This window comes from Saccostrea echinata, unplaced genomic scaffold (assembly GCF_033153115.1).
Source record: "Saccostrea echinata isolate AGI-Se365-2 ecotype Australia unplaced genomic scaffold, CSIRO_AGI_Sech_v1 ptg000006l, whole genome shotgun sequence".
NCBI classification, from domain to species: domain Eukaryota; kingdom Metazoa; phylum Mollusca; class Bivalvia; order Ostreida; family Ostreidae; genus Saccostrea; species Saccostrea echinata.
The window spans coordinates 1,975,518-2,036,465 of record NW_026889755.1 but is presented as its reverse complement, the minus strand read 5'-3'; the positions used below and the strand labels follow the sequence as shown (position 1 = coordinate 2,036,465).

At 33.0% G+C, this 60,948-nt stretch overlaps 2 protein-coding genes across 2 annotated transcripts; one reads left to right on the top strand and one right to left on the bottom strand.

Annotated features, from left to right (window-relative positions):
• Positions 1–4,045: 4,045 nt before the first annotated feature.
• LOC133180145 (multiple epidermal growth factor-like domains protein 11) lies at positions 4,046–13,674 on the top strand. The gene is made up of 6 exons (XM_061314718.1): positions 4,046–4,124; positions 8,735–8,866; positions 9,232–9,375; positions 10,523–10,663; positions 12,813–12,941; positions 13,562–13,674. The coding sequence occupies exons 1-6, from the start codon at positions 4,046–4,048 to the stop codon at positions 13,672–13,674; spliced, it is 738 nt and encodes a 245-aa protein (XP_061170702.1).
• Positions 13,675–16,030: 2,356 nt separating this feature from the next.
• On the bottom strand, positions 16,031–33,918 carry LOC133180212 (receptor-type tyrosine-protein phosphatase alpha-like). Its single transcript, XM_061314775.1, has 16 exons — positions 33,820–33,918; positions 33,309–33,396; positions 33,138–33,209; positions 32,906–32,944; positions 32,683–32,780; positions 29,935–30,063; positions 24,682–24,827; positions 21,892–22,027; positions 18,826–18,984; positions 18,483–18,576; positions 18,067–18,137; positions 17,634–17,768; positions 16,945–17,064; positions 16,716–16,864; positions 16,326–16,461; positions 16,031–16,125 (listed from the first exon to the last, which is right to left on the bottom strand). The coding sequence occupies exons 1-16, from the start codon at positions 33,859–33,861 to the stop codon at positions 16,054–16,056; spliced, it is 1,686 nt and encodes a 561-aa protein (XP_061170759.1). The 5' UTR covers positions 33,862–33,918; the 3' UTR covers positions 16,031–16,053.
• Positions 33,919–60,948: the final 27,030 nt, after the last annotated feature.

Sequence of the window (60,948 nt, the reverse complement as noted above, 5' to 3'; positions counted from 1 at the left end):
CCATGAAATTCACAACATTTGTCCCCCGTCTCCCATAGATGCTATATGCCGAATTTGGTTGAAATTGGTTAAGCGGTTTCAGAGAAGATGCTAAAAATAATCAAATGTTAACGCACGACGCACGCCGACGGATGAAAACGGATAGCAATAGGTCACCTAAGTGATTCAGGTGACCTAAAAATATTACCTGCAGTAAAAGAGAAACTTCAGACGTACTGTCCTACAGCATATTCTAATGGTGGTGTTAATCAGATATGGATTCTCAAAAACTCCAAAGAACCTAAGAAAATTTGAAATCGCCAAATTTTTCAGAAGTCAGTAATATCAAGACGTATGGTTTTTCTACATTTTAAACAACCGTTCTTCAAGATAAGTTAAGAAGTTTGTTTGTTTGTTGTTTAACGTCCCTATCGAGAATTTTTCACTCATATGGAGACGCCACCACTTGCCGGTGGAGAGCTGCAAATTTTGTCCTATGCTCGGCACTTACGGCCATGGAGCAGTGAGGGATCTTTATCGTGCCAGCAACTTCTGCGACACGGGACCTCGGTTTATACGGTCTCATCCGAAGGACTGGTCTCCGCGTCCCACTGTGGGATTCGAACCCGCGACGTAAGGATCAACTCCTTACTCCGCGACTCTAGAGCAGACGCTCTAACCACTGCGCCATGCGGGCGACTAAATTAAGAAGTAGGCTTTTGGATGTTATAGACATCTGCGTCTTCAATAAAAATAATTGTCGAAAATTTCCGCAATTTAATTGTTATTGGTCATCTACAATATTACTTTGTTAAAAATCACGCTGATTCTACAAATAAGTACTCTGAAGTTGATATTAAAAGGATGCTGGAGTTCCTCAGTGACAACTTTTATGTAGCCTTTGGATACAAGTCTTCCAATAAACTGTTGTAGTAGAAGAGGAAAACACTTGCTGTAGCTTTAATCTCGACATTTATATATATCGACGACGGATTATCAATTAACAATAGTTACTTCGATTCATATATCGACTTGACATATCCCTGTGAACTGGAGATAAAAGACACCACAGAGTCTACCGCAGCTGTTTCATATTTCGATGTTTTACTGATTTTAGACGATAAAGGCAAACTTAACAACTAAATTGTATGACAAACAGGATAACTTCAGCTTTTCCATCTTCAACTTTCCTTATTTATGTAGTAATATCTCACTATCGCCTGCATATGGTGTTTACATTTCCCAACTTTTTCGATACTTACGAACATGTTCCGAGTACGATCTGTTTTTAAACTGAGGCAGACTACTGACAGATAAGTTGATGTTACAGGAGTTCCAACAACGTTTTTTAGAGTTAGCATTTCGTAAATTCTATGGTCGTTATGATGACCTTGCTAGCAAATATAATCTGTCATTGGGTCGTATGTCGGCCGATGTGTTTCATATAAATTGTTAGACCTTTGGTTTTTATACTGAATTTTACTACGGAATGTTCCTTTTACCTGATCTATACATAGGGCTGTCGGTGAAAGTGACCGGTTAACAGGGAATGCTTACTCCTCCTGAGGCACCTGATCCAACCTCTGGAATTTCCAGGGGTCGGTATTTGATGCCCTGCTCACAAATTTGTATTTATTATAGATTTTTATGAGATCGATCAATGTTCTTTATCTTCACCTTGTCGATCCATGAAGAAAAAAACATATAGATGTCAAATGCATAAAAAATTACAAAATTAATGTTATTTAAATATTTGTAAAACAAAGCGATGCAATATGATATAGAAACAGAATCTAAAAATCTAAAACTATACAAAATCATAAACCATTTCAGCTAAACTAATCAAGAATAAAAAGTCTATAAATCTTTGGCATAAATTTTTAATATAAAAATTAACAAGCTTTTTGATTTCCTATTTTACATTAATTAAATAGGTATGCTGTTTATTTAAATGAACTGAAAGATCTGTGTCAAGTATTAGAACTTCCTTTCCTTTGTATAAAAATTTGCTTACACGCTGCCATCTGTAATTCTGCATGTATTCAGGCATCATAACAAGGCTGGTATTCCTTCTAAAACAGAAAACAAAGTGTTAGGTCTGTTAATTGTCGTTATAACTATGGGATCACCATAAATGATATGCATATTCCTAATCAAATGTTGTTATTAAGGAGTAAATGAAGGAACTATGCATTCGAAAGATTAAGAATGACTTTTTTGATAGGAAAGCTTAAGACGAACATAATTTGACACGGTATCTCAAATTCAATAATTCTGAGTAAAATCATATCTACAAGAGGTAATTATTTAAAATCTATTTTATTGTATTTATTTTAAAATCTGCTCCATTGCAAATAACGCAATTAAAATGAAGAATAAAGAAATTGGAGACTTGAAATGAAATATGAAGATAACGAACAGTAACCAATCTCAACGTACGTGAAACAATACAAATTTGGAGCAGAGCAAACAGCAAACAAACCTTTAAAAACACTAAAGTGGGATCTGTTGTCATAGAGGAGTGAACATCCCCTGCCGACCGGTCACAGCCGCCGTGTGCTCTTTGTCATGATAGGGAAAAAACGGTAAAAAATGGTAGACAATTAAGTGTGTACATTGTAAATAATGGCATAACAATTAGTATGAGAAATGTAAGTCAGTATTTGAATCAATGATATATTGTATTTGCTGACAAGGTCAATGTATCGACCATAAAACTTGAAAAATGATTACTTTAAACGAGACTGTTGATATCCTTGTTTCATCAACTTGTTTGTCAATAGCTTGTCTCGTTCTAGAAATTGTTCATACGTATAGCATGCTCTTGTGCATCGAATCAACTGAGAGACATAAACTCCATATGCAGGTGATAAGGGTATGTTGTTATGCAAGTAAGGGAAGTTGACGATTGAAAAGTTGAAGTCATCATGTTTATCATAACGCTTTGTTGTTAGGTTACCATTAACGTCTTTTTCAAATTAAAATCCAAATATGAAAGAGATGTGTCAGACTCTGTGGTATCTTTTTTTTCAATCTTCGAGTCGCCTCGTTTTTGTTCTGGTTGCTGAACCACAGACTTTTTCCAGCTGTTTCAATTTTCGGTTCGTCGAAGCCATTTTGAAATTTTGAAAAATTAAAATGGCGTTACTGATAACCATTCCAGTAAAAGTGTATTAAGTTTTTTCCACGCCACAAAATCTTTAACTTTTTCGTCTGTTTCTATGGTAACAGGCCAATTGAAGATTTAAATTGTTCTGAATGATTAAATTATACTTAATAAAGAGTCATTGGACCATCTTGCTCAATGTAAAAGCAAAAAGTCCTTTACATTGATTTTAACATTAGCAAATTTTGTTTTCATATGGTCCCTAAGGCAGAAACAGAACAAAGTTTTTTTCTTCAGTCCCTAGTTATAAATTTCTTCGTTCAGCGTCATTAATCTTTATTTTAAGTGGAGTTCATGACAATTTTTTCTTCACTCTTTTTTTTCTTTTTTTTTTTCGTTACGCAAGAGCATGTTCTACATATGACCAATTTCTAAAACGAAGTAGGTTATTGAGAAAACAAGTTGATGAAACAAGAATATCAACAATCTCGTTTAGAGTCATCATTTCGTAAGTTCTATAGTCGATACAATGACCTTGTCAGCAAATAAAATCTATCATTAAGTCAAATGCTGACTTACATTTTTCATACTAATTGTTAGGCCATCATTTACAGACTGAATTTGTCGACGGTTTTTTCCCTTATTTCAAGATAAAGACAGCGGGTGTGACCGGTCGGCAGGGATGCTCACACCTCCTTCGCACCTGATCCCACCTCTGATGTTTTAAAGGTCAGAGTTTTCTCTACTCCTGATTTTTTTGTTTATAATGGAGTTTTGAGCATGAATACTGTTCTTTATTTCCATAAATTTCATGTAGTTAGTGAAAGCCTAGGAGGAGTAGACACATTCTTTACCGCTAAGTAAATTATCAAGAATTTCCTGTTATTCAATATTAGTAATTTCATTTCATTGTATATAATGTACTGCAATATTTGTGATACATTATAGTGTTAGAATAGCATGGCTTGTAACGGAGATAAGTTTTTCTTCTTCAAAATAATATTCGTCCTGTACTCAGTAGCAAACTCCTACGGATACGGTGAGTATCTCTAAATATTAAATGCATTACGGGTTGATTTTGAATGGGAGCAAACAGTTATCAGATATCTAATCAAAACTAAACTCATTAATGCCCTATATTTATTTTTCATTTCAAAAGTTACTTCCACAATTTGAAAGAAATCAACATATTTTCGAGGAGTTGAATTTTTAAAGGTATTTGTGTGTGTGTGTGTGTGTGTGTGGGGGGGGGGGTTCGAAGAAGTGCGGGGTTGTTATATATTCAAAAGTTTTCACTTTCTAGAGGGCATGAATTCATGGGTCTCTTCATGCCACGAAAATGGGAAAAGAAAATTAAACCCTAATAAAAATAAGCCATTTTACAATATGTCTTTAATCGAGTCCTGAAACAACCATTTATCATGAAGAAAATCCAGTGCTCTATATGAGACAAAATAAAAAAAAAATATTTAAAAAAAATAATATTAAAAAAAATTAATATTTAAAAAAATAAAAATAAAAATGTGATTTAAAAAAGAAATGTTTACACTACATAGTGCAGTAATTTTTATTTAAAAAATGGGCAATAGGAGAGGATAATCAAATTCCACCTGGCACAATTTTGATATAGCCATTCATATAGCGATAATTCAAAAATCGCAGAAGCTCCTTAACAAGATGTACTTATATTAAGTATGATGAAAGTGGCTATTAAAACTTATTTGCAAAAATATATAACATCTTACATTTTCATTCCAAATGCATCTTTTTTTTCATTTATTTCAATTAAGATGAAAAGATATGGAATATATGCATAATGTTGCTGATAATAATTAAAGAACTTTTTTTTTTAGGAAAAACATATTTATGTTCCTTTGTTATTGTTACAAGTCCGAGGCCAAGTCAACTGAGCTAGTTTTTTGATGGATTAAAGAAAATAACAGCAGTATTGAAAGTGAAAAATGTCATTTATTTAAGTAAATGACGAAAACAAAAAAACACATAGTAAAGGGGTCAGAAGAGACTAGAAAAAAGTCTAAGAACACAAAAATCTTTGACATCATATTATGCAAACTAACCGCCTTAAATTAAACATACCATAGAGCAGGCACTGATATGCGTACCATCAAAAAAGGGTGGGATAAAACAAAATGAACGAAACTGATTGGGGTTTGTCTTCCGACTGATCTGATGCTCTGACTCTTTTTTACTTAAACGCATAAGTATCAAAAGTGTTTGCTCTGGAATTAAATCTTACGTTATTTTGTACAACTTTTATAACATGAAATCGTCCTCAAAATGTCTTTCATTAACTAAGCAATCTGAAAATCATTCCTTGTAAAATAATAAGAAATAAAGTGTTAACCGAACCTTTTGCATATTATTGCGCATTATCTGTAAACCTATTATTATATAACTTTTCAAATATAAGAAAGATCAGGAAACTTTTTACATATATAATTAAATTCTACAGAATATGTATGTTATTGTCTACCGAAACTAAGCGGATGACAGTAAGTGTAAAATTTACAATATGATAACTAAATAGTAATATTTGTACTGACTGCTACCCGGTAAATTTTAAAATCTAGAATTAGAAATTTGAATTAGATATATTTGTTTAGCTTTAAACCATGAATTACAGACCAAATGTAACAAATTAACGGGGAAATATTAAAGACTCCACAGAGACTGGACCTGTTTCATATTTGGATGTTTTTATTAAACAAGACATTGATTGAAAACTTAAAATTAAACTTAATGATAAACGTGATGACTTCAACTTTTCTATTGTCAACTTCCGTTATTTATTTTGCAATATACCATTATCAACTCTCCCAGTTGATTCAATACATAAGAGCATGTTCTACGTACATTTGTACGATAAAATTCTTAAAAAGCATGCTATTTACAAGTAAGTTGATGATACATGGATATCAAGAATTTCGTTTAAAGTCAAAATTTCGCAAATCGATACAATGACCTTACATGCAGTTATAATCTATCGTTAAATCTAATCTTGACTGATGAAGTCTTTCATATATACGAATTGTTAGGCCATAATTCTCATACTGAATTCTCTACGGATTTTTCCGTTTACCCGATCATGATAAAGAGAACACAGCAGGTGTGGCCGGTTGACAAGAGATGCTGACTCCTCCATGGCACCCGATCCCTTCGCTGTTGTCAGAAGCCCTGTTTGCTCTACTCAAAATTTATATTCTTTGATTTGAATTTGAGCATGATTGTTGTTCCTTATCTTCACTTTTCATTAATGAACAATGTGAAACGACGCCATCCTATGCAAAATAATCATGCCAATTTTGATTTTATGGTATTTAGTATTTCCCAACTATCTGTAGAGGTACATATACCCATAAGAATTAAGAATGATAGGATTGATATAGTGTTATCGTTGTTGAAACATTGATAACCAATTAAGTCCATTATTTTGGACAAATGGAACAATATAATACATAATTATACCCCCGCTCCAAAGAAGAGGGGAGGTGGGGGTATACTGTGTTTTACCATATTGTTTCTGTCTGTCTGTAATAAATTCTAATCGAAGATTTCTCAGAATCTACTCTTTGCAGATGCTTGAAATTTTAGGATAATCTTTGCTTTCAAAGGTCATATGATGGTATTTATTTCTGTACGAATTCGATATCAACTTTGTCAGTGCGTATGTCTGTACCAAATTTCCGTGTCTATGTTCTCAGCATCAACGGTACTCTTCGCTGATGCTTGAAATTTTGGCGCACTTTTTGTCTAGGCAATGCATTTGATGGGATTCATTTTTGTACGAATCCGATGTCAACTTCCTGTTTATATTTGCGTTTGTTCGTACCAAATGTCAAAAAAATTTGTAATAGAACCTTTTGATCAATGTTTGTTTGTATGTTGTTTAACGTCCCTCTCGAGAATTTTTGATCAATGTGAATGATTCCATAATGGATTTATATTGTTAGTACATATCATATGATGATGTAATTAAAAATATAGACAGTATGTTTTATAAGGATGCTTATGTTCTTATGTTTCGATACTGTGGACATTGACTTCCTGAATAAATTTTAATGTTGATTAAAAATGAATCTTAAATGAAAACAAAAATCATAATAAGTACAAAATTTCTTAAACATAACTTGTGTATATCTCATGAGAGCGTATATTCACATCAGAGCGGATGATATTACTTGTTAGCATTGGCTCACAGACTTCTTGTTATATAATATATAAATTATTTTTTATCTTAAGTAAAACAATGTTCCATCATTTTCAAGAAGTGTCACTAAAGATGCAGCATAATATTTATAATTAATTTATTATTGCGATACTATAAGATACATGTACATTTGTACATTGTATACAACAGTACAATTACAATTTTCTTGGCTCACAGAAAAGAGTAAAATGCCATGTCATCATTGACAAAAACCGACAGTTTGCAATGCCAGAAACTTGGCCAATTATGTAATTATTTCAAGATAATGAGAATACACTCTTTATAATTTTGTATCATATGTCTACCAACAGTTATACCCTTTACCTTAACGGGAACCTTTGTAAAAAAAAATATACATACTTGATAGTCAAAAATATACCTTTATATGATGAATTTTAATCATCAACTGTGCTTATTACCCATAACTCTTAATTTGACCATAAGATTTTCTTCATGTGTCATTTTGCAATTTATCAATCCAATTACCAGCTGATTTTATGAAAAGAGGTCCATTTCAACTCAATTTTTTTTGTTTCATTTCTGCTTAAATAAATATTCATTATTATCCAGGTTTTTCTGACATACAAAGTTTGGTTATCATAGACATTTTTTTAAAACCAAAAACCAAAAAATAAAATAAATAAAAAAAACCCCAAACAAACAAACAAAAAAAAAAAAAAAAAACGACAACAATCACTGAATTGTGCGAAGTTATAGTAAATGGTAAATGGATTTTCATTTTCGTTTAATTTCATTTATTTGTGGAAAGAAGTTTTATGATGGTCAGTCAAGGTGACAAGATCATTAAGAGTCAATAGTTATTCAGTTCACATATCATAGATGTACGAACCATACGTTAATGATAAATGGGTTAAAATTTATTTACACATAGAAGCAAAATCAAGAAACACTATTTGTTTCTTATACATCTCAATGTCTTTAAACTATACAAATTAAAAAGGCTGTAGTGAAGCTGGTGTATATGGAGAAAACTGTAATGTAGCATGTCCGAAGAACTGTCAAGAACAGAGATGTGACATCGTCAATGGAACTTGTCTTGGGTGTTTACCAGGGTGGAGTGGGCGATTTTGTGAAAACAGTACTAGATCATGATTACAGTCGAGCCTCAAGAATCCGGACGGCTCTAATCTGGACGTTTTCCCTTGGGACAATATTTATTGGCATAAGAATTTTACGTATATATATATAACAATTAAAGTTCCGTTTCGGTAATCTGGATGCTTCATTAATCCCGAGGATTTGCTTGGGAAATCAAGTATTCGGATTAATGAGGCTTGACTGTACATTGAAATGAAATTAATCAGTTTCATCCATTTTAGTAAATCTGATTGAAGACTTTAGAATTTTTGTTTTGAATTTAAATCTGTTGAATTGATTGGAATTAAATTTTGATTGCATAGTTTGCCAAGGTGGATGGTATGGTCTTGAATGCAAATTAAGGTGCTTTGGACACTGCAGAAACAATGCTTTTTGCAACCACGTGACTGGTCAATGTGACAATGGATGTGCTGAGGGATGGAAAGGAATATATTGTAATAAACGTACGTAGCAATCAATGTATATGTATTTCAACATTGGTGATATTATTTCCACAGACTGAATTTCGTCTTATTTGTATGTTTCAACTCTGCCATAATAATGTAACGTTTTGAAGAACAGAAGAGCAACATTAGTTTGTTAACATGCAAGTATCCCAATAAATACAGTACATTTCCTCAATTCAATTCTTAATGCCTGATAGTAGAGTACTCACACTTAAACGTAGGATAAGTTTTTGTGTTGATTTAAGTTATAACTGTAATCTGCAAGATCTATTTGTTTGTAGACTGAAGAGAATCAGGAACACGTAGTGATACTTTAGATTACTTTTGTATTTTGATTGGTCTTCCTTTGTTAGCAGAGTGTAAAGATGGATATTATGGCTTGGATTGTAAATTCAAATGCAGTAGTCACTGTCAGAATAACGGTCCCTGTAACAAAAAAACTGGACACTGTGACGAAGGTTGTGAAGCAGGATACACTAATCTATTATGTAACAGCGGTAAGGAATTTTTTTTTTAATTCTAAAGGATGCTAAGAGGGATACAATGATTCCACCCGTCACAGCAGTAGTTTTTTTATATATTAAGTTCACAAAGAAATATTAAAAATTAGATGTGTCAGGGTGACCGCATACCCCGCTGATATGCAGGTTCAAACTATCTGAAAGTTCAATCACGTGAAAATAACAATAGGTGGAAATAATTAGAATAATAAGAAAGTTTAATGGCCATAACTTTTGTAAAAATCGGTCAATTAACACGAAACTCCTATTCGATCTCTAGGTCGTCCCACAAGGAATTAATTCAAACTGCATTATCTACAAGCTTAGCATAAAAATATGAGAAATGAATAATTTTGAAAGTCTAAGGGATAAATTTCTGTAAAAAATTAATCATCATGAAACTTGATCAGCAAGTCATCAATATTAAAGGTACCGTACAATAAATAGAAGATTATCAATGTTTTGAAGTTGGGTAAGGAATTTATTTACAATAAAACTCGTTTAGTACGAACACGGATATAACGAATTCACGGATATAGCGAAGTTTTCTTCGAACCCAAGCTTTATAAATTTTGTGTATTCCTTATACTGATACTTATAACGAATTACGGATATAACGAAGTAATTTTACAGGTCCCAATGACTTCGTTATAACCGAGTTTTACTGTAATGAGTGAGGCAGGAGTTTTTGATATTTTCACAATGGAAGGAATTTTGAGAGTATTCTCACTTTCTTACTTTAATATTCTTTCATACTTTTACAGAGTATCACTTTTATTCAATAAAAAAAACCCCAGTATTTCACTGTTGATGATTTAGTAAATTGAATCCGTATCTACAAGCATAACAAAAAATGTCCCGAAAATAGTGTATTATTAAAAGTTTTCAAGGTATAAAAACCAAAGCTTTTGTAAAAATGTATCCATTAACACGAAATTGATCTGTAAGACAGTTTGTAAAGATCAACTTACTCGAAATTTATTTCCAATTTATCAGTATCAAGAGGCATACCAAAGCTTCACCCATTTTCAACAAGCATAGCAAAAAAGAGGTCTGGAAAACTGATTTATTAGAAATGTATATAGATAAAAATATGTGCATGTAATTTTTTTTTCTTGTAAATTTTTTCTTCTCCATGAGTTAGTGTGTCCTTCCGGGTATTTCGGGAACCGATGTATGGAACGCTGTAGTGCATATTGTTTGAATGACATGGTATGTAACCACGTAGACGGAGTCTGCGCAGACGGATGTGACGATGGGTACATAGGAGACAGATGTGACAAATGTAGGGAAAAGATACGATAATATGTATGTTTTTACAAATCACTGAAGATTAAGAACTTTTAAGAATCATTTGAATTTTTTTTTGGTAGTTTCATTAACTGACGTCACGAACGTCAGACAGGTGAAAGATTTATTTTTCCATGGAGGGAAATCATGAGATGAAAGCTAGCAAGCTAAAAGTTGCGCAAGCAGATTTACATCTGATTCTGTTATTTATATTTAATAACAATAGTTAGCACAAAAAAATAATCATATTTCTTATACAAAACATTGATATGTTAACTTCCTCTGGTGTTTTTTTTTTTAAATATTTATTTATTTTTAGTATGCAACTTTTTATTCCATGCAATTTCCTATACATATATTTCCATATATTTTTTTCTGTGTTTCTATATTACAATGTACTTGGTCAGATAATTTGTCTTCTATGAAAGGGGGATACAAACTATAAATCAAGCCAAATAAAACGGGTAATTTTTCGAACCTTCTCCTTGGAATGTTCTATTCCATGGATGTGATGGCTTCCCTGGAATATAAAAATTTGTTTTTTATAACCTGATCCTGAGACTTAGAATGTTTATCTATCACATTTGACATAAAAGATACCCTATATGGGCAATTATATGGGCAACTATAATAATGAATTTGCAAAGTTTAACTAATTATTTTATTTTTATTGTTTTTACCTAAATTTGGACAAGTTTGATAAGCTATTATATCATTAACAAATACGATCCTCGCCCGCGTGGCGCAGTGGTTAGAGCGTCTGCTCTAGAGTCGAGGCGTAAGGAGTTGATCCTTACGTCGCGGGTTCGAATCCCACTGTGGGACGTGGAGACCGGTCCTTCGGATGAGACCATATATACCGAGGTCTCGTGTCGCAGTAAGTGCTGGCACGAAAAAGATCCCTCACTGCTCAATGGCCGTAAGTGCCGAGTATAGGCCAAAATTTGCAGCTCTCCACCGGCAAGTGGTGGCGTCTCCATATGAGTGAAAAATTCTTGAGAGGGACGTTAAACAACATACAAACAAACAAACAAATACAATCAGCACTTGCTAAATTACCATGCATGATCGCATAAAAAATACTCACTGCAATTGTTTTCATAAACAAATTCATTTCCTTAAACACTAGTAGTTTTTTATTATTATGTGGTTTTCAAATTTTCAGCAGTATTTTGGCAATTCTGGTCTTGTATGCAATTAAAACCCATCCATATAATTTTTCACAGCCAAAGCTTTACAGTACTATTTCATTTTATTCATTTGTTTTACTTACTCAATTTATTCTTAATTTAAAGCCATTAAACAATCTTCAATATAGCATCATTATTAAATTCTGTCAAATATTACCCACATGCGTACATTCCAGTCTTATTGTTCCTGTACTGATATATATTTTGAGACACAGAAAAAAAAATCATGTTCTTATGAACTTAATTCACTTTCCATACTTGTGATTGATCGGATACAGGTAACATTTCAAAAGAATTCTGATGTTCTGTTAAAATCCACTCATTGAAAGTCTTCAAAATATACGGTAATGAAACATTTCGCACCCAGAGAAGTTTTTCCTGGAGCGTTTCGCACCTAAACATGTTTGGCACTACGGGGTTAAGGATTCTGATATCATTTATGTTCCATAACTTGCATCTATAAAAAAATAACTATGAACTTCATTAAACAGTTTTTCAAGAAAAAAAAAATCCTTTTTCTATTCATTCAATATGACACAAACGCTGCAATGAAGTAAAACGTTGGTCACCTTATACGTACTACAGATATCGATTGCTATAATCAGGCAAGCTTTTTGATTGATTGATTGATTGTTTGTTGTTTAACGTCCCTTTCGAGAATTTTTCACTCATATGGAGATGCCACCACTTGCCGGTGGAGGGCTAAATATTTTGACCTATACTTGCCACTCAGGGCCATTGAGCAGTTAGGGATCTTTTTCGTGCCAGCACCTACTGCGACACCGGACTCGGTTTATACGGTCTCATCCGAAGGACCTGTCTCCACGTCCTGCAGTAGGATTCGAATCCGCGATGTAGAGCAGACGCTCTAACCACTGGGCCACGCAGGCGACGCAAGCTTTTTGAAAAACTATTCTTTTTAAAACAGATATGTCTAAATCATTCATTATGTAGTGTGTAAAGGAGGATATTATGGTAGAAATTGTTCTCAGAAATGCTCTCCAAAATGCATCGACACATGTCAACACACTGACGGCTCTTGTACTTGTTCCTTTGGTTGGATGGGCATTAACTGTAACCAAGGTATTTAGAATATATAAATATGGTTTTCTTAATAATTTATACTGCATAATCTATGATTACTTATCTAACATAACAATAGCAAAATACACTTACAAATGCAATCCCCTCCATTTTTTCTGAAAATCAAGAATGTCCACCTGGATATTACGGAATAAACTGTAACGAGGAGTGCAGTTTACACTGTGGATTTAATGACACATGCGAAAGATACAACGGATCTTGTCCAAGGGGATGTCAAGAACCATACACAGGGCCAAACTGCTTAAAAATGACAGGAAACTGTCCACAAAGGACAGGTAATTCTGAAAAAAAAATGTTTATGATTAAATTTGAAAATATCAGTTTAAGAAAATTAATTATTCTTTGTTGATCTCAAAAGAGAAATGCTATTTTATTATTCCCTTTCTCTCTCTTTCCTTAAAAAAATTAATGTCAAAACAATGTTTTTACTGAAACAAAAATCATCCATATTCTTATTGGTACATTATTACGCTTATTGAAGGATTGCGCTTATTGAAGGATTTTTGTCCTTTTTTATAATCTACTGTATACATGTAATATTTGTCGGTATAACAAACTCATTCTTGATTTCCTTAAGTGGATTTTATTTTATTCTACAGATTCTACAGATTCTGTTCTTCCGATTCCTTTGATCTGGTTTCTAGGACTCCTCCTGTCAGTGGTTCTGAATCTGTGTTTTGTACTCATAGCAGGTTTTAAACACTTCAGGTAATTCTGCATTTAATTGTTTAGGATTAAGAATTTCATTGTTTGCAAAGATTTGATATTTCTTTCTTTTGGTAAATGAATATAGTGATTTGTTTTACAATCACCGTCAACATAAGGAAATTATGGAAAGTAAAATAATTTTTAATTTTCTTATTTTGAGAAGGAGATGCCCAAAGAAAAAGTCAACTTCTGTTGCTTTAAAAGATGCCTCAAGTCCTGCGCACACCCGATACGAAAGAGGAATAACTCCGCCTGGAAAACAAAGTTATCAAGAATTAAAAAATAACATAAGTTATGAAAATGTTACATTATAACAGTAATACTGCAAAATACCTTTATTACAAATTCCTATCCCTTTTCTTACTAAGCATACGCTTTATTTATTAGATATACCACAGAATCTATTTTCATGTTGAAATGTTTATTGTAATTTTTTTTTTGCAAAGCTGGATGTTATATTATATACATTATACATAAGGTGAACGATAGGATGTGTGCTTTGCTACTGTATTCATGTACAAGTATTTGCATTATTATGTCACCCTGAACCAAGACGGGATTCTGAATATATTGTTACTATTGCACCTATAATTTTGTGCACAATTGCTCTTGCAAATGGCTTGAACTACCTTAATAAAATTTACAGAAATATAAGTACAATTTTTAATTTTGAAATCGACATTTTAAGTTTTCAAAATTGATTTCGTTGCCATGGAAACAGAGAAAAAGTCAAAATTCTTTCAAGTCATTTATCCCATTAACTATTCAGCCAATCTTCGAAATCTTTGAAACTTAAAAGGATTTTTCCTTGCATCGTCTCTAAGTGGCTTCTGTAAAAAAAAGAACTTGGTAGTTGAAGACGTATTGAAGAATAAACAATTTCAGAAAACTTGCTGATACATGACCATTGTGTATGGGCATTGTTTGGATGAGTTATCTTGTGAAATCTAAGGTTGTGCGCACTTCAAACTCTAAGATTACAGCATCGGGATAAGTTTTGAATGACATACCTGTTGTTTGTAATAGAAGACTTTCTAATTTTGTGGCCGTGGACGAATTCGGGGCGACAACCCCTTGGACAACGCCTTGACCACGAAATCAAATTGCCATGATCCATTATTATGTTCTCATACCGAAAAAAATACATAAAAATTTGATCCCACGAAAATATGCGATTTCACGGTCTGTGAACTGTGACGTCACAGTTGGTTTTCCCGTATTCATGAGCCTATGGCCAACAGTGTGTGTGAAGCTATGAAGAGTACAGCTCTGCAAAATACCTCAGAAGAAATTTAATATTCTTGAAGACGCGAAGGAGAAATAGTATTTCATAATTTTTATATGACTAATTACGACCCTGTTGATCTTGAATTTTTTTCCCCATAAATATTTGTATGTAAAGTTGCATTCCTCTAGCTTGCCTCACTCTAGCTATGGGATCTTGGTTTGAACAAATTTAAATTTACTCTCAGTAAGGGGGCTTCCACTCATACTTTACCTTTTCTGATCTAGTGGAGTTTGAGGAAGTTTTGTAATACATCAAAACTCGTTTTATCTCTCCTCTGAAGAGGCGATGGCTTTTCATTTTACATCCAAAAAAATTAAATTTCCTTCATCAAAGGATATTTTGCTGCAAATCTGCTAAAAGTTTGTTCATTGTCTCTTGAGAAGTCAAAAATCTTAAAAGTTACAAAAGACAGACAGATGGAAGACGCATAAATGTTTAACTGAATAGTTCACTTGAAAATTTGTCTTGAGTAAACTATAAAGAAAACATAAAAAAAAAAAACCAAAATATAGAAACAAAATTTATCCAAACATGTTTTATTTACCTACGGCAGATACAAAATTACAAGTTGAACAATAAACATGAAACAGATAATTAGTATCAAAAATAAGCTTGACTGGATAAACACATTCTGTTAATTGCCACCTAGGTATTTCATGATGGGTGTTAGATTCCATCTTGAAGTGATTACATTACACAACAAATATAAGGTAGATGATGTGTTACATGTATCAAAATAATGATATTACAAACTGAAAAATTACACTTTTACATTAGATTACAATAAAAATTGAAATAAGACAAAAACGTTGAAAAAAATATTTCACAAAATTAATGTTATTTTAACAAAACTCCGAAACACAAAGTGATACAATAAATAAATAAAATGAATAAAAACAAAACTCATTAAAAAGCAGTTCAAATAAGCTTATCACTAATTAAAAAGTCTCGAAAGATAAGTGAATATATTTATTTTCTTTTGATTTTCGTAGGTCAAAAGTTTTTACATCAATTACAAAGGTTCACCGTATGATTAAAAAACATTGAATGTTAAAAGATATTATGTGCTAGGTTATAAAAGTTTCCTCCCTTTGTCTAACAATTCGCGTAAACACTGTCATTCTGCATGTATTCTGCAACGACATCATAACAAAGCTGGTACTCCTCCTAAAAACAGAAAATAAAATGTTACATGTTGTAAAAATTTTCTTTATTCAAAATGGGATAACCATAAATGGTATGCATATTCAAAATCAAAAAAAGTTATCAAGCATTTCAAGATCGAACTTCGCATTCGAAAGATTAAGAATGAATATCTTAGCATAGAAAGCTTAAGACAATTGTAATTAGAGTGTAAAAGCACCAACCAAAGTAGACACAAACTCTGGTCTACGGATCTGGAGTTGGCGTGTGATGGTGAAGATATCTACTTCCTTATCCATTGCGAGTTGTTCCAGAGCGTTATAGACAACAGCAAATGCTCCACAACGTGTGGCTCCATCACTGGCAGATAAATGTAATGAAACACATCAAAATAATTATTAACAAGAAATTCATGTGCGTTTGAAAAGTATTTTAAAAATTACTTTAATATAAAGACTTTCTCTGTGCAAGCTGATTAGCATATTGACGTCAATAAAACAAAGCTGGAATTTATTGCTATAACGTCAAAATATTACTGATACACGTATCTTGGATAGATTTTCATCAGAATATAATGAAACAATTGCCCGAAGATACACAGAGCTGAGATGTACCTGGACAAAACAAGTATTTTTCCCTCTTGCTTATCTTTCTCTGATTTTGCCTCTTTGACCACGTCAAGTAGCACTCTTTTGTCGGTAAGAAATCTTCCTTCTTTCCATGTCTTGCATTCCATTACAGTTAATGTCATGTCGCTGCCTCCCTACGAAATTGTGTTTCATGTAACATATGGCCTTTCGTATACAAAGTTAAAAAGAACTCTGATATGTAAAACAAGCAAACCTTTGGCTGCAAAACTATATTCCGGGTTGTAAAATTTATCGAATTTGTTGATGTTGTTAGATTAAGTACAAAACTGCCCACTGTTTTATTTTCGGATTTTGATGGAACCCAAAGGGATGACTGGAAAAAAATGAAACAAATTTTATTTGAATGTTTTAAGCAAGAATGTCAGGAGATTTCATGCAATCCGTTTTTCGATGAAATGATATCACTTACAGGTTTTCTTAAGCTTTTGTATCTATTGTACTTTAATGTCAAAATATTTACATTTCCATACATTTTTCATAAGATTCTTTGCAAATTAGAAAAAGTTCATGTTCTCATGAGTTACCATGGGATGAGTAAGAGTATTTCCATTGTGATGTGATTGGAGTAAAAAAAGTGCATTTTTTTTTTCAGAAATGATCGTTGAATGACGAAAATTTGTGTCAAGTCTTCCGAAATATAATGAAAACATAAGATATGAATTTAAATTTAAATTTTGAGAATTCATGAGGTACATGAACTACAATGCTTCACGCCTGCATATTTAACATGAAGAGTTAACGCGCTTCATGAAATATGCCGGCTTGAAGCGTCGTAGTTCATGTCCTCATGAATTCTCAAAAATTAAACTTATCTCTTAAATCAAAAGTACTTATATATTATTTTCTTACTACATCTTTCAATTACAGATATGTTTATCCTACAGATTTTATTTCTTTCAAAAGACCTAGGAAAACCACAACACGAGCATCAAAATCTCTGATGAGTCTCAAAAGGTCTTCAGTGTATTCAGGAAGTGGGTACTGAGCGCTGATTAGACAGTCATTTTCTGTGAAAGACTAGAAAAAAAATCCTTTTTTAATAACGAGTATATTCATGTTCATAATCACAGAGAACAAATTAAGCTGGATTTAATATTTAAAAATTAAAAATTATTTTATATGTGTACAAAAATCGTTATATTTATCGTTTAAGAAGCACATATTGAGGAATCATTACCCTCTTTAAGTAAGAAATCTTTCGTCTCATCTTTATGATCAGCCATTCAATGCATATGGAAGACATAATTTTAAATCATGTTACTAGGAAAGCATTACACTTTAGGACATTATCATGGTATACTTATAAATATCAGACCTGTAGAAGAACAGCGTTGTAGTAGTTGTTCCTTCCCTTTGTATAGGACAAATAACACATGAACTTTTCCACTGAAATCCGTGTTTTAAAATTGTTAAAATATTTAGGAAAAGTTTGAAGAAATTTACAACTACATGTTATTTGCAGGATATTTATTTTCAAATATTTCTACTATCAATTCCAACATGTACTAGACAACAAAGAATTGATGTAAAAAAAAAAAAAAAAAAAAAAAAAAAGAAGAATTTTATTTCCTGCATATCGACGTCTCCTTTATTATTCAATTGTACAAAATCCTCAAGAAATTTACAAAAACTGTAAATTTATTTTTCTTCCATCTAGATATTGCTACAGAAATTCCAATATGACTTACATACACGGAATTAGAAATTGATGTAGAGAATATTAAAGATTACCCGGCAAAACACTCTCTGTATAGTTGGCTGATATGTTTGTATGTCCAGATTCGTAATCTTTCTCTGCATATTTTATCCGAAGAGACTGTAACTCCTACAAGAATTAAGAATGAACCCATTTATTCACTGTACAATTAAATTGTAAGAAAATTTTACTTGTGATAGATTTTTACATTGATTTTTTTATGAATACTGATATCATCTAAAGTTAGATGTGAAGAAATACAACTATTATTAAATTGAGAATCATTTCGATACGTGATACCGTATATTAATTATTTTTGATTTGATTACAAAATGAAGAAACGGTGCATTGTGTTTTGCTACGTAACGATAAATCTACCTGGAACTCTGACGACAAGGAAGTTGCATGTGTAACTTCCCCACAATTTGTGTAGCAGGATCTATCTTGCGATTGTTGTGAGAGTTTCTCAGCTGTCAAACATTTGGATCTACCACTGAACGATTCACACAAGGCGAGATAAACGACTCTGTACTGATCCTGATGGAAAAGAAGTTGTAATTTTATAATGAAGAATAAAATCTAATCTTTCATGTAAACATAAACATTTTAAAATCCTGTTATACTCAACTAAACTAACATGTAAATTTAAAAATCTATGGTGAACAGCGCGAGCAAACACTATTTCGTTTTTAATAATATCAGCCCTTGTCAAGTAATTGGGCCTCTTGCCATAAAATATCATCCATGAATGCTGTTTCTTTTTCATGAGGTACCATTCTGTATTTTGAAATATTTACATTTGCAATTTTTTTTATATAACACTATTTAAGCAATGCGTATCTGTATCTGTATAAACACAGGCTCCTCAGGTCATAAATGTTTGACGTAATTTCTCAGTGACGTCATATAGGGTTGACGCGCATTCAATGGCGTTGAGTTTTGAAAAATTAAAACATTGCATGCGTTAAAGATTATCCTCAGGCAAATACATATTATTAAAAAGTCACAAATGTAAATACAAGTAATAAGGTATCATTTTAAAACATCTATCTGGATATAAAAACGGGTTGGTACTGATCAAATTTACCATAAAGCCCTTCGAACTTTATGGAATTTGATCACGCGACCAACCCGTGTTTTTATTCCGATAGATGTTTAAAAATGATTCCTTATTTCTTAAATAACACCCAGCCAATGAAATAAGATAACTGTTCTTGAAATTATAAGGTTTACTTGCCCTTCTGTGAAAAAAGGCGGACAATAACAGCATTTTATTCGATTAATATAAGAGAGGAAATATTAAATTGAATGTTCCAATTGATTGACATTCTTTCCCTTCCTTTAGCTCACCAGAGCCGAAGGCTCAAGTGAGCTATTCTGATCAAAATTTGTCCGTTGTCTGTCGTTGTCGGCGTTGTCGTTAACGTTTTCACAATTTCATCTTCTCAAGAACCACTGGACCAATTTCAACCAAACTTTCCACAAAGTATCGTTGTGAAAAGAGGATTCAAGTTTGTTCAAATGAAGGGCCACGCCTTCTTCAAAAATTATGAATTTGTGAAAAATTAATGGCATCATTTAATCATCTTCTCAAGAAACACTTTGGTTGAAAATATAAAACTTATATGGAAGCATCCTCAGGTAGTGTAGAATCAAGTTTGTTAAAATCATGACCACCAGGGGTAGGGTGGTGCCACAATGGGCGATCAAAGTTTTACATCGGAATACATAGGAAAAAAATCTTTAAATATCTTCTTCTCAAGAACAGCAAAGCCATGATTAGTCATATTTAAATGGAAGTATCCTCAGGTAATGTAAAATCAAATTTCTTCATATGATGAACCCTCAGAAAAATAGAGAGCCATAATCATAGTTATACAAAGGATTTATCAATAAAAAATTTCTTCTTAACAACTGAAAGTTATTATTGGTCATACTAATTCAAAAGCATCCCTATGAAGTATAGATTCATGTTAGTTCAAATCACCCCCCCCCCCCCCGAACCACTTTTATATTTAAACTTTTCAAGACTGGACTTATTTCTGCTTTTTCCTAGCCAGAGTGCTCAGGTGAGCGAAGTGGCCCCTGGGCTTCTTGTTTCTTAATATCTTGAATGTTTTTTTTTGTAAATATCAATTTTACCATGCATCATAACATGTTAACATGTTTAGTTTACTAAATATACTGATCCTATGCTTAGTTATCTATTGAGAGCAAATGGTAATTAAAATAGCATTAAGACTGGAAATGGAAAAAAAAAAAAAAAAAAAAAAAAAAAAAAAAAAAAAAAAAAAAAAAAAAAAAGGTATATTGCATTTCAGCATATAAATCTAACTCATTAACACCACATTTTTTTTCGTTTACAGGCATTACTAACATTATAGTTCTGTGTCTTCTCTAGACCTTTTTTGTATCCTTTAAATGTTTACTAAAATACTTATTTTACAAAAAACTGTTGACAAAGGATTTGACTACTTGTAATTCGTTAGAAGAACTACATTTGCTTCAGATATGTTGCGGGATGCAGCTTACTAATTCTTATATGAAAAAAGTATATGATTTTTTATGATTCTAATGTAGATCATATGCCATTTACAGAGTTGTTAACTAAGGCAAAACAACGTACAGATTGTCTTTCCTTAAAAAAAAATCAACGTTTTTGTATAAACTATCCTTTCTTCTTAAATTGAGTTTTAAAATGGGATTATCTTTTTAAAAATTTTATTGCTGCCAAGACATTAAAAAAAAGAATGGTGTAATTCTTCTTTCGAGACAGCTTTACCAACAAGGACATGTTTGAACAGTTAACACACGGAAGGTTCTTTGCATGTTTACAAGGATACGATTGGAAAAGATTATTAACCTTTAACTCTTTTTTCTTCAATTGAGGAAGGGTTTTGGAGGAAATTCAACATAAGAATTTTATCTGGCTAGTGTAAGGAAATCTTTCTAGCTAGTTACGTTTACAACTCATCATGACAAGTGAATTAAAGGGAAATATTACTTCAATCTGTTTTAAACTATTTGAAAAAAAAAATTACATAATACGTTTATGTAACAAAAGCTTTTTTGTTTACAAGAGGCTTAATCATGTCATATAAGAAGAAAAATATTGCCTCCCTGTTGCGATTAGATATAGAATGCGGAAAGTATTGTACATATCACTGCATGTACAGGAAGTTAAAACAACCATAGAAGCGCCTCTTATTTTTTAATTTTTTACGCTAAATTATCAATAAAAGTGTTTACGGAAAATCTAATGCCATTAACAACTTAAAAAATGATTTTCAGAAATGATTACCATTTTTTTTTTACATCAAATTTTATATGAGACTGGGACTTTTAAATTTGTCGAAAAAAAAATGTAAATTATAAATTTAAAGTCGTCTCGTTTTCAAATGAAATTCAGGAGTGAAAAGGAATAAAATAGAAATATAAACATACATCGCCTTGTATCATGTTCATTCTGTCTTTTCTCATGGTCCTGACATACATTGGTACATTAACTTGACCATTTCTCTCCCCTTCTCGATAGAGGGCGTCTAAAGCTATGTATGTCCCGGTTCTTCCAATTCCAGCACTATAAAAAAGTACATCATGCGAATATTTCATTAAGGCTACATCACAATCACTTTCCATTTTTTTGTTTAATATTAAAGGTGAAGATTAAGAATAGCATCAATATAGAAAATACAGTAAAGACTACAAATAGTGATCAGGGTACTGACACCAAGAAAACATCAGAGCTGGGATGAAGTGCCAAAGGGGAGTAATTATCCCGCGTAGACCGGTCATATTCGCCGTGAGCCTTTTGTATTCATTATAACAACGTATTCCATATTTTCATTTAGCATAAAACAATGAAAAAACAATTGGTGTGAAACTTTCGAGAGAAAAAAAAAACATTTAACTCAGGGATGAGCTTATTTGAAAAATCATATTAAACTCACTTTAGCAAAAAGGGTTCGTGGACTTGAAATAAGCAATGAACGGTGATGTGCAGTATGAAACCAGTCGGTCCTTCACGTAGTATGATATTTTATTCACTATTTACTAGATATAGTAGAGAGACAAATTATAAAATCAAAACGAAAGAGGAATACAGATCTTTAACAGTTCATCAGCTTTAAATGTTTAATTTGCTTTCAACAAATGAAAACTAGATGTAAGATGCCATTATGAATCTAATTAATCTATTTACGGAATGAATTTAAAGGCTACCCATGTTATACTGGTATAACCTGGGTTGGGGCAGTTTACGCTTTATAAACCGTAATAGTCCGGTACTGGTCTGATTTGATCCAGACTACTGGTTGGCTTGCCTTTTTATGTCATATATACCACAGAATAATCTGATATAGAATGTGCATGTGCCTGAATACTTATAAATAAGGCAAACGCTGATTGGTTGAAAATGTCAATGGAAAACATCATTTGCTTGAAGCATAATTTTTTTTTTTATAAATAGTTGCACAAAAATAAGACACTGAGTAAAATACAGTAGAACTCGGTTGGAAGATATTATCAGAGATTTTAAGATCACTTCCTTACCTCTATAAATAATTCGTTATATCCAGTTTAAAAAGCAAACCTACTGCTTTGTTTTCTGCTATTTGATAAAAATTGTCAGTTTTTAATGAGCTGATTTCGCAATGCTCGTGTTTGCTATTTAGTATTTAACTATATAATTTGAAGAACCGAAAATAGTTCTAAGTATGTTGAAATTTAAGAATAAATTTTCAAAATAGTTTTTCTCGTCATTTTGTGAATAACTTTCTGCAATAATTTTATTAAAATAATAAGTAAGATGTTTTTGCCTTTCAAATTAAACAATCCATATTATTTGATTGTATCTTAAGTTATATTTTGTAAAAATTGAAAAATGGCAAAGAAGAGATGAATATAATAAAAAGCGAATACATAGCTCCTATCTGCTACTGTATAAAACATACAATTCTTTGCCTAATTAGCGCTATGATGCAAACAAAAATATTCATTAAGGTTTCTTGATATGCACAAAAATTATGTATAGCATTCAATGTATTTCCTAGGAGTCTTTTAGTATAACTAAAACAATAAAATATATAAGCAAGATATATATATGTTGTACAAATTTTCTCCGCCAGGGTTCTTTTGTAAATAGTCTATAGATTTTGCAGGGAAAATTTGGAAACAATCCATCCGATGTTTAGGTCCGATCTCGATCAAACTGGTTCTCATCTGTCTACTTAATCTTAAGAATATTCGTCATCTTATCATGATATACGTATGTCTTGTTCAGAGGGCGAGCTTTTCGCATACGTAAAAATTTGCATATATGTTAATTAGCTATCTTGCTGTATCAACGCACATGCACATATGCAAAAAATACTCTTTAAAGCATATTTACACCAAGTAAGGACCAGCTGCAACAACGTTTATTCATATGGCATAGAAAATCCTGTGTGCTTAGAGGTTTATGTATGTGTTTCTTGATTAAGGATAAATAACACAAACATTTTTTTCTGAAATTAGGACAATTTCTCATTTGAAATATTTGAAATACTTTGACATTTGAAATATCTCCGTATTTGATTTACCAGGTTTTTGATAGGTAAATGAAGTATTCAATTTCACTTGATATTTATGTACACTTTATTGAATAAAATCATATGTAGTCATTTTGTTGCAATTTTAATGGGCACTCATTGTACTTCTTTGTCATTCTACCTGTACTTATATTCTTAGGAATCACAATGTGCATAAGATGAAGAGGAAAATTTTTGTGTTTTTCAATCCTTCACGCCATTATATGGACATCGTTTTAAATATTTAATCAATTAATATTTATCAACTTGATTTATCCAAGTGAGCATCAATCAAAACAGATACTAGAGACTGCCACATCTGTTTCATACTTTGATGCTTTACTTTTTTTTCTTTTATACAGTGTAAATCATATACGGTACCAATTTTGATGCACCAAATGCGCATTTCGACAAATTATGTTTCCTTTGTGATACTCAAGCCGAAACGTTGAAAGTCCAAAATATTTAAATAAAAAAGACTTGGAAGATCTGAAAAAAAGGTGCCAAAGACTGGAGCCAAATGTAGCCAAGTTATATTCCATTTTTGGGTTCATATCTTCCATTAAGTTATGTGCGCATTAGAAATGTTAAGAGTGCAATTTTTTCAGAGAGCAAGAGAGAGAGATAGAGAATATAGAAATTTAATAGTTAGATATCACAATATAACCTGCAGTGCACCAATGTGTACTTTCCAGATTTTGAAGTATTTTTCGTTACGTGACGATGGAACACAACAAGATTTAGTGGATCAGGAACCCCATGGTCTGGCCATCTTGTGTAATGGAACATCACAACCTCACGGTCTTTTCTTTCCTTCAATTAAGGAATTAAGAAAGCTCATTTACCTGATTTATACCTTGTTTTCTATTTGTCATTCAAATGATAATTTTACATTGACCCAGCTTGCTAGCTCTACGTACACTTTTAGGTATAGGATGATTTCAAATACACGCTATACTTTTTCGCTAACATTTTTAAAGATAACAAGCATTCTGAGAGTATTGCATTAGCAATACTAGTCCCCTACCGGCAAGTGTAATCTGGTTCCCGTTAAGAATTGAAAATGCCATAATTCCGTCAAAACTTAAAGAAGCGGCACGAAATGCAAACTTAATCTATAACTAATCAAGGTAAAGCCACATACCAAAAATCATCTTAATATCTACAAGCTTTTAGAAGAAAATTGCAGAAAACCCGTAAAAATGGAAAAGGCCGTAATTCCGTCAAAAGTCAATGAAGCGGAACGAAATGCAAACTTAATCTGTAACTCATCAAGATACACTCACATGCCAAAAATCAGCTCAATATCTGCAAGCGTTTAGGAAAAAAGTGCGGAAAACCAAGTGGGACAGACTGACAGACAGACAGAATGACAGACAGACAGACATACGGACAGACGGACGGACAGACTCAGAGGAAACCTATAGTCCCCTCCGGTTTCACCGGTAGGGGACTAATAACAACTTTTGTACTAGATGTAAAAAAGAAACTAAAACGTATCCCTCCAAATTCAGGGAGAAACCATTTCCCGAGGCTGAACAAGTTACAACTTTACAATTAAATACAAGCATTCTGAGAGTATTGCATAAGCAATACTAGTCCCCTACCGGCAAGTGTAATCTGGTTCCCGTTAAGAATTGAAAATGCCATAATTCCGTCAAAAATTAATGAAGCGGGACGAAATGCAAACTTGATCTATAACTAATCAAGGTTAAGCCACATACCAAAAATCAGCTCAATATCTACAAGCGTTTAGAAGAAAATTGCGGAAAACCCTTAAAAATCGAAAAGGCCGTAATTCCGTCAAAAATCAATGAAGCGGAACGAAATGCAAACTTAATCTGTAACTCATCAAGATACACTCACATACCAAAAATCAGCTCAATATCCGCAAGCGTTTAAGAAAAAAGTGCGGAAAACCAAGTGGGACAGACTGACAGACAGACAGAGGGACAGACAGACAGACAGACAGACAGACGGACAGACAGACAGACAGACGGACAGACAGACGGACGGACAGACTCAGAGGAAACCTATAGTCCCCTCCGGTTTCACCGGTAGGGGACTAATAAACGCCAATTACAACTACAGATATTTATAAAGACAAAAAATGCCTACTAAAAAGACAGAGATTAATAGTCAATAAATGAACATGGAAGAAAATTAACGGTTTAAGTATATGAAAACTCTTTCTTTCTTTCACTGTATGTGATTCAATTATAATAACCGCCGAAATATGGCTGAAATAATGCCGAGTCGGCGTACAACAACAACAGTCAATCAATTATAATATAATGTTTTAAGAGAAAGAAACGGCATCCTTGATGAATGTGTCTTAAAGATGATCACATTTCCTCAATAATTAGTCCCCTACCGGTGAAACCGGAGGGGACTATAGGTTTCCTCTGAGTCTGTCCGTCCGTCTGTCTGTCCGTCTGTCTTTCTGTCTGTCCGTCTGTCTGTCTGTCTGTCCCTCTGTCTGTCTGTCAGTCTGTCCCACTTGGTTTTCCGCACTTTTTTCCTAAACGCTTGCAGATATTGAGCTGATTTTTGGTATGTGAGTGTATCTTGATGAGTTACAGATTAAGTTTGCATTTCGTTCCGCTTCATTGATTTTTGACGGAATTACGGCCTTTTTCAATTTTTTCGGGTTTTCCGCAATTTTCTTCTAAAAGCTTGTAGATATTGAGCTGATTTTTGGTATGTGGCTTTACCTTGATTAGTTACAGATCAAGTTTGCATTTCGTCCCGCTTCATTAATTTTTGACTGAATTATGGCATTTTCAATTCTTAACGGGAACGGAACCAGATTACACTTGCCGGTAGGGGACTAGTATTGCTAATGCAATACTCTCAGAATGCTTGTTCCATTAAAGATTGTTCATTTTATTGTCTTAAATACTGAAAAGTCCAGACTCCGGGATCATGAAACATCTTAAGCTTACGTCAAAATCTTTATGTTGTACTAAAATGTTGCAGAAGTCAAACAGAGCAAAATTAAACCCCTTTACAGTACTACTTAACAAAAATGTTGTTATCTGCAAAATTAGAGATTAATTCAATAAATAATAAGCATTTTACAGGCAATTGAAAATTTGACTCAAGTCTAAGTCTGTTTCATGATCCTGGGATCAGAATGCACGTTACAGTCCTTTAAATCCCACCATTTTGTGAACAGACAGTTAGACAGGTAGACGGACAAATAAATATAAGGGTAAAACATTTTGAATTCCAATTTTGTTTGAAGGTAATGTTAGAAGGGAGTTGATGTTAAAAAAAAAAAAAAACGCAGATGGACATGCAAACGATTCCAATAATGAAAACAGAAATATTTTACTAAATAAATATACTTATCTAAATTTGCTACAGTTAAAAAAAAGAGAAAAAAATAGGATGAGGATGATTAGAACTCTAGAAAAAAAGTCGGTTGCTTTATACATTCTGTTGAAAGATCCAAGAGGGGGGAGGGGGGGGGGCTAACCAAAAAAAAAAAAGTATAGTTAGCTAAAGATTACTATAGTTAATTATAGTTTACTCTAGTATTAAAGTTTTCACTAAAGTAAATGAAATATATGGAGATAACGAACAGTATTCAAGCTTAAAATCAAAATTTTAACTATAGTAAATAAAAGTATTTTTACTATGGATTTCAAATTGTTATATTTAATGTTCTCCAATTCGAACATAAACATTTTATATACTAAATGGAAATATCTCTTGTAGATTTACATATTATATCAAAATCTTATATCACTGTTATTGAATTTAAAAGATTTTTAGCTTTGAAATCTCAAAAAAGTTCCAGAGTTAAGTTTTATAGTAAATCAAAGTATAAAAGATTTTACTATAGTTAAGCAAAGTAAACCATCGATAACTATAGTAACTTTTTGTTAGGGGAGATATAGTGTACATCGGACGTTTCATTAAGACTAAATTTTCTAGACTTCTATAGTAGAAGCAATTCTAAATGAAGGCGCATTTGAACAGTTCTGAGCATTTAAAATATAAAATTGTAAATTTTACTGGAAATTATTCTGGAATTATTTGGTATCGTTGGTTAGATGAAGAAAATATGTCCTTGAACTGTTATTTCACTTTTTTGTGACATGTAACAACATAAGTGATGGCATTTAGTTTCTAAAAAATGTAACAGTGATGTCATAATGAGTATGACGTAACAGTGTTATATTTTTAAGAGAGACTAGTCTATAGATTTTAATGCCATTTTCGAAACAGAAAAAAGAATAAAGAATTAATCAATGCAGATGTCAACTGCTTCGGTTAAACCTCCAAATTCTAAGAACCTCGATATGATTTCTGTAAGTCTTTATATCTAGGGATATTTCAGTCATTATTTTTGAAACGTTGCTTTCAGCTAAAGAACATATATACGAAAACAAGGGCTTAATTTTTCAAGGGTTAATAATACATTACTTGAATCATACTCACCTCCCGCACACACACTTCCAGAAAAGTATTTTATTTATGATTATCGCTTGTTATTTCAATTTTGATAATTCTCGGATGGGACTTTAAACAACATACAAATCAATCAATTAATCAATGTTGATGTTTAATTCTGACATCGCTAAAATCTTGAAAGCAACGTTAAATATCAGAATTACAGAGAGCCTTTGTATCGAACAATGTGCTAGCCTAGGTGCTTACATTAATAAGCGTTGGTTCATACTGTTTTAAAGGCGTAGGTAAGCCGCTCCGGTCTTAAACGCAGGCTCGATTTAATGAATCAAAGTCAATGATTAAGCATTTTTCTATGCGTAAAATCCTGCATACATGTGTAAATACGAACTTCAAAGCAAGCATAAATTTCACGTTTTTGTGCTGATTAAAGGTATCATGCTTTTCATATGTAAATGCAGCAAAAGATAAATTTTAAGTATAAGTAATTTGAATCGCTAATAGATCGAAACAGATCTATATGTATTAATTGAAATTTTGAGTCGATTTACATTCAAGCAAATAAAAATAATTATGAGCATGCGCATTTATTGTACAATGGCATCTTCCCTTAAACATGGAGTATATAAGATATGTGCTAGCGTCGATATCATTTATGGACCGGGCATTTTCTGTACGATGTCGATCATTTAAAGTATTGTTTTCTTTTATTCCATTTGAGCTATACTAATGGTAATATACTGAATGGACATAACGGAATATTAATTAAATAGTGGATATTTATCTATTTGCATTGAACACCGCCATAATAGGATAAGTCAATGCAAATGAGGTCAATTAAACAATTTGTAAATCACGGGAAATTATACAAGCTTCAAGGAGGATTGACATTGTTGAAGGAATGAAAATATTCCAGATAAGTATATTGATTCTACTTGTGCTCGAGAAAGATCATATTTTGGATCTAGTCTTATTGCTTTATATGAGATGTGATTCATAATCATTCTTTTGTCTGTGTTCCTTATACACTGAGCATATATTTTTGAAATCATTTTGGAGATTATTTTTTAGATGTTCAAGATGTGTAACAGATATAATAGATTCAACTTTAGACCTGTTCGAGAGTGGACCTGTCCATAAGTATACATTAAATAAATTGTCGGTAAAACATATTTATTGATTAGGGAAAAGTTCAAAAGTAAACTGCATATTTTGGCTCTCTCTAATGTACAAAATACATGTTTATTTGAATGTTAGCATTTGTATCTTTGTTGAGATTTATGCGATCATATGTTCAATAAAAAAATAATAAAAAATACTAACAGATTAATAAATAAAAAACACTCAACACATAGACATATTTCTGTTACGTAAGCATGGCAAACGTGATCATATTACAATGTCTTTGGAATTACAAGCGTCAGCTGCCTTAAAATCGAATTTATTGTCCGAATGGTCCTGAGTTGATTTAGGTTTATCATAAAACATCATTCCTTCTTACCATATTGTTGTACACTTTGAAGCGTCTTGACGTGTAATTGGCGTATACCCTTTCTTCCAGATTTCTTATCATAAAAGTACCATGCTGCATTTTGTCGTTAAAATTCGGCCAATATTGAGTACATTTAATCTACAAGAAAAATGAGGGGTTAATTGACCACAACACTCTCCCATAGACCTCTATGAAATATGACATAAACACTAATCAAAATTGCAAAATGGTGCTGAAAAGTGCATGTGCAATGAAAGAAAAAGTGAGCAAGCTCACATATCCCATGCTCCCCCAAATATTGACAATGCAACACATAATGAATGGCATGGTGCACTTTAAGTACACAGTATAATTCAAAAAGTAGCATTCCATGCAAAAAATCATCACACCAAACCTTCTTGAATATAAGGACTTTCAAACCTTTGTTATAAACTTAATCGGGTTGAAGTTTCTAGATAAAAATTGGAATCAGAATTTCTTATTTTTATGTCTGAAATGACTACAAAGTTTCAGGAAATTCAGTGCAGGAGCTATGCTGACAAACTATTTTGAGTTGTTAATGAGTGTAAGTCCATGTCCAACGTATGACAATTCACACATTTAAATGATTGATGGAAACAAAATTATGAAGTAGTCATAGAAATTTGTTCATATACTGTACTTATGAAATCATTTAAGTCAAAGCACTAATTTGCAGGGGAGGGGGGGGGGGTGAGAGCTTTTTGTGTACTTCTATCCAAGATTTGTGTGTGTGTTTGTGTGTGTGCGTTTTATAATTAATATTTTGATCTCAAAACCATTAGGGGTCATTTAAGGTCATAAAATATTTCACATAAAATTCCATTGCAAAACCTGATTTCAGTAGATTTCCTTATTACCTAGCTGGAAAGTGTCTTCAATAATAGCCAAAACTCGAAGGGCAAAATTAATTATCTGGCAATATGTACATCTACACACAATGCCCAAAATATCTGCAAAGTTTGACGAAATTATGTGCTGCGGTTTAAGAGGAGTTGCACTGACAAACTATTCATCTCTATATTCAACATATGGCCAAAAGTCTAAGCTGAAAATTGCCGAAATTCCCACAAAAAAATTATTGAATAGGAAATTTCCTGGCAATATACACATCTACACACTTTGTCCTAAATATTTGTTAAGTTTGACTAAATTCTGTGCAGCGGTTTAAGAAGAGTTGGGCTGACAATCTGTTCATTTCTATATTTAAGATATGGGCAAAGCTCTAAGTTGAAAAGTGCAGAAATTCCCAGAAAAATAATGGAATCGAAATTTCCTGGCAATATGCACATCTACACACTTTGTCCTAAATATCTGCAAAGTTCGATGAAATTCTATATAGCGGTTTAAGAGGAGTTGCGCTGAGCAAAAAAAAAAAGACTGACTGACGGACGGGTCAAAAACATTATACGCCACCTATACATTGTGTGGCTTGTTTTTTCTCCTTTTTTGAAAAATGTTGCCAGTTACATATACTTCTATAAAGGATAAGTTTGATGAATACCCATGAGTAGAAAAAATTATCAAAGAGTTAATGTTTTTCAATATAAGACAAAATAAACTCAACCCTTCATTGACTCAGCTGCCAAAGATGTTTGTAAGTTATAATCAAACAGTTTGCCTGCAAGAAATACTGGTAATGCATTTTTAATGAATGACAATTTTTAACCATGCACAATGTGAGCCTGAGTCTTGGATCCATACTGTAGATTCCTTATTTTTCGCGAGTACTTATTATCGCGAAATGGCTCTTCAACGTCAAATCGCGAGAACAATAATTCGCGAGTATACGATTGACCAAGGGATTTCACATTGATTTCAGCACCACAAAAAATAAAAGCGAGTGATTTTATCTCGCGAGTGATGCTTCTCGCGTAATTACGCGATAATTATTTCCTCGCGTTTATATAGGAATCTACAGTAGCTAATAACTTTTGCAATTTTAATAAAGAGCTTTCTGCTTATTCGTATCACGACAGCACTTTGTTTCTAAGTGTCCTGTAGTACCGAAAACGATTACTGAAGATTGCAGCATTTGGTTTGATGGTTTTGGACCCCTTAGGTTTCAGGGAGTTACGACAATACGTGATGACAGACAAAGCTGATGGAGTTCAAATGAGTGACTCAAGTGACAGATTACCTGGATTCATTAAAAAAAAAAACCAGCACTTGAGTAGAAATATTGAGCTGCTAACTTTGTTTTTTTTTCAAAGGTCCTCTTTTTTTGTATGTTTGTTGTTTAACGTCCCTCTCGAGAATTTTTCACTCAATGGAGACACCACCACTTGCCGGTGGAGAGCTGCAAATTTTGTCCTATACTCGGCACTTACGGCCATTGAGCAGTGAGGGATCTTTTTCGTGCCAGCACCTACTGCGACACGGGACCTCGGTTTATACGGTCTCATCCGAAGGACCGGTCTCCACGTCCCCCAGTGGGATTCGAACCCGCGACGTAAGGATCAGCTCCTTACTTCGCGACTCTAGAGCAGACGCTCTATCCACGCGGGCGACACAAATGTCATCTTTGTTATATAATATTTTATGATTATGTTTTGAATCTTACTTAAACATTACAGACATAAACTTCCTGTTATTACACAACTTTAAGTAACAATGAAAAGACATTTTCTTTCAACTTACAAGTACGCACAAACAGGAAGTAATACAGATTACGTTCATGAGAAACATACGATAGAACGTTAGGGTGATTAAGTTGCTATTCATATTTAATCATCAAACCTTTGTTCCTTCTTTTAAATTTGTCAGGCAAACAATAGTAGTTACACATTTCTGCCACACCATCCTCCAGAAGTCAACCACCGTTTTTGGTTTTGGACCTGACAAATATGGTTTATATATATTTTTAAATAGCACCATCACGCAAATTTCTCAAAATTTAAAACAATAAGGGATATATGTTTGTGTTTTATTGGTGATCATATTTACATCCAAAAATAGTTACCTTGAGTTGCAATATACTTGAGAATACTCTGTGTATCCTATTGACGTAAAATGTAAATATAAACTCATGCAAAATTAGCTAGGAAGTTAAAAATCATTTTAAAACATATCATCTAAAGCATATCAGAGAACACATTTATAAATTTAAAAAGCAAATACTTTATAAGCATTATGACACAAGGGATTAAAATCTGGAATTAGGAAAATGTTTATTGTTATAATTATACTTCCCTCAATATAATTAGCATTGATGTAGTCACTTTCGTTTGTAGACGAGGTTTTCAGTACAACTCGAGAGTGATCGTCTATGGAACAACATGAAAATTACAATATAATTTATTCTTTTTATGAAAAAAGGGAAAGTATGATTTCATATGTACATAAACTGTAGTTGTAATTCTTACATGGAAATGTAGTCGTGTATCTGTTTTTAAGTTTATTTTCAGGCTTCTTAGCTTCTTCACAGGGAAACAATTCACCTCTTGGAATTTCCTACAAAATTTAATAAAATATTTATATGGGAATTATCGAAGTATACATAAAATAAAACACACCTACCATGAAGTACTTGGGACGGGCGATTTTGCTTCGTTATAAGCGTAATTCGTTATATCCAATAATTTTACAATACATATTAAGTTTTTGTGAATGAAAATCACTTCGCTGTAAGTGTCAATTCGTTATAAGCGTGTTCTCTATAAGCGTAAATTACTGTTTTGTTCAAAGTTTGTCAAATATTGTCTCCATGTCACAACATGAATGTACAAAATCGTCATTACCTTAAAGATGGGAACATATATATCTTTTAAATTCGAATGTTTGATTCTAACATGTACATAGCATATTTCAAATTGTAAATACTCAAATGCGCAAGGAAAATTAAACATATTATTTAATAAAACATATTTATCATACATGGTATTCGTGTTTGAATCCAGCGTTCTCTGCAGAAGACATTTTGGCTATGATGGCATGTAGATTCCTTGTGAAAATGGTTTTATTTGTAGGTGGACCTCTTTTAGCTATTTCTTCAACATTATGTAATTGATGATTATTTCGTTCTTTACTTTTCTTTGTTGTGAATGCTGAAAAAGATATTTAACAGATAAATTTTACCTGCCTCTGAAGGGAAAAAAATCCAATCTTTAATCCATATTGTAAATATGGCTTTTTTAGCTATTGATGTATGCATAAAAATTTTGTTTATTTTTATATTTATCAGACTAAAGAAAGGCCCAATACTGTAGACTGGCAAATAATCACGATTGTTTTAATTTCACCATGTTCGCGATTCATCATTTCCGCGAAATTAAGCCCATAGTGAATGCTATCATTAGTTTTCAAAACGTTTAAATGCTTATGCGAAATTTAAATTAATTTCTTAAAGCATGAAATTAAAACCATCGCTGTTGGTACTTTTTGAAAAAATCGTGAAATTTTAATTAATTAAAACGACTTACAGTATTTAAATACATAGTGAGTCGCTTATTTTGTCGAAAGTCGTTAATCTTACATTTCATTTGCAAGGTACATTGTTATTTGTTTACATTAAGAACTCATTTTTCAAGCTTTTTGAAATACATGTATATTATTTTCAAGCCAAATTTCAGAGGGGCAGAAAGTCGAATTCATAAATTTTTAAGAACAATTTTTATTACATTTTTGTAAAGAATAAAATATCAAATAAACTTCAAATGAATAAAAGAATTTTACCTGCACCTGTAGCTTTTTGATTTTGGAATGTTACTGTGGACATTGGTATCGGTACAGAAGCATTGCTGGTTCCTTTGTGTATTCTTTGTCGGAATCTATGAAATAAAGACACAAATACTTTTAAAATTTATGACAAATTTTAATTAGCATAAAAAAAAATCCGTATAATTGCAACGTTATGCTTTTCCTTGCAAATGACAAGTATCATTGAACTGTTTTATTTCTGCATTTCACAAAAATTTCAGAAAAAAATTACCGCATAAATAAAGCAAGCAGTGCAATTAGGATGATAACTACGGCAAATGCTCCTAAAACCGCACCAATGGTAAGTGGTTGCACAGATGTACTCTCAGAGTGAAGGCGAAAAGTTCCCTCTTCTTCAAAATAAAGTAAAAAGACAGGAAACAATGCTATAACAACTTTTGCAAGAACGTCGTTCATCATAAAGAATACTTTGCTTAATATGTCTTTATTGGCTTAGTCATGGAATAACACTATCAGAAACTTCATGTGCGTGTATAATATTTCTTGACTCAGATTTTCATGATTATGATGGCTGCTGAATAAAATTATGACCGTTTTTCAAGCTTTTGACAAGACAAACAGGAAAACTTAATTTTTCTACACTTACTACATTTTTCTCCAAAATTTTGTTCTTTACATCCTACTGTACAACTTCCATTAAATCTATCACAGGTATCATTCGCACAATTTGGGCTGCAGGAATGAATACAGTCCTCGCCATACCTATTCTGAGGGCATTCTAAAATTGTAAAATTATGCTTAGTTTATGTCTATTGAACACATTAAAACTTGAAATAAATTTAGTACCTGCATATCGAGTTTAGAAACAACATTATTGATTCAGATGTTTTAAACTACTTGTGAATTAAAGATATCTAAAGACGAAAATCTGGTTCCCAAGGACATATAAAAATGAGAAAAACAAAGCTTCCAATTTTATGCTCTGTTTGCAATGAATGAAAAAGTGCTTTTCGAATATCAAGGTGCTGATTTTTTTTAATAAATTTAAACTAAATCAACGCCCAAGAAATGCATTTGGAAAATACAAACATATATTTACCTGAACTGCAATTTGGGGAACCCATCCAACCAATTTTACACAAACAGGATCCATCGGTATGATGACATTTTTCTTTACAATTCTGAGAACATTTTTCGGAGCAGTTTGCACCGTAGAAACCTGCCGCACAAGCTTCAATGAAACATTTGTTGAAAATGTAGTCATTATAGAGCAGAAAAGAAAAGAAATAAGTATTGTAAAGTAATGTACGCTTTAAATGTTTGTTAATTAACAAACATGAAAATTCTACATTACATTTGTTGCACATATTCCCAATGTAACCATTTTGACAGCCATTAGAACAAAATCCATCTACATGGTTACAATATTTCTCAGTGATGCAATGCCCACTACAGCGCTGTCTACATCCTTCACCAAACCAGCCATTTCTACATGCTATTGGAAACAAAAAAAAAAAATCAAATTGGAAACTTTTATATTTGAAAAGTATAAGGTGATAAACATTAAAAAGTACATATACCTTTATTACAAAAATCTCCGATGTATCCTGGAGTACATCCTGAGTTGCAATGCCCTGTCTCCTTGTTACAAGCGTTTCCAATGAAACAATGACCACTGCATTTGGAGGTACAGTTTTGTCCATAGTGTCCAAAACTGCATGCTGAAACAAAGGTACAGAGATGTGTAAGTCATTAAAAAACTTTGATTTTAATATCTACTTTTGCAATTTTAAAAATGGTGTCCAAGAACCATATTTTTCTTGCTAAGAAGAAAAAACCAGTTATAACCAAACTTTCTATTATAACAATGAATATTTTTTTAATCTTGATGAACTTCTAATTCATTTTTGAAACAAACAATTTTCCTAACAGTTCTAATTTTCATCTCAATTAAAAGATCAAACTAGAGGTAAGGATGAGAGAATGTGAATGGAGTTAAAAGGGGAACAAAGGGACTAGCAAAAAAGAGAAGCAACCGCTGACCTAAAATAAAACTCTTAGAAAAAAAAGTCCAGCTGCGGATTTTATTTTTTCAAAGGTAAAGAGGAAATGACATTTGAAAATATTCATACATTATTAAAAAAAAAAGAATCTTAAATCTCGACTACTGATTATAATTATGGACATTTTCGGTGTTTAGCTCAATATCTGGAGAGAATTTTTGTTGGATTTAAAACGCACAAAAAAAAAACTTCAGATTGTACCTTGCGGAAAAATTCAACTCGACACGTATGAGTTCTCTACTTTAGCAGTTGGCTTAATACAGGTAAGATTTTGAAGAAATCGACTCTTAAAAGTCCAGAATTTTTAACCACTTTATTTATTTTTAGATCTCCTTGCTATTTTTCACAAATTTGTTGCCTGTTGCACGCGGGAGCTAATAACGTCGCTTTGCTGTTAGTTTTGCATGAAATGGTTTGCACAATAAAACTGCAAGAAACTTTATTCTTTGTGCGTTTTACAAGCTCGGGCAAGGAAATCCGTTTTTTGATAATTTGTGAAACAGCATCGTATTGTTTAAACAATTCGATTGCCAATAATGACTTCGTATTGATAGGGCAGTCAAACCCAACAACCTCTACAACATGCATAAGTCATCCTAGTAAAATAAAACAATCTATATATACTTGAATCACTCAAACTGAAAGATCTACATGTAGGATGTATATCTTTTTTTAACAAGCTTCCGGCAATTGCTTTCATTAACTTCAACTAACATGTATGCATGTTAATCAAAATAATTAATACAATTGTTATTCAAAATACATGTACCGTATATACTCGCCTATAAGTCGGTTTTTTGGGAGTTAAATTTTGGTCCAAAACTCTATGTCCGACTTTATAAAAAGTCATAAAAAGATTAGTATTTTTTCTGGAGGGCGAAGTGTAGTATTTTATTCACATTTCCGCCGATTATCATTGAACAAAGTCTAGATATATTAAATCATTTATGTATTCTAAAATTACACATAAAGTAAAAGTAATTACATATTTTACTAACTTAATTTTTATCTTAAGTGTGCATTATATATTTTTCTTAATGATTTAAAATTAAGTATTTCTAAAAATATTAATCGAAACCAGGTTAAACATCAGAGCATTGATTTGAAATTGTTAACTGATTCTGGCAAAAGTTGTACCGACTTTGAACGGGTCAATGGCAAATCCCTCCAAAATAACCTCAAAAAATACAACCGACTTATAGGCGGACCGACTTATAGGCGAGTATATACGGTACTAAAAAAATAACCAGATTCATTTTGCTCTTGCGAAAAACTAACCAACCAACAAAACAAAAATCCAGAGCAAAAGCATCCTGATCATTCAATAACGAACACACTTCACTTCACTGCTTTGAACAGCAAAGTACTTTATGCAATATGAAAACTAATTATCTATGTATGTTTCCTGTATTTCAAAAGATATAACTTTCATGTAGACATATTCGTTAAGATAGAGTTACATGTAACGATGAAAACAAGTTAAAAAGTTGTTCCATTAAAATATGTACTGGGTAACTTATATTAATTTTTTTTATTAGTTTTAATTCAATACTATAAGCTGAATATTATAGGAAAAGATAGAAAACTTACGTTCATTACACTTAGGCCTCGTCCATCCGGGAGCACAACCTTCATCACAGTTTCCAGTGACAGGGTTACAGGTAAGTCCATCATGACAATGTCCTGAACACTGAAGTTTGCAGTCTTCACCATATGATCCACTCTCACATGCTGTTTATACAATGTAATGTACTAATATACTTTTTAAGGACTGGAAAGCATACCGACAAAATTGTAGTCAACCACTGCACTAGTGGAAATAAGTCTTACCTTTTTGACACAACTTTCCGGACCATCCGGGCATACACCCCAAACATGTTCCGTCTATGATATTACATTCGTTCTCTTGACAATGTTCAGAGCATTTTAAATCGCACAATTTACCATATGTTCCTTTTGTACAACCTAAATAAATGTCAGCTCTGAAACGGATTTACTTTTGAAAGAACAAAACAAAAACCTAAGTTATCTTAAACACATGTCATACAGAATTAAAAGGTAGAGTCAATTTTGACATACATTAAAGTTTCAAAAACCACAAAAAGACCCAATATTAAAAGTAGAGTGTTTCAAAGAACGCATGTGTTGCCGGGTCTATAGCTTCATCAAATTAAGATGTAAATAAATCTAAGAGTGGTCAGCTATTTCTTTGCTACTAGCATTATAGTTCCATGCCTTTGCCTGCCAAAAAATATAGATAAATTAAAAAAAAATACACGGACAGTAAGATATACTGTTACATTTCATGACAATCTTATACAAATACGATTCATTCAAAGGGAAAAATGAATTTGGAATTACTAGCATTAGAAATAATTATTTATTATTTTATTACATCCCAGCAATAGTGAGTCTACACGATCCATTTTGTGAGGGGATGCTCCACTTTGCTGTGCTCTTGTTATATTCTTTTCTCTTTGTAAGGCCTTATGTTATATGTTTTATTTCAAGTTTCTTATCAATAGAATTGCAGAAATCTCAGTGTCAATCGATGGATATTTTCTTCAGACATGTAAACAAAATGAAAATACTTCATGCCGGTAATGTTCAATATTATTATTATTAGGGGAAAAAAATTCTGCAAAAAAATTACTGTGATTTTCTTCCTAATTTTGTGCGTAAATAATTTGGAAAATCAGTTATAAATAGTCAAGGAATGTATTTAAATAAATAACATGTGACAAATTGAATGAAGACTATTTTTACAAAATAAAAATTCCACTTGCAAGAGTTATCTTTCCTAAATCTTCCTCAAATCCTCAAAACACTTAGGAACGTTTGAATGTCTAAAATTCAGAATAGACTGAGATTTCTAGAGAATATGTACATTGTATATATTATAAAAATAAAGACAAGCATATAAATCAACAAGAATACTGTGAATAGTGCAAGACATTTATATTTATTTCAACAAGATTTTCCTCCATATCTACATGTTGTAAATGGTAGAGCTCGCCGCTTTCGCTAAGACATTGAACATTACTTGTGTAGGAAAGATTTGACGGTCATTATGTTCCCCAAACGAAGTTTGGGAACATATTGCTTTTACTCTGTTTCTTATTATTATCAAGGTTTTCCGACTTCCTTCGGAAGACCTTATTGTTTTTTGTCTGTTTCCTATTATTATTATTATCATTATGTCACTCCGGACGAAGTCGGGGAGACATATTGCTATTGTTCGATCAATAACGCGATCAGCACAATTTCTCGAAGATGCCTCTGTCAATCTTGATGAAACTCCATTGTCATAATGATCTAACTAAAGATGTGTAATCTTTCTTCAAAATATTTAAAATGACAACCGTTCCCATGGAAACTCATAAAAAGTGGTTATTTTTTTTTTTAAATTTCATCATTCTCGCTGCTTTTAATTTATCTCTTTGAAACTTTAAAGAAGTGTTTTATTAGGCAAATGAAATGGAAAAGGATGGACGGAAAATACGAGTAATTGAAGAAAAGTTGATGTCACGTGACCGATTTTGTGATAAATTGCAAACGAGTCCGTCCTGCAAGTTTCTTGAAAATGACCTGGACAAACTTACCGAAACTGTATGATATTCACCAGCTGTAGTTGTGCTTAAACCCTTTAAAATTTTCAGACATGGCAACAGACAAAAAGTCATATTCTTAAAATTCCATTTTTTTCAGTAATTTTTCATAAAAATTGTTTTGTAACTTTAATGAGTTGTTAGTCGCATCCTATCAATGCATGCACGTGCGCCACGTGCGATGCTGAAATGACCAATATATTTGATATAGCCGTCAGTTTAATACTTTTTTTATGAAATGCTTTGATACTCAGAACATAGAAATATATTAATCCAGTAGACAAGATGATATGGTCAACATGCACATGCATGTACGTGCAAAGCGTAAAATGATCAATATACTTTATATAACCGTAAGTTTTATACTTTTTGATGGATTCTTTAATACTCAGTATTATAAAATAAATAAATAGTGTAGACAAGATGACATAGTCATCATGAACTTGTATGCGCGCGTGCAATGCTTAAATGACCAATATACTTAATACAGCCATAACTTTTATAAGTTTTGATGAAATGTTTTGATACTCAGAATTAAGATGCATTTTTAGTATAGACGAGATGACATGGTCATCCTGCACATGCATGCACGTGGAATGCGTTAAACGACCTACATACTTGATTGCCTTATTTAATGAAGCTTACAGGAAATAAGACACCAAAAGGGAGTTGGGGAGCGTTTGGGGAACATCTGTAACGGTCCCCGTTACAATTATAACTAATTATTGTTTTTCTTCCTGGGTACCGTTCACGGTAGCTCAGTCGGTAGAGCGCTCGCTCCGTGATCGGGAGGTCGTGAGTTCGAATCTCGGCCGCGACTGACCTAAGTCGATAAAAAATGGGTAGCAACTGTTCCTTCGCCATGCGCTCGGCACTTTGAAGTGAAAGTTGCGGGTCCTTCGGATGAGACCTAAAAAACGGAGGCCCCGTGTCAAGGCAGGCGTTGGCACGATAAAGATCCCTCACTGCTCAATGGCCGTAAGTGCCGAGTAAAGGTCAAAATTTGAAGCCCTTCACCGGTATATGGTGACGTCTTTATATGAGTGAAAAATTCTCGAATGGGACGTAAAACAACATATAATCAATCAATCAATCAATCTTCCTGGGTACTTTTTTGTCCGTTAGTGATCTCAAAATCTACTCATCTAATTGAAGTGAAACCTTTTTTAGGATTACCGGTAATAGGCATGTTATGTAGATGTGCGGAACGAAGGTCATTTTACGCGCACATGCATGCACGTGCGTGCGCGTGCAATGGGTAAAATGACCAATATATTTAATATAGCCATAACATTAATATCTTTTGATGAAATGCTTTGATACTTAGAATATAATAAAACATTAATAATGTAACAAAATAACATGGTCTTCATGTACATGTATGCACGTGAGCAATGAGTGAAATAACCAAAATACTAGATTTAACGTTTATATTTCTTGATGAATTACTTTGAAACTAAGTTTATAAAGATATATTAGAAGTGAAGACAAGATGACGTGGTCAAATTAGCATGAACTCACGCGCTTGCACATGTGCTTCGCTCTGATTGGCTGAAACACAAATCTCGATTTCTTCCTTGAATTTTGACAAAATACTTGACAATTTGAGATAAAGGTATATGTTATAAAGTTCTACAATATGTTTTATATGAAAAAGCTTTAAAACACGCATGCATGCTTGATGCAATTTGATTGGCTGAAACTTTAAATGGCTATAAATGGCTATAACTTCTTTAGTTTTCAACAAAACAGGATGGGATTTAGAATTTGAATAGATATAATTGGTACCTACGTTATGTCACTATCAATACTGAATGCAAGGACATGCATGCACGTGTACTGAAATCTGAAATTTAAGACAATAGGATATATTATTGGCACTATAGGAATCTATATGTGAGAAATCTAGAAAAATACGCACAAGCACGTGTGCAAAATCTGATTGGTCAAGGTTGTTAATATTTATACCTTTTTTGATAGTTATCGAAAGAAGATGAAATTCAGAGTACATTAAGGTAGTACAAGTTCCTACATTATTAAATTATCAGAAATAAATAAGAGGACATGCATGCAAGCGTGTGGATTTCTAATTGGATGATATTCATGTTGCTGTACCTTTCTTCGTTTTCAGAGAAATTCTTTGAAATCTTAAATGGAGCTTTTAATTATGGCATTCTATGAGTTGATGTACATGTATGTGGTAATTTCTGAAATCATACGCATTCACCTTTATTAAAATCTGTTTTGCTTATGCTCATTGTGCTATATATGTTTATTGTTATTTCCCCAAAATACTTTGGAAATAAGTATTAAAGTCTAGAATACAATGCTTTTGCTTAATTTAATGAAGCTTATAGGGAATGGGGCCCCAAAGGGAGTAGGGGGAGCGCTTGGGGAACATCTGTAACGGTCTGCGTTACAACTAGAACTGGTTATATTTGGTCTCTACTTAAAAACAACCCTTCTTCGCTTATGATTCATAATGAATAAGTTATTTAGTTTTCACAGCATCACATGTTTAAGATATTTTTAAAGCGTTTTGAAGATTTAGATCATATTATAAGGGACCCTGTACAATTTGTCCCTGATGAAAACGGACGAAACAATGGATGTTAATTTTCTTGTGTAGTATGTCATCAAAAAGTGGTGTGATGAGCCTCCTTAAGTAAACAGTCCGGAGTATATTTTGCAAAAAAGGTCAAACATCAAGTGGTCAGTAATGCTGGTATTTTTCAAAATATTTCATGACAAATACTGCACAGGCTAAATAGCATAATAATAAGAAAGGTATAGCTAACCACTCTAAGATTTTTTTTACATCTTTAATGAAGCTATGTCGTAGCAACACAGGCTTTCCTTGGATCATTTTAGTTTTTCATAGCAATTAAGTAAACATGATAAATTTCTACAAAAATGAAAATGAAAAAAAAAAGGAATCTAGTATTTCAATTGAACAAGCTTTGTAGCAAATGGCTTAAAAGTTAACAAATATTGGCGTTTGCAAGAAAAAAAATCGTTTTCAGTTGCACAGAGAGACGGATGTCAGACACCTAACAGACTTGTATATAAAAACCAACCTTTCACAATTACTTCACATAGATGGGTTGAAACTATGAGCTCATATCCTTTGGGATAATCAACCCCATCCAATCGTTCGTTATAAAATATTACATGAGACGCATGACCAGTACAATTTGTTGTGAAATCTAGGGGAGGTAATTCTGGCCCGTCCTTGTAACACTGATGACCATCGTCTTTGTTGACAGTATTAGACAGATAAAGAGAAAATCCTGCAAAACGGCCTTTTTGTCTGTTTTCTGTAAAGAAAAACATCTGTAGCTAAACCCAAAGTGGGTACAATTTCTACTATATGTAATAAGGATAATAGCTTATTTGAATAGTTGTACAAAAATTATATTTAAACAATAAAATGAGGGTTATGTATTTTTTCTGCAACAGCTGCGACATTAATTCCCGCACTAGGAAACAAAGAAATACATTTTATTGTTCATATTTATATCTTTAAAAAAACATTCAAAGTAAATTAAATATGTTAAATATTGTATAATAGATGTGTATATCATTGTATGCAAGATTGATGGAACAGCCGTTGCTTAAGAAATCTATGCAGGTGGCTTGCTTAGTGTTGTTTATGGACTGATTAATGGCAAGTTTTTATAAGAAATAAAGGAAATAATATTCAGTGGGTGTAAATATTAGCGTGTAATTGAGGTGTGATCAAGTTTAGGCATTTTAACAGAACAAGAGTCCGATGAGCCTTGAAAGTCAACTGAGTATCACGAGTTTCTCAAATCCTTACCAAGAACTGGGTTAGAATTTTGACGAAAAATTTACAGTTTAGTGAGGACTCCATAATAATTATTTCATTTATACAACTTTTCCTTTTCAAGTTCATTGCTTAAGAAGATAAGGAACAGTGTGTATTAAATGTCAATAATTTAGCGAAACGTATCGGACCTGAGGCACCCCTACTAATATGTTCAGAACCTTTAATTTTCCGGTATTCTGCAAATTATAATATCGCATTATTATAAGTTCGCGCGTCTCCATATGAGTGAAAAATTCTCGAGAGGAACGTTAAACAACATACAAACAATTATTATAAGTTCGCATTAGCTCTGGCGAAATTTAGCGAGGTAAGGTAAATTATTCAGGGAAATGTGATTAGAAAGTGACTAGCACGTGGAGACGTAGTAAACAGAAAAGTTATGTTACGTTTCAGTTTTCACCATTGTAAAATATCATTAGAAATTTACTTCAATCTCTCTTGAATTTGTTGTGTATTCACTCGAATAAATGAAATTTATAACATAGCTCCATGTGGTTACAAACTATTTATTACGCAAACGAAAACGTACAAGTCTACAGAATTCCGGAATACTACATTCCTCCCCTTTAAATGTGTTGGTCACATATTTCATACTTCAATGATAAATTTAAAAAAATCAAATTCTGAGTAGTAGAAGGAATATCAATATTAATGGACATCTGCATGCTGACTTGACAAAATACATCCATGACTAGACTTTGACTAGACTTGTGAACAACCTAAATTCACATTTTAAGAAGATAAAAAAAAATAGTGAACATTTTTGCACTACTTGGTTACACGTAACATAAAAATCACAAAACATTACAAGTTCTAATAATCAAACATTGCAAACATCTATAAAATTGTCAGTCTATCATTACTGCTGGTAATGTTTTGGCAGAACATTTCGAGGAAGCGGGTTGGATAGCGTTTTTCGGACACGGAAGTTGCTGTGGATGCACATGTCGGTATAGAGTCAGTTCTGGTAATTGTTTCTTGGTAGGGGTTTGGATTAGCTTGTCCTTGCTGGTCACTATCATGATCATCCGATGTTTCGGCCGACAATGTATCATCATTCAATCGAATTAACTGTTGATCCAGATTCGAGGTGGGAGGTATTTGCGCAGAGTTAGTGAAATTTGCAGATCTTATCTGGTCTGTATGACGCCGCGATGTTGTCCCTGGTGTACTTTCCACTTTGTACGAAAGAGGTCCTGTTTTCTAGTCAATTGTCCCTGGAATCCATTTCTCACTATTGCTGCGATAGTCGCGAACAGCAACCCTGTCACCGGTATTGAACTGTCGAACGGGTTCGGACGAGCGGTAATGCATGCTCTCTTGTTTAACTTCCACTGTGTTGCGAACGTGTGAAACTTGTACAAAGTTCACGGCCTAAGAAAAGCTTAGCCGGTGTTTCCCCTGTTGTTGAATGCGGCGAACTTCTGTATGTAAGTAGGAAATAAGCGAGGCGCTTAGTGATGGAAGTTTCTTCCACTTTCGATGCAAGCATTGAATGATTCAGTGTCTGGGCTAGTCTCTCTGCTAGCCCATTTGTTCTCGGATGATACGGAGCTGACCTAACATGACGAATTCCGTTGTACTTCATGAAGTCTTGGAAGGTTTTTGAGACTAACTGCGGTCCGCTGTCCGAGACTAGTTGATCTGGTAGACTGCACCTTGAAAATATCCTCCCCCCCCCCCCCCCCCACACACACTAATCATAGCGCTTACTTATCAATTTGTGCATGCTTCCTCTCTGTTTGACTAAGTGATCTAGATGCGAAACGATCGGCTTTTCAGAACCATCCGGCATCAATGAGAGAGCACGGCTCCCATTCCATAGGGAAAAGCACGTCACAAGTTCCTTGATTTTCTCAAATGCTGCTCTGCATGATTTTGACCACACAAATTTGGAATTAGCCTTCAAAAGGCCATATAAGTGCGCTGAGTGAGTAGACAAGTACTCCATGAATCATCTATAGTAGTTTACGAGTCCTAAGAAAGCTCATTCTTTGGTTCTGGAATATTTAGCACAACTTCAATTTTCTTTGATGTTTTGTGGAGTCCTTCTGCACTAGCACATGGCCATAAAATTCAATTTTGTCTGTTAGGAACTCACTCTTGTCGACATTTGCTTTTAACCCGTAACGGTCAAGTTGCTTCAGACGTGTTGTAAGTTCTTCAGGTGTTCTCCCAGTAATGATCATATCATCCATGTTGCAGTGTACCCCCTCAAGTCCTCGAAGAACTGTGTCCATGGCTCTCTGCCATATCGCTGGCGCAGAGGCTATTCCGAACACGAGCCTGCTGTACTGCAATAGACCACGGTGAATATTTATCGTGAGATAATGTCTGTCCTCTTCTCTCGCCATCATTTGAAGATATGCATTCTTCAAGTCCAGCCTTGTAAATTGTCCTCCCGCCAAACTTGCAAATATGTCCTCGATCTTGGGTCGAGGATACTGGTCTACGTCCAAGACAGGATTCACTGTGACTTTGAAGTCACCACAAATTCTCACAGTTCCATCCTTTTTTGGTATTGAAACAATAGGAGTAGCCCATTCACTGTGTTCTATCTTACTGAGAATTCCAGTCTTGATAAGACGGTCTAGTTCCTGATCAACATTGGAACGCAACGAATACGGTACCACTCTAGCTTTGCAAATTTGGGTGTCGCCGACTCCTCTACTTTTATTCCGGCCGATATGTCCCTTAGCCTGCCCAGGTCATCAATGAACACATTTTAGTATTTCTTAATGACTTCGCTTACACTTTGTTTTCTAGTCTCTTATGTCTTGATTTCTGCTCTGTTAAGTCTGAGGTTCTTTAGCCACTCTCGACCAAATAAGGGTGGCCCCCCTTTGTCAACCACATACAAGTTTAACTGCTGTTACTGATCATCCACCTTAACGTTGACGGAACACACACCTAGAGGGGTGATGTTTTTTACTGAGTATGTTCTTAGGTTTATGTCGGTGTCTATCAACCTTACATTTGAAAAAATTTGCTGGTAAATTTCTCTGTCGATAACTGAAATTGATGAACATGTGTCCAGTTCCATGGGAAATTCTTGACCATTCACGTGGGGCTTTATCAATATTGCGTCCTTCAGTCATCCCATAGCATTGGCTCTAAGTGAAAACATTGGTTTAAAATCACCAGATACTTCCACTTCATGAACAGGTTTTCTGTTTGTATGTAGTAGTTTCACAGTGGCTGGTTTTGAACGGCATACTCGTTGTATATGCCCCCTTTTCCCACACCGTCGACATGTTTCATTGATAAATTTGCAGTCATTTGAGGTATGGTTTCCGTTACATCTGTAGCATCGCTGGGCTACCGTAGTTAGCTTTTGTTGACTTCTTTTCTTACCCTTGGGTACACTTAACTTTTGGAAAAGTGTTTCCTTTGAATTTCCAGGGCGTCATTAGTCGCCGTCTCCATCGCAATGGCTATATCGAGCGCTGTTTGGTAAGTGAGGGTTTTCTCCGAGAGAAGTTTCTTTTGGATGTGTTCATTTTTTAAACCACAAACAAATCTGTCCCGTAATGTGTCATTAAGGACGTCTTTAAATTCACAAAATTCACCCAGTTTACGAAGAGCTGCAATGTACTCGCGGACGCTCTCACCCTCCTGCTGCCCCTCTTCTGAAATCTAAATCTTTCTACTATAACCAACGGTTTTGGAGAATAGTGGTCCTTCAGTGCTTTCGTAAGTTGCTTGCACGTCCTAGCCTTGGGTAATTTAGGTACTGTTAAGTCTCTTAACAATGCGTATGTTCTGAAGCAAACAAGGCTCAGTAGCTCGGGAACTTTATTGTTGTCTTCCACTGCGTTTGCTGTGAAGAATTGTCCAGCCTTTCTTCGTAGGTTGTCCATGTTTAAATTGCCGGATCGAACACATCGATTCTTCCTACACGTTCAGTGGCCATCTTCGTCGCAAGATATGTTTTGTATTCACAAAATGAAATTTATAACACAGATCCATGCGGTTATAAACTATTTATTACGGAACTACATGAGTAACATTTAAAACCAAAATGTAAAATTCTACAGAATTCCAGAACAGTACAGAATTCAAACTTCATTAAGTATTATCTTTGACATTATCCTCTGCAATTATGTATTAAAATTTCGTTTTGGACAAACATACTTGCATGGGAACTGGGACTATATTTTTTTAGCGTCAGATTAGCAAATGAAGTACCAACATGACTTAACTGATAAATCATCTGAATGAGTATATTGCATTGTGGGTTACTACGAATGCTACAGGAATTTTACGCTTTGAAAAATTTAAAAAACATATTTACATGTGATCAGAAAGGCACAATGAACATTTTTTTTCCATGCATTTCGTAGATGAAAAGCAATATGTCCATTTTAATTCTATTATTTCCATGCTCACAATTACAAACAATTCATTTGTTAAATAAACGTGGAATACTAGGTTTCTCGAAACAATGCTGTAAGGCGAATTACGTCTGTATCCATTTGTTGTAGTATCGTTACATTTTTGTGAATACAATTGTCAGGTGGATTCCCTGGAAAAAGACACATGTGATCACAGGTATTGTAATGTAAAAAAAACAAAACAAAAAACAACCATTTGTTGTCCATTTACGCTGGTGTTCTGAGCGAACATGGCACAGACTACATTTTATTAATTACATTTTCTAGATAACAATGTTATAACAAATTAAAAACACCCGTGACATCGTTCTTAGTTTCTAATCTTTTTTTTCATAAAACAATATTTTTTTTTTCAATTGCTTTTTTGGCAGTTATGTTTAGGTAGTACCCAGATCATTTTTCGGCGAATTCAGACTTTTTTCGTAAAATGTAACAGTGATAAATTTGAAAAGCCATAGATAATACATTTACTATCACTATCCATGGATTAGACTTCGTTGAGTCTTGGGTTAAAAGAGGCACTCCGCTACGACGTAATACATCATCACACGTAACATCATAACGTATATAAATAGAAAATTGGCCTTAATGAAAAAGTGAAAAGTTCAACAAATAATTATGTAAAAACGTCACTGGGCCATGAAAAGTGCTGCTAGAATCCCACTCTCCCGACACAGAAAAAATTATTCCAAAGTTTCCCATGAAACCTTACAATTTTTTTTTACATATTGGAATTTCCTTATTTTAAGCATCAAATCACTTTTTATAAAAATAAATCACATGGAATAGCATACAACACATCCATTTATCAACATCGATATTAACTTTATCAAGCCTAATTTTCAAGCGCGTCTCAGTACATTACACGGGAACTCTAATGGCTATGGAGGAAGTTGCTACTAAATATGCAGTTTGAATTAACCTGTTTTAACCAGGACCACAGACGGGTAGGGAGGTAAGATTTTATCATTTTTTCTAGAAGTTTTGCTGTTTATTTTAATCAAACAATCTGACTACCACATGTCAATGATTGAGAGAGAGAGAGAGAGAGAGAGAGAGAGAGAGAGAGAGATGCGATTCACTTTCAACATAATGCTAATTAATACAATTGTGTCATTAATTTCCCAATTTTGGTGAAAGACAATTTGATTTAGCATAGAGTACAATCATGTCAACATTATGTAAGCTACAAATTTTTGATGTAAGATTAAATGAGTAATATGCTTTGTTTTTTTTTTGTTTTTTTTTTAATTTTATTTCCAACTTATTCCCACCCTTAACCCATGGGAAGTGAATTTTACAGTTTTGATAGAGGGTTATGAAGTAAATGTAATTTTGAAATAAATTTGTCAACTTAATGTTCACTAGAATAGAAAAAAACCCAAACATGACCAATTTAGTCTCACTCCTTAGACAGAACAATTTACTAGTAGGCCATAAATGTCATAGCTTTGGTGAAAGGTCTTGCATTTTTGAAAATATGTGCACAGTTTCCTGTTAATGTCCAAGAGTGGAAATGCAAAGATGTTAAATGACTTTCCGGTAAAAATCGTAGGCGAGGCGTTTTTGATGAGACTAAAAATTTAAAGCAAAGTTCAATTTTTTTTTCAAATATATGTTGTATGTGTAGGGTTATTTTTACCCCGTTATATTTTCGTTTTGAATTCGCACAGACGCAGTTGCCTTGCTGAAATAATGCTGTTTTCTTTTAATGCGCCCAATAATGGGGGTGAAAGGGCCGAAAATTAAAAATGATGAACAATTTCCTGTATAAAATGAGTAATAAAGAAATAGGATTGACAATAGGGAAACATATGTTTTGAGTAATAAATTTATTCTGAAAAAAAATGAACTGGCTTAAACACTTGGGATAATGTTCAATTTAAAATTAAAAAAAAAAGATTAATGCACTGCAGACATATATCTACGAGTAAATGAACATACATGTAAATGATATGTTATTATATGTATTCGTTGCAGATACTGTGAGATAAACTCTAAAAATATTCAGTATATCAACAATATGAATAGGTGCATATTGTGCAGGAACCATTAACGCAATAAAGGTGTTTTTAAAAGTGTTATTTAGAAGTTACTTCTTCCGATATGTTACAGATATGTTACAGAAGCCGGTAGGTCCCAGGTAAGAAAAATGTTTTATCTGGCGGCTGCATTATATTTTTATGGCGGCCCCTTGGTGGCCGCCTGTTTATTTATGTGGCGGCCGAAAATATATTTATTTGGTAAGTTTCTAATTAAGTTTTGATTGATATGTTTCTGACAACCACCAGTATTTACTCGGTATGTTGCAGTCGCCAAAAATATTTATTTTTCTATCTTTGTATGACTTTATGCGTTATATTCAGATACATGTATTGTGTAGCTCAGTGGCGGATGTATAGGGGGGTTACGTAGGTTGCAACCCACCCCCTTTTGAATTTGCTGAGAGAGAGAGAGAGAGAGAGAGAGAGAGAGAGAGAGAGAGTCACGAATATTTGTTTTATTTTTCCAAAAACGGTTCTGTATTCTTTTAATTTTACCACATATTTTTTTCGTGAAGTGAAGTGATGCTTTACCACTTTTAAATTAACATCATAAACGTGATATTTTGAATGATCAATTCATGGATTATTTACGTGAAACAAAATGGAGATTGATATCTGATTTTAATTATAATACATGTACAAGTATTAATATGTAAGTGTCTCACTCTCCAGGTTTATCGAGTCTGAATATCCAAAATACCTGCAGTAGCCGTGGAACTAAAATTTGTTCATTTATTTCTAAAAAATTGAAATTTTGCACATCTTTAGAAGAGAATTTACTGTTTTCAAATTCAATTTAAACAACATGGGGTCGAGAGGACATACTTCTTTTTCGGCTTGCAAAAGCAGTGTTTTTTGTATTGTTTATTTTTATTTTTGTCTTTTTTTTCCTTTTATTCAAAATAGAATGTGGAAGCGAGGTAGATATTTACTTACAATAACATTAATTTTAAAATGTCTTCAAACCCTTTTTCGTAAACGGGTCGATCTAGATAAAATACTGGGCTTTTAAAGGGCAGATTTCAAATCACTAAAGATAAAGGTGGCCTGATTTACATTTTAATTTGAAATTTAATATTTTACTTTTATTTTAATTTTACACATGTCTAATCTGTATCTTTATTTTAAAAAGTGTTGTTATTTATTGATAGTACCAGACCAGTAGATCGCGGGAGGGGGGGGGGGCACCTTTTGTGAGTTCAGTTTTTGCTATAGTAAATTTTCCTTTAGATGCAGCCTCCCAACTTTTTGCCGCTGTTAAGTCGAGAACTGGCGTATTCTAAGATTTGGACAGTTAATTAGGTGGTTTTTTTTCTTTCTTCTGTCTTTTTATTTTATTTTATTTTTTTGTTTGTCAATTTTTTTGGCAAGTTTACCCCCCCCCCCCCCCCCCCAGCCTGTAGCTTGACTCGTGTTGCTGTTTTATACATGTAATTACAATGGAAAGAAATGATTTAATTATGAAATTATGATAAAAGAAGGAATTATTTTATTGTGTTTTCGCATACAGATTTGATAAATTTAGTTCAGTTGTATTTGTAGCGTGTAATATAGTGTTGATTCATTTCCTATATTGAACACCAAATATTTGTTCAAGCTTATTCTCTCATACAAAACAAAATATATATCTGTTCTCTTAAATAGGTTTGGTTGAAATACTGCCATGTACGGAGTTGTATGAAATTATTTTCTGTAAGATGGAGCCAAATAATTATAGGGGTTTTCAAAGTTGGAAGTTATATGTAAGGTCATAGGGACGGTCAAGTTAAAAAATAAAAGACAAATTAATTGCTCACCAATCTTTTTTAAGTGTATTAATTTTGCATTAATAAAGTAATAATTTGAAATAAAAGGAATAAAAGGTAAAGAAAAGGGCTAGAAAAGCTTTGTTCACAATTGGAAAAATGAAGATTAAAGTTGGAATTACCAACTTTAAAGTTGGAAAAGCTAAGATTAAATTTGTAATTTCAAACTTGAAAGTTGAGTTTTCTAACATTTAAGTTGGAGTTTCCAATATTAACGTTGGAAAATCCAACTTTTATGTTGGAAAAGCCACGATAAAAGTTGGAATTACCAGCTTAAATGTTCGAAAAGCCAACTTTAAAGTTGGAATTACCAACTTTAAAATTGGAATTTCCAACTTTAAAGTTGGAAAGCCAAATTTAAAGTTGGAAAAGCCAAAATTATAGTTGGAATTTCCAACATAAAAGTTGGAAAAGCCAACTTTAATGTTTGAAAAGCCAAGATTCAAGTTGGAAATACCAATTTTGATGTTGGAAAAGCCAACTTTAAAGTTGGAATTAGCAACTTTAAAGTTGAAATTACCAACTTTAAAGTTGGAAAAGCCAAGATTAAATTTAGAATTTCCAACTTTAAAGTTGGAGTTTCCAACATTAAAGTTGGAAAATCCAACTTTTAAGTTGAAAAGGCCAAGATTAAAGTTCGAATTACCAGCTTAAAAGTTGGAAAAGCCAACTTAAAATTTGGAATATCCAACTTTTAAATTGGAATTTCCAACTTTAAAGTTGGAAAAGCCAACATTAAAGTTGGAAAAGCCAAATTTAAATTTTGAAAAGCCAGCTTTGAAGTTGGAAAAGCCAAGATTACGCAGTTCAGTTAAGGCTACACATGAAGATAATATGGTAATGAGGTCATAATGAGGTTTGACGTCATGACAGTTGCTCCGCCTTGATAGATCCATATAAGGAAACAGAGCTCAAAAAAGCTATTTAATGATGATTGCGAGAATTTGTAATGAATGTCTGTATTTTCAGGTTTAAATAAATAAACATTAGAGATTTTCTCTTATATAGTAACAACACGTCAGCCAAGCGCTTGCACTCGGTGACACGGAATGTTGTTTACATTTAAAAACGTGGCGACAGCAGCTGAGATATGCAGTGGATAAATGCAACAATCAGGCAATCTTTAAAGAGAATAGGGATGAAATAAGAGACCTGGGCCTTGTTTATCTTTTTGATGAGAAGATGATGACGTTATTTCGGGAAATCATGGAAAACTGAGACGATCCGCACTACCTCCCTAGGTCCCTTTCTGTTCATTAAGGTGTGTATGTGCATAGGTATTAACATGTAGACATACTATTCTTTACATCGATGTAAAATAACCAATAAGATGTATTGTTACAGTCCGTCACAAACTGCAATACAGTGCCTTGTGTGTACCCCCCACCCCCACACATACACAAAAACACACACATTATGAAAGTTGCACACTTTTAAATATGCAATGATATTGTCCTTTGGCATACATGTACAAACATGTTATATAATATAAGCACAGCAAGTCATGATATCAAATATTATAATTTAGATGCAGTAAGACTTACAGTGTATTTGTGAAGTCAAACTGTACAGTGTACAATGTATGTGCACTGTACATACAAGAGAATAAGACCCTATAAATTTTAATTTATACCTCTGGCAATCAAAAATATGTGAATTTTAAGATTTCAGTTTTTACCAGTGCTTCATATTTTAAATTCATCATAGAACTTTTACTATCTATATCACTAGGCTGTAAATTTGTAGAATTTCTACATTAATGAAGATAAAATGTTTGAATTTTCATTTGTCTGACTACATGTACATTAAGTCAGTCTGATATGTATATACATGTATTTATGTACTGTTTATATGCATAATTCTTTTGTCATTGTAGCTATAACAGAACTGGTTAAAACTAGCATTTACATCAGCTAGAACTATCAAAATAGATGCATCAATTTCTCCACTGGGTATGATCACACTAAAGCATTTCACATTAATTTTATAGTATTCCAGTGTTAAATATTTTTCTAAAATGTTGTATAGGTGAAAGAATTAAATGTTATCTCTAGTATATTGATTTTTTTACTTAAATTAAGTATAGCTACCAATTCTACTTTTGCAAATGTCATAGGTTTCAATTTCCCAGAAAAGTTTTGTATCAAAAGTTTGTTTCCATTTATTTTATGAATTTCAGAAAATATAGTATAGCATGGTTTGTTTTGTACAATGCAATGTCATTTCATTCTACAATAGTAATCATTATGTTTTTCACTCATTACATATATATTGTGTTGTAGCTACTCCCAAACAATTCGAACAATTCATTCAGGCAACAAGTGTTTCCACCAATAAAATAAAAAGGTATGCTCCATATAAGCTCTAAACCATACATATTCCTAGCAAGATTATTGAAATGTTTTGATAATAAAAACAGTAAAGTCATGTATATGCTTTCCATATTACTCAATGCATTGTTTTGAGTATCACTTTTTTAAAACACCAATGAACCTTCCATAATGGTATTTCATTTTGTTTTCAGAATTGATTTCATCCAGAAGAACTGTTTGAACTGTGGACTGTTTGAAATATTTTGCACCTGCTGAGAAATCCCTTCACAGCTTGTCTTTGAATTTGAAAGACTGTTTTTAATTAAATAAATTTTCTAGATAACTAATACTTTGAATTTTTAACAGTACAATGGTGTGAAAGTTTGAAGGCTGTTAAGATTTGAGTATCTTTACTTGCATGTATTCTGACAGGCTGCGTACACATCGTTTACAAATTTAAAAAAAATTGGGGGGGGGGGGGGGAGGGAAGGGAGAGATTTGTGAGAAGAGAAAAAAATATCAATACCATCATGCAAATATTTGTGTTTCAAATTATTTTATCTCATACTGTTTCGATTCAAATTCAAATTCTATATTACCATGTCTTTATTAAAAAAGAAAAAAATTAAAAAAAAAATGTAATGTTTTATTAAACCATTGCCAAAACCAAATAAAACATTCATTAATTTGTAATTCTTCTACAGCACATTGATAATTTATTTTAAGATCTTTGAGAAAATATCAACCGTTGAATGCTGTGATCCACTAGAATATGATTTGAAATATCAATTTTGTTAAAAATTGAAATCATATTTGTTGCCGAAAGATGATACCAATATATCTTTTAAAAAATATTCAGCCTCTACATGTACAATAAATTTGCACGAAAGTATTTAACTTTGTGTTAAAAACAATATTACTATGTCTTGTATTTTCTAAAGAAAATCGAAATGGCATGATTTTGAATGAAATATTTGGTAAAAACCATGAGCTTCCAGGGACTTCGCCCCTGGGCCCTCATCTGGACCCACTGGGGGTCTCAAAACGGACCCCAGCCGTTCTCTGCGTACATTTCACTTCCATTCTGGTATGCGCCTGTCTGTGTTTTGGGGTACAACAAGATCTAAATTTCAGCATGTATATTGTGTTCACCTGTTCTTTAACAGAGTATCTGTTTCTGTATTACAAAGTTTTTACTATGATTATCTTGTTTGCGCATTGATTGATAATTACTCAAAAACATGAGACTAAAGCCCCCCTCCCCCCCCCCAACCCCACCTACGCCGATATGATTTGTGCTACAATACCCAAATAAGTAAAACCTGATGTAAACTCTGTGTAATAATTTATTTTTAACATGCCAGTAAGTATATGGTATCAAAGGAGCCAGAGGCAAACTGGTGAAGGGTGGGGGTAGATCTGTATAAAGGAAAACAGGTTATTAAATACAGGAGTAAGCACCCCAATCCCTTCCTTCTGTTCTTAAAACGTTTAACGTAGTCTAGAATCCATAAACAGTTGAAGGTTTGATAACTAAAATAATCACATGTGGGAAAAAAAAACTACTAAGTTCTGTTTGAGATATTTTTTCTGTGTGTCTACTGAGGAAGAATAAATGTTTAATCATTGATAGGGGCTATCTGTTTTTTTTTTATTTTTATTACAAATGACTGAATCTTTCAATATTTTTAACCATGGGCATTTTCCAATTTATTTACATGATGGATGTTGCGGCAAATTTTAGGCGAACGAAGGAAATGCGGTAGGTGTCAAATACGTCTTGTGTAGCGTATAAAAGAACGAAGATACACAAAACAAAGTAAAGTCAAAGATTTTTTATGCATACCGTTTTGATTTAGTGAAATAAAGCCCAGCGCAGTCCGTAGGTATTTGTTTAAAATTTGCGAGGTACACAAACTCTACTAAGTACCACAGAGTTATCTCCCATGATGGGTCAATGATGCGTTTGAAAACTATATTTAGAATGAATGTGTTAAGATTTCAATTTTTAATCAAAAAGTGCAAGGGCAAGGCGACAACCCAAGAGGGAGGTTTTTATTTTAAATTCTTTATTTTACTGTATAGTTTTTAAAAAGTGATGCTCATTTCTTTGTAATTCATTAGGCAATTTAAAATTTCCGATTGAATGATGAAAAATACCCAATTTTTGAATACTGGTGTTTGTTTTCAATGAATAACTTAAATATCTCAGAAATCTGACTGAATGAGCATCAGTTTTTCGATAGGATAGATACCAAGGGACACAATGAAACCTTGTGCAGTTCAAATATTGTTTGCCTTGCCCTTGCACTTTTTGGTTAAATTTGACATTTCATATTTTGACCTACGGAGCTCACGTGACTTAAGAGGGTCACATGATGACAAAAAATACCGATGTGAAAAGCGATGGACAAACTCTTCATAAAGCCATTAAGATATTTCAGATAGAGTTTCATGCTAAAAAATAAGACGGTTGAACTTTAAGTGTCTCGTTTTTGGTGCCTTTTTATAGAAAAATGTTGCCTTAACTGTACTGCGTAAAGTTGGAATTACCAACTTTAAAGTTTGAAAAGCCAACTTTAAAGTTAGAATTACCAACTTTAAAGTTGAAATTACCAACTTTAAAGTTAAAAAAGCCAAGATTAAAGTTGGAATTACCAACTTTAAAGTTGGGAAAGCCATTTTTAAGTTTGAAAAGCCAACTTTAAAGTTGGAATTACCAACTTAAAAAAACATCACGAGGCACTAACATGCTTCCGTAGAAATGGTTATTTGCCTACATCTTTGTATCCGCCGCCGTAGAAAGAAATTAAGCTGTTTGTTTAATATATGATAGGTTGTTTAGAATTGAAGAATATATATATTTTTTAATAATTGATTGTTCATTGTGCATCAACATTTTTTTTAATCCTTTCCACCGTCGAAGGATAAGAAAATCCGCAATTAGATGAGTCTAATATTTCCCTTTAGAGTTTCTGAAAATTGAATCAAAAACTTACCATATTCTTTTCCGAAATTTTTAAACATTATCCTGATGCTATACACACTGTAAACATCTCCTAGATCCACATACCACCATGTTGTTTTTATTGGTGCTAAAGTACCGATACTGTCAGTCTTCGTACACGTACTGTTGTCTCTGTCTACTGCATTACTTGCCTCACATAGCGATTCAGGAATACATTGTACATAAGGACTTTGTTTCGATTCCTTTCCAAACGACAGATCATCTTCAAAACATAATACATAATAATATATTATGCGGCTGTAGTTACAAATTTGACTAATTGGAAGTGTCATCAGTAATCATTAAAATAATGTAAAATAAATATAGTTCATGCAGTTTTCCTCCCCTGTCCAATGAGCACCATATTAATTATGTCCAAACTAGAGGTAATGTGAGCATTGAGCTCACAAAATGATACCCCCGCCTCCCATATGTTTATAATGCCAAGGTCCAAGTTTTGCTATAGAAGACCTGAAATATGTGTCAGATAAAAAATGAAATAAGAGGTGCACAATGGCACAATGGTTCTACGTAACAAAATTTTTCTGGACAAAAAAAAAGCCTTAATGACATGAGGCGAAATAAACACAATAAATTCTGGCACCAAAAGGAATTACGGAGTACAAACAAATATCAACAAAGAAAACATCCAATGGAGGAAACTTTGGAACAACAAACAGCTTAACAAAATGAACAACAAAATTTCCAATTACAGAAATACGAACCAGCAGCATGAAGAAAGTTATTCTTTTTTGTGGATGGGTCATTTTCGCAAACACAGCGTGAAAACATTCCGCTTCCAACATCTGTAGAGAAAATGTCAAAGGTCGACCCCAAAATTATAAATTTATTTCAAAGCGATTTCTCTATGGATGAAATAGAACTACTCAAAAGGGGTCAAAAATTTGCTCCCATGCCTAAAAAAGACGACGTAGATGTGATCAAAGACACAGAGGAATTTTGCCAGAAGCTCAGACTCAGGGATTTTTTTCAGACTTCTGATCACAATGATGAATCCTTAGTCAGAAACAAAGTAATTTTAAACCCAAACCAAACGGACACACACCCGGACGACTATATTAATTGTTTGAAAAAAATCTGCATACAACAATCATAGTGATATCTGTGTGCGAGATAATATTTAAACCAGAAGTCTCTGTCGAGACTGTAGCTCTACTGGTTTGTACTTATAACAAAGGAAGAGAAAAGGAGCACTTGGACTTGAAACTTTGCAACATCAATAAATAAATAATAATCCTTGTGTTACTTTCTTTTTGTGGCAAAATGAATTGCAATCAGACTAAAACTGTAGAAGGAGTAACCTTTGAAGAAAATTTTAGAGAAATTCCGATTTAAGTTACCATGGCAACATCATTCATCAAAATCAAAAATCAATAAAAACAATTATGTATCTCAGTGTAGTTTACTTGCATGGAACGTTATGTTAAAATCAGACCAAACTGTAGGTGAAGTAACGCCTTGAAAGTATATTAAAGAAATTTTAATTTTTTTGGTAACCATGGAAACACTTCACCAAAATCAAAAAATGGATATACAGAATTATGTATCACAGTGTAATCTACTTGTGTGCCAAGTCATATTGAAATCAGACCAAAACTTTAGGAGAAGTAGCGTTTGAAAGTATTTCAAAGAAATTTCTATTTTTAGTAACCATGGCAACATCATTCATCGAAATCAAGAAGTGATACATAGAAGTATGTATCTTAATGTAGTCTACCTGTGTGCCAAGTGATATTGACATCAAACCAAAACTGTAGGAGGAGTAGCATTTCGAATGTATGAAATACAAACCGGCAAATCCATGATTTTAAAAACGAAATGAAGTTTACGTTAAATCCTCTATGACGTGTGAATTTAAAAACCTTATATATTTATGAGGTGCCCTACATGTGAGGGAAATTATATAGGTGCATAAGCACCGGATTAAGGACCCAACCGTAAGAAACACGCCATATAGCGAACACCTCGAATTCTGCGGCAAGGGCAATTTTTTGTTATTCCCTTTTTAAAAAGTAAAAGAGGAATATGAACAATTAAGGAAAGCCAAAAAAGCATTATTTCATAAAACTGTTAAAACCAAAACTAAACTTGAAATAATTTTAATTCAAATTATTTTTTCATGTACATTTTACATAGAATGTCTCCATTACTGTGCATAAATAATAGGCGCTAAAATCTTGTCAGATGAACTGGAAATATATTTCTCAGCGCCTCGTAAAATTGTGATTAATATAGCGTCACAATCATATTATGTTTAACTTGTCTACATAACGTCACGAGAATGACGTCATAATGTAACTTGGTTATTATTTGAAACCTACTGATGAACCCGCATGGGACGAAAGTGCTATAGATTAAAGTTAAAGTTTTTCATTAAAATTGGGATTTTATTTTACACCTATACCAAGTTATTGAATATATATATATATATATATATATATATATATATATATATATATATATATATATATATATATATATATATATATATATATATATATATACAGGTAAACTTCGGTATCTCGACATCGGATATGTCGACAACCTGGGAAATGTCGACGTCCTTTCGCGGTCCCGGCAGTATTTACTATATAAATGATTTGCAAAAACTCTGATATGTCGACCTCGGTAATGTCGACAACCTGGGTTATCTCGACGTATATTCACAGTCCCAAGAGCAAAATTTACCTGGTATATGTCGACATCGGCAATTTTCTGGTCTGCTGAACCTAACTGTTTGTCACATAGGGTCACTCGTCACGCACGGACGACTCCGGGTATCTCGACGTCGTCAAAATTTCACACCTTTCAAACCCATGTTTTGACTGCACAATTCTATAGACTGTGTTTGTAGGTGAATCTCAAGCCCCTCGGCGTCTTTGAGAAGTTTATTGCTTAATGTTCAGCTTGGGTAATATCACTGCTAAATCTACACGATTCTGCGTAAATGTACAGACAGTTATTTTTATCGAAACCTAACATAACTTTTAAATTTGAAAAAGGTAACTTAACTAAAATGAATAACAAAGAAACACACTGAATAATTCAAACTAAGGAATTAAAAGATGTTTTAATGATATTTTGTAGTTAAAATGTATTCAACAGGAAACAATCCAATTAACGACACGATTGACCGAGTCAGCCGTAATTCATTCATCTGTAACAACACTACGTTAAATGTAATTCTTCCTGAAAGAAATAAGAAAAAAAATAATCCGTATTTAATTTTTTTTCCGTATAT

Bases quoted from the DNA above. Each gene is read 5' to 3' on its own strand.
- LOC133180145 (XM_061314718.1), top strand. From the start codon at position 4,046: ATGGCTTGTAACGGAGATAAGTTTTTCTTCTTCAAAATAATATTCGTC. The intron at 9,376-10,522 runs GTAAGGAATTTT...TCCATGAGTTAG, and splicing joins TAATCTATTATGTAACAGCG to TGTGTCCTTCCGGGTATTTC. The intron at 12,942-13,561 runs GTATTTAGAATA...TTTATTCTACAG, and splicing joins GGGCATTAACTGTAACCAAG to ATTCTACAGATTCTGTTCTT.
- LOC133180212 (XM_061314775.1), bottom strand. From the start codon at position 33,861: ATGTCTTCTGCAGAGAACGCTGGATTCAAACACGAATACCAT. The intron at 17,065-17,633 runs GTAGGATAAACA...ATTTTTTTCCAG, and splicing joins TTTTGAAAGAAATAAAATCT to TCATCCCTTTGGGTTCCATC. The intron at 16,126-16,325 runs GTTGGTGCTTTT...TTCTGTTTTTAG, and splicing joins CAGAGTTTGTGTCTACTTTG to GAGGAGTACCAGCTTTGTTA.